The following is a 72,089-nucleotide window of genomic DNA, read 5'->3' as shown; positions in this document are numbered from 1 at the left end:
AGGACATTAGTTCACTATCACGAGGAGAGTATGGATCTGCAATTTGGGCTCATGATGAATAACTGGGCGCAAATGGCGAGCAGTCAAAGTGGGCTACTTAAATTTTGTAAACTAGAAACATTGACAGAAAATGATTTTTGGAAATGGAATTGACCTGGAAAAGTGTGCATATGGATTCGTCATTACTTAAAAAATGACATGCTTAAAGTATTTTTGGAGGACAACATAGTGGTACAATCCATTCAACTTCATCTATCACGGATTTCAAAATATGACATCACAAACAAGGGTTCTAACAAATCTGCAAATGCTAACACTAGTAAAAAGTTATAAATTGTGTTTGGAATCACATTTGAAAATTGATCAAACGGATTTGTCATAAGTTGAAACTTGAAACATAACAAGTATCTAACCTTTACAATGCAACGCAAAAGGAATTTTAGCATTCAGCTCAACTGGGTCAAAGTTATAACTCGTCAAACAGGGCCTCCCAGAATTAAGAACTAAATGCATCAGCATGACAACATTAAATGACCAACTTTGAGGGATTCAAAACCTAGTCAAACAGACTCGAGACGACTCAAAATCTGAAACATAGGCTCTCAGGTATGGACGCTAGACAATCCCAAAGCAGCGAGTCACAAAACATTTCTAGGTGGGAGATATTCACTTGCAAACAAGGCCTCTTATCGCTGTTTGACACTTAGGTGAATGCAGATTTGAAAATTGCTCAAAACGAGACTTCACAAAATAACTTGAAATGACAATTTAACTTCATGGAACAAGTGGACAGGCTAAATGGATGGTGTTAGAAACATTAAACTCCTCACGGGGCTCAAAAGTATAGCCAGGTACAATCTCATCAAAAAGCATTTATAGGGCTCAATTTTCTCAAAAGTGCTCAAAATTTGGACTACAATTTTGAGCGCCAACAAAGCCCATCAACCTGATACCTTTAGCTCAAACATATCTGATCCCATACTCAACTATACCACGCAAGTAATGCAATACATGCTTGGTCATTATCTAATGCATTCGCTTTGGTTCAACCATGAACTAAGTAAGTGAGTTCATTGCAAATGCAATAGCTGGCCTAGTGTTGACCAAATACATAAGTGAACCAATCAACTATCTATATAAGGTGGAATCTACATCCTTCTCCTTAGATGTATCTACCTTCCTCCAATTTGTGATCATTGGTGGAGATATGGTTTTACAATTCTCCATCCTGAATCTCTTCAAGATTTCAATGCAATATTTCCCTTGATCAAGGAAAATCTCTCCATCTGTCTGCCACACCTCCATGCCTAGAAAGTAGTGCATAAGTCCTAAGTCCTTCATCACAAACTCGTCTACAAGGTCCCTCTTGCAATCTTCTATGAGCCGCAGTGAACGTGTAAGTCATCAACATAAAGAACAAGAATGAGAATCTCACCACCAACCACCAAGTAGTAGGTTAGCATTCACTTCACTCTTCACAAAGCTCATTTCCTGCAAATATGTGTCAATTTGATCATACCACGCTCTGGGATCTTGCTTGAGTCTGTACAATGCTCTCTTCAATCTGTACACGTGGGTCTCTTTGTTGTGTGCTACAAAGCCTTCTGGTTGCTCTATGTATACCTCCTTAACTAACCGTTAAGGAATGTTTCCTTGACATCTATTTGATGGATCTTCCATCCCATATGTGTTGCAAATGAGATCACAACTCGTATAGAAGTATACTTGTCCATTGGATCAAATGTCTCCTCATAGTATATTCCCTCCTTCTAGGAGAACCACTTGGCCACAAACCTTGCCTTGTATTTCTTGATGCTACCATATGCACTTGCTTTATCTTATAGATCTAGCATGATCCAACTACTACTTTATATGTTGGTCTAGGAACTACCTCCCACACATCATTCTACATTATTGAGGAATACTCCTCAACCATAGCATCTCTCCATACCTGATGCTCTGCAGCCTCTTGATAGCTGGAAGGCTCACTATCTACCAACTGACTAACTAATGACACATAGACATTGAACTTGGTTGGTTGTCTCTGCTCTCTAGTACTCTTTCTAGGAGCTCCCACAAACTCCTGAGTATCCCTTAGTGTCTCTTGAACCTCACAGTTCTTGCTACCAACTGTAGAGGATGAAATATCAACCTCTAAGTCTTCTAGATGCATTTCTTGTTGCACCTATTGCTCCACACTTTGTGAAACTTCACCACTCGAGCCTACATTTGTACTGGTAACTGTACTTGTGCTTTGCTACCCTTGACTAGGCCTTGGAGCCACTGTTGGTCGTTCTAAATGCCTTGTCCTCCATGAACTTTACATCATGTCTAACAATAATTCTTCTGGTCCTAGGGATAAAAATCCTATATACCTTTGAAGTTTTACTGTACCCAACAAAGTACCGCCTCTCTATAGTCTAATATAACTTGGTACATGTATCTCCTAGAATATGAAAATATGCCAAACTCCCAAATATTTTGAAGTAACCAACATTTGGCTTCTTAAGCTTCATCTGGTGTCATTCTCCCTAGTACCTTGTGTGGAACCCTATTCTAAATGTAGACTATTGTACTACTCACTTCTACCCATAAGTAGTGGGGCACATATCTTGGTCATGTAGCATAGCTCTTTCCACCTCCAACATAGAACAGTTCTTCTTCTCAGCAACTCCATTTTGTTGTAGATTGTAAGGAACAATCCACTCTCTCTTGATTCCTTCTTTGATACAAAACTCTTGGAAGTTATTTCCTTTGTACTCACCTCCATTGTCTAACCAAAGAACCTTTATCTTCTTTCATGTTGAGTTCTCCACAAGATCCTTAAACTCCTAGAATTGATTGAAAGCCTCATCCTTAGTCTTCAAGAAGTATATCCAGATCTTCCTAGAGAAATCATCGATAAAAGTAGCATAGTACTCATATCCTCTGAAAGACTTTGTCGGCATCGATCCACATACATTTGAATGTACTAGATCAAGAATACTTTCAAATCTAGTGTCACTCCTTGGAAAAGATGCTTTCGCAAACTTCTCCAACACGCATCCTTTACATACATCATCATGCTCTATGCTCACCTCTAGAACAGTTGTCACCATCTCACAAAGCAATTTGAGTGCTCCATGATGAATATAGACCATCCTCCTATGTCGTAGCTCTCCAAGATCTCTAGTATTATAGTTGTTCATGAGTGACTTAGGAGTATCAAATTGCAACATATAAAAGCGACCACTCCTAACTCCAATAGCTATGGGTGATTTCCAATCCTTGTGCTTAATCAACACATGTGTCCCTCTAAAGAGTACATTATACCCCCTATCTTGAAGAACAAATATAGAAATCAAATTCATACCTAATCTTGGCACATGCAACACATCATGAACTAGAATTATCTTTCCATTCTCCCTTTGAAATTGAACAATCCCTTTCCCAACTAGGTTGAGTTTGGACAAGTTTCCCATAGAAATCTAGATATTGGTGTTCTCCTCCTTACAACTCAAGAAGTGCTCTCTAACTCCAGTCATATGAAATGACGCCCACTATCTATATACTAGAAAGTCTATGGGGTTGAGCTCACCATACAAGCTATAAGTGCAAACTCATCTTCTAGTCTACTTGAGAGTTCTTCTGCACTTGTTGAAGCTACCACTTATTTCTTTACCTTTTTCCTTTCTAGGCAATCATTGATATAGTGACCATACTCGTGACATCCAAAGCACTTGACCTTAAAAAGGCCCTTCTTCTTCTTGCTTGCTTTATGAATTTGATCCTTTGCTAGACCCCTTCTTTGCTTTCCCTTTCCCCGTTAGGGAAATGTTTTCCTGTTCAACCTCACTTTTATGACTCATGTTAGCCCCATTGATAAGACATAGTCTAAACTCCTCCTGAGTGAAATCAGTCCATAGTCGATCCCAACTTGGTAAGGTATCTTGTCTACTAACAACTTGAACAAAGACACTCCATTGTTTAGAAAACCCATTTAGGGCTATTCCCACTAACTCGTCATCACTAGGACTATCTCCAACAATTGCTAACTTGTCCTTGACAACTCTAAGACTGGTGAGGTAACTTGTGACATCCTCTCCCTGGTTCATCCAAGTATTTTTTAGCTTCTCTTTGAGAATCATCTTCCTGTTGATGGTAGCATTTTGGTATAGATTCAAAATGGCATCCCACATCTTCTTCATTGTATCTAGCTCCGCAATATGTGGAGCAATATGATCCTTGACACCATCAAGGATAATACTCCTTGCCTTGGCATCATCCTTCTTATATGTTGCAAGCTGTGTTACATCTGTTGGTACAACCACAACACTGGTAACATAATCCTTGATACCATTCTCTTCAAATAATAAAGAAATTATGGCCTTCCAGACACCAAAATTTGAGGCACCATCCAATATGTCCTGATCTCTCAAACTAGCTAAAGCCATCTCAAGGGATTAAAGCAATAATAATTCTGAAGAGATCAATCTAGGTTATATAAACCCTTGATTTCTTTCCTAGGAAAAAACTTTTCTATCCTCAACAATGCTATGATACCATGTGAAAATAAAGACTATTGCAGCCACAAATTATTAATCTCCTATCATAAATGATTATTAACCTGGCATAAATAAATTCATAGGTAATATCAAAAAATAAGACAATTGCAACTTCACTAATAAATACAGGAAGAAATTTAAAACACAAAGAACACAATATTTCTAGACAAATTTTTCGTGGAAAAACCCCTAAGACAAAACAAGTTTTATAGATGGAAAATATATAAGCTTCAGCAAATCAAGAGATAAAAAAATTCCTTGCCTCTCACTGGTAGAATTCAGACAACCTCCTAATTTCTCCTATTGATATTCTCCACTACTATCCCCAACACTATCACTACGCCCTTACTAATATTGCAAGACTATTTGCTATCACTACAAACTCATTTTCTAACACTGTAAATGCTTCTACAACTTGTGTTCCTCTGTTTTGTTCACCAAATGCCTCCCTTGACCTCCCTTTTATACTACATTATCAAGAGGTTTCTAATTACTTCTTGATCAAGACAACCTAACCAAGAAGTTTCTAGTTGCTACTTGATAACAACCTAACCAAGAAGTTTCTAGTTGCTTCTCGATTAAAACAACTTAACCAATAGGGTACTAGCTGCTTCTAGGAGTCAATTAATTAAAAAATATCATTGATTAAACACATAAGGATGAACAATTGTCCAAGCTACCTAAAACTAACAATTATAACCACTTTTTAGAAACGCTAGCTCCTGATCTACAGGCTTGGAATTGTGCAAGCGCCCTTCCATTGAGTTTTCAGACCTCATCCAGGCAGTGTAAGACCTCCAAGGGTGAGCCTGAAGATTTTTTTGTGAATTTTTCCACTGAAAACATGCAATAACTTCTTTGATACTTGAGTTGGAGCAATGAGATTTTTATAGTAGGCTTATAAGTCTAAAATGAACCTTCATTTAGAAAATGAGAACATTCCTAGCTCATTTGAGAAGCTTACTAAAAATAGCAAGTTCCCATAAATAGTAACCACCCTGTCTACTAGTCCTTATTAAAATAGAAAAGACTAAAACGAAATTTTTTTGGGTGATGCAAGATTGCTCTTACACCCAGGATGCTCCTGCATCACTTTGATTTTTCAATTTCTATTCTCATGTTGAAAATTGTTAATAAGAAATAACTTGAGATTTTAATGAGGCTTTGTTTATCATCTTAATGATTTTTTGATAAATAAAAGTGACATTAGTCTTTAAAAAAATAGAAAATACATCACTAATACTCTTTCATATTTTATAATAATGAATACTAGTGATCATTACAACAACCAACTTCCCACACATCCATATCAAACTTTCTTCGTGACTTTATTCCACCTCATCATTCTCAATACATTGTTCCCTTTTGTACACAAACATTTTTTATTTTGATTTCTTGAAATAGCTTTTATTTTTTCATGCTTGGTGGGATATTTATTCCATTCCAATGGTTCTAGATTTGAAAATTCAAACCTTCATTAGGTATTAAATTGCTAACTCCATTGCCCTCCCTGTAAATTCACTAGACTTTGGGTTGAAGAAAGATCCAAAGCACCTTTTGGTTGTCCTTTAATAGAATTCTTATTTCCCAAAGTCATTTTCCTTCATACTTTAGGATATTTATAATTAATCTGGAATCTCCTTTTACTATTTTTTTAAACCTCAATTCGTTAGTTAGGGTAATAATGTTTATTGTAGTCATCACTTCTACTTTGTTGTTTGTCAAACAACCTAGGTTTTTAGCACAACACTCAATCAAGAATCCTCGGAAATCTCTAATTTTGCCTCTTGCTCTTGCAATTCCCAAATTCCTTTAGAGGAACCTTTGAAGTTACATTTAACACAACTCAATCAAGGGGGCTTCTAGACTATGCTTCTCTTGAGATCCAACTTATTCCTACTTACTTCAGCTAGATACTAATTTATGCCCCAAAATTGTTTACTTCAGATTTCTTAAAGGTTAGGAAGATCTTTAGAGAAGCCAAAGGAAGTTGTATTTATGTTTCCCTTTATTTGGTATTTTATTGTCATAAAGACCTCTTGGCTTTTTCTAGATTATCTTCTTATTTCTTTCTTTCCTTTGACCCTAGGCCACAAAAGCAAAAATGTATTTCCTAAGATCCAAGATAATATTATGCTTAAAGGGATAAGTCCAGGAGTTGATGACTTGCAACATTGAATTAGGTAAAACCTAGTCCACAAGAATCATAGGTCTAATAAGAGACCAAAGCTCTTGAACAAACTAAAAGTATAAGAAAATGTGATTAATGCTCTCATGGTCTTCATAATAGAGATGACACCTACCAACAAATTTGAAACCCCCTTTATTCAAATTATCTATAAGTAAAATATTGTTATGAGATGTTCCAATAGCAACAACTTATTTATTTATGTACCTTCCTCCAATCTAGATTTTACCACTTCAAAAAGGTTTTTTTCTAAAAAGGAATATACTAATCTCACTGATAAATACCCTAAATGATTAGCCTCCCATATTCACTCATTTTTTCTTTCCTTACTAAAAAAACACTCTCTAATCTTTGGGTCATAAGTTGGAGGTCATTTTCCCAGTTAGCAGGTGGGTTGTTTCTAAATTGTCTATTATTTTGCAGTTACTCTGTCAAATCCTTTCAATTTGAACCTCCTTCTTCCAACTTTATATTATCATGAATTGTGTCCCTCGAAGATCTAATAGTTATCTTTGATATTCTATACTCTAATAATAGAGGTGAGAGGAGGGCTTTCGATCCAAGATCCTTCCTAAATTAGAATATTTTACCTTTTCCTACTCTTTTACTTAGCCCCTATTTTAGGATGTTTCTAGATTTCAAAATAGTATTCCAAATAACAAAAACTGTAAGGGTGATTCAAAGCATGGAAACGTCTAAAAATTAAAATTTACATTTTAGCCAATACCTCAAAGCATAGAGAAAGTTGTCTCGGTCTTCACTATTTAGATACTTTGCTGTCAAGATATCAACCCAATCTTTTGAACCCTCGAGGAACTTCCGTCTCATCTTTGATAAAAGAGATTTGTTAAACATCTTTAGTCTCCTCTCAACCTTCCTAATTTGTTAGAATGTACGCTTTTTACCAACAAATTAGTGAGATTCTAGATATCTCTTCATTTTATGATAAGATAAAAAAAATTTGAGTTTGTTCAATCTTATTAGTATTAGAGGCAGGAATCTTCAATAAAGAAAGGTAGTATGTGGGAATATATCAAAGAGAGACTTTAGAAGTTATATTTTAATAGCTTGACTAAGCGTGTTTCCTTTCCATCTCATGGATTCAATGTTAGATTAGGAATATTCTTGTTATTTGAATAAAAAATTGGCTAACCTTTACTTGAATGAGATGATGCCCTTCTTTTATTCCTCTAAGTGAAAAGGGTGTCTATTTATTCAATATCCATTAAGCCTACAATAGCAATAAAAGATGTTAGATCCACCATAGTCTCCCAAAAGTCTTCTAGGCCCCCAAGTTTCTCTAAGGGGAAAAGAGGTGAATTGAAATCTCCTAACATCTAGCTCTCCCTGCCTCTTTTGGAGATAAGATTCGTAATGTAATCTTACATATCATCTCTAGTTGCCTTAATATTTGGGGCATACACGTTTATTAAATTCCACTTTTCAATTGCAATAAGATCCTCAAAGAAAACCATCATGTTGTTTTTATTACTTGTTCCTTTAGTGCCTTTAAGTATAACAAGATTTTTAAAAGTTATGCCTACCGAATCACCTTCAACATCACTAACCACATAGCTTGCATTCAGCCACTTCTGTTTAACAATCTTGTCAAAAATTATGTCTTTCACTTAGTTTCTTGGATCAATAGAATATCCACATTTGTATCCAAAAGGCAACACTTGAGCAAATGTTGTTTAAAAGGGTTATGTAGACCCCTCACATTCCAAAGCAAAATATTCAATATAAGATAAGAAGAAAGTCAATATCACCTTGATACTAAAGAGAGCATAGGCTCTTGCTTGCCACCACTTTTTACTTTTAACCCCTAATAGGATATCAAGGGTTCTTTGTTTTCCCATTGCCACAACTCTTGTTGCATCCTTTGCTCTTGTGTCTCTTTGGGAAGGTTTGTAAGAATTTTCCTTCAGGCAAAATCACCCAAGACCAAGAAGCACAATAACTAGCACAAAATAGACCAACAGAGTATGATCAAAATAACAATATGATATTCAATTGATGTATTGATTGATATTGATTGTTTTACAAGTACACTAGGAGTGTCTATCTATATATAAAGGCCTCTAGAATGCTTCTAGAATGTCTAGGAGTTAGCAATATGACAAGCCTCACAACTAAGCACATGTCCACCAAGAGTGGATTATCCTCCATTATGCACAGAAGTTAGTGCGATGATGAGAGGAAAAGCCTACAAAGGTGTCACGTAAAATTATGTTGTAGACACCATGTGCTTAATTAAGAGTGTGAATAACTATGTTGTCAAAATAACAACTCAATTAATTATGCAAACTCCAGTGTTGTAGACACCATGTGCTAAAATAGAGTTGCTTACTTTTGTGTTGTTAATAAGACAACTCGTATGAGTATGAAAACTTCTAGGTGTCTAACCTAATAAATAATAAAATAATGCATTTATCCTAAGTAAACTTAAGTAAAGTGTAAATAATAATTCTTTACACTAACACCCCCCTCCCCCCACCTTCAGTGCAATTTAGAGGAATGCACTTCAGCTCACAAAAGCTATGATGAAATGCATAATGGGTCCCAGCTACTAGGCCATGTTAGGTACCCAAGTACAAATGCAATGTTGTACAAACAATACAATGCAAGATAATAAATCTCTCTAAAAACAAGGAAAGAGTGAAAACCTCATGGAAAAAACCCTCCCCCAAAAAGAGAGATAAGTACAATAAAGAAAGATGCATGTATGGATGGAGTAATCAAGACCTCCCCATTATGACATACATCATGCATATACAATAGACAATCCCTCGATGAAATCCCCCCCCCCCCCCCTTAGTGAAGGATCTCATAATGATGAGTGCTTGAAGACAAAAGAGAATCCAATGTCTACAAACAACATTTCTCCTTTTAGGGAGAAGAAACACCAAGTATAGTTGCAAGTATGCTTCTCACTATGGATAGGAAGATGGAAGAGGGATCCTTATGTAGTATGGTGTGGATGCTGCCTATGAAGTATGTTCATATGTCGACAAGTCCTTGATGAATGAAGATGCCATGAACCAATCTGGTGGATACCCAAAAGAAGGTGGCAAATAAGGTAACGTGTCCATGTATGAAGCCAAATCAACCTCCAAAGATGATGAAGCATCCTGTTAGGAAGATGTAGGAAGAGAAGCAATGTAGCCTCCCTTAAATGATGTAGACACACCCATAAAAGAAGCTCCTTGATGACTAAAGAAGCTACACCATGAAAGTTGAATGAAGTTCCTCCTTGTAGGAAGAAATGGTGTCATAGGTGTAGTAGAGAATGTTCCCCAACTAGTAGGAAGAATCCTCAAAAAATATGATGTCTGAGGAAACTAGAAGACAATCTCCAAAGATTGATATGACTCCCCATAAGTGAAAGAGTCCTTCTCCATCTGCTGTAAAGAAATGTCCACAATCAAGTCAATCTCGAAAGAAAGCTCAAGTGGTTGAGGGTCATAGTGATCCCTCACAACAAGTGAAAAAGAAGTCTCCTCAACAAAGAGAAGATTGATGTCATCAATGATGTCTCCCACATCTTCAATGTAAGACTCCACAAATAGCCCTCTAATGTCTGGAAGGAAGTCATCCCATGAAGCTGAAGTAGGAAGACATGGTAATGCCTGCTGCACTGAATCAGGAGCATCTGTGGCTAGAATTGGATTAGTAGAAGCAACAAGAGCATCAGGAGGTACGATCTCATCTGGAGGTGAAGGTACCATAACTGGAGTGACTGAAAATAGAATGTCTTCTGGAAATGGAGGAACTATAGGATCTCCATATGCTTTCCAAAGAGCCATCCAAATGTCATAAGGATCAGTGAACTTGTCAATGACAGCAAAGCAATAAGCATTGACATTGAAATAAATGACATCTAAAATTATTTTAATGAGTGGCAGATCAATGGAAGAGGGTAGTTCTTTGGAACATAAATAAGGAAATACTTCCTTATGCTCTCTTCTTAGATGATCAATTATCAAGGCACTCCATTTGTGATAGTTCCTCCTTGTCAACCTCGGTCTAACACCAAACTAACATGAGAAACAAAACTCCATGAGATCAATGTATGTATGCACCCCCTAAAATGCAAAATAATCAATAAACCACCACCCCCCCCCCCAATGTAAGATTTGGCACTTTATATTTAATGTGTTTACAATAGGCCACTTTGCCAATTTAGGCCTTAGTGGACTTCTGATTTGGTTGTTTACAACCTCCTCTTGGAGTTCAAATCTGGAAATTTACAATGTAGCTCAGATATACAACAATTTTGAAGCAATACAATGTAAAGAAATGACCTATTTCTGAAAGTGGTATTTCTGTCCACACAAGCCTATAATCTGATTGTAGATCTAGAAAGTAGACAAAAAAAATGCACTTTCAAAAAAACTAGAACCTGATTATGTGTCCAAATAAGTCTGAAATAAGCCTTTTGAGGTTACAAAAATCAGGATTTGTGATTTGTAGAAAAATTCAGAAATAGAGATATCAAACATCTTGCACCAATGTGTAGATCACGAAATTTTACCCCAAAACAAACAAAAAAATTGCTCAAAAAAAGGAGTTCATATGAGGGAGATATCGGTATTTGAAAATCACCTCTGCAATTATTTTTCCTGAATCGCCGTCGTCGCAGCTCTAAAAATCAATTAACTCTAAATTTCACCTCAGATGTCTGATTTTGATGAAACAAAAGTCAATTTGGAGATTTTTTGACCTTCTGAATATGATGCCAATATTTGATTTGCATTTGCAAGCTCCAATCTTGTCCTACAAAAAATCTCTCCTCTACAGGCTTGATGGCCTAAAAAATTCGAACAAAATACGCAGATCCGAAAAATAATGCAAAAAAATTGCAGAGACTGAAATAATAAAATATGCAGATCTGAAATGATTATAACAAATTTGCAAATTAGGCCTTTGGGTGCCAGTTTGCAAAAAAAATTGCCTCAATTTTGACTATTGCCCAATATAGGCAAATTTATAGTCAAAATTCACCGAATTGATCCTTTGGATGCAATGGTAAAATCTGCTTTGGCTCTAGATGCTCCCAATAAATGTGAAGACTCTGAATCTGAATCGAGGTCCTTAGAGAGGTGAAGCTAGAATAGTCTCCAATGGCTATGAAATGATGCTCCTATGGCTCTGATACCATGTAAAAAATTGCCTTAGGGCAAAATCACCCAAGACCAAGAAGCACAATAATTAGCACAAAATAGACCAATAGAGTATGATTTGAATAACAATATGATATTTAATTGATATTGATTGATTTACAAGTACACTAGGAGTGCCTATATATAAAGGCCTCTAGAATGCTTCTAGAATGTTTAGGAGTTAGCAATATGATAAGTCTCACAACTAAGCACATGTCCACCAAGAGTGGATTATTCTCCAATATGCACAGAAGTTAGTGCGATGATGAGAGGATAAGCTTACAAAGGTGTGTCACGTAAAATTATGTTGTAGACACCATGTGCTTAATTAAGAGTGCAAATAATTGTGTTGTCAACATAACAACTTAGTTAATTATGCAAACTCTAATGTTGTAGACACTATGTGCTAAAATAGAGTCGCTTACTCCTGTGTTGTCAACAAGACAACTCGTATGAGTACGCAAACTCCTAGGTGTCTAACCTAATAAATAATTAAATAATGCATTTATCCTAAGTAAACTTAAGTAAAATGTAAATAATAATTTTTTACACTAACAAGATCTTCCTTGATTATTTCTTGCTCCTACATTCATCGCCTTCTTTTTATGTTTGCTTATTATTTGAGTACATTCCTCCTTTAAGGCATTTTTGTTAGCCTTCACATTTGGTGATCCAAATCATAAAAGAGCCAAAATACTACTACAATCCTTTGCTCTCCACAATCCTTTTGATCAGAGAATTTAACTCTGTTCAAGGAAACCAACATCTTACTTGTATCACCATATGTTGATATGATAACCTCTATATAAAACTGCCCCAAAGATTACCTAAAATGTTCTATAGATTATTTTAGCAACATGATTTCAAAGGATTTAACCTTTGCATGTTAAAAGGGATTGTAATGAGGTGGCAGATTTCATAGCTAATTTGTATGGAAAACTATTATAAATAGGGGTAGCTCTAAGAGACCTCCCCTAAAAAAATATACAAAATCATGTTGAACCTTTCCTTTTCCTAAGGGAAAAAAATTAATGTCTATTTAACAATTTTTCCCTTTTATTCAAAAACAAAATTATTGACAATTTTTTTTACATCACAATTTTTTTGTAGTACATTTTGGTGAATCTCAAAGAGATAACAAGAAAATTCATTAATTACTTAGGCATATCCTTATATATCAAAAAATAAAGATCTTAAAGAAAAGTAGAGACTCAAAGGTGGAAATTATTCATGAGTTTAAGAGGTAGGCTCTATAACTATCATTAATTTAAAATATAATTTAATACCCCTCTTTATTTTTTGTGTGAAAAAGTTTAACTACAAATTGTAATGCTCATGGGGCTCAAAATTGTTTTTAGACCATTGATTTACATTAGATCTACTACTCAATATCAATTTCAACCCCCATGAACAATACAAATTATGTGTACATTTTACCTCATGGAATATTGGTAATATTTTCCTGAAGTAAACTAATAATTATGATATATTATTGGCCAATTAAATTAAATTTTTATATTAACTTATAAAATTTAGGCAAGTATGGTCTAATAATGTACTAAATGTTGTGGTGAATGTTTTTTTTTTTTTTTTTTTTAAATGAATAGTCCCTTCTTTATATTAAAAAAACATACAATAAAGTTACATATTCACAAAAAAAAAGGGCTAGGGGAAACAAGATCACCCTGTGAGTTCATACGGATATAGACTAGAAATCAACTATTCATCAAAAAAAACTTTTACAAAACATCAAAAAACAAAGAAATTCTTATGCCGCCAGCATAGCGCCAGCCGAGGAAGGAGAATCCTTATCATCAGAGCCCCACCCGAAGTTGGGGTGAGTAGATGGCTCAGGAGGAGCCCATCCATCATCAATAGCAGCAACATTAACTTCATCTTTCTCTCCCCCAAGCCTGGGAGGAGAAATGGCTAAATCCAGCCAGGGAAACACCCACTTGGGATCTGAGTGAGCAGAGGGCCAACCAGTAGCAGGAGTAGCAAGAGGAGTCATTGGGGACCACCCTGAACCAAACCTTCAGAGAGGCAAGGAAGAGCGATGTCGACCACCAAAACTTCCAGAAGAGCGGCGTCAACCAAAAGGACCACCACTAGGAGAGTGGTGCAGCTAAGAGTGAGGCATGTGCGAGCGGCGAGCAGAACTGCTACGTCCTCGACAGTGATCCCAAAGAGTGTAGTCACCGGAGGACAAATCCGACAGAACACGAGCTACTGTATAGGGGGCATTTCCCCAATGAGCCAAAAGCTCCTATAAGTGAGCCACCTCCAAAGCCACTTTATCTATTTGTACTTGAATTTGCAACATGACATTGTTATAAATACATATTTTAGCATACATAGCCACATTAATGTCAAGTGTGTTGTTAGCATAAATGACTGCATTGCAATCTTTCCAAATGGTAAATAAGATCTCCAATCTAAAAGCATGCCATATCTGAGCGTATTTGAATGGTGTCTGAGTATTATCACCCAAAAGAACCATATGCCAAGAAAAAGGTTCTGGGCAGAAGGGGCGAAATGTTTGAGTCAAATAAATTAATTAAAACATAAAGACTCTTAGAGATTCAAATAAAGACTAAAATATAATATTTTGTAAAAATGTAATAATTCAGGTGGCCTTAGTCAAATTTTAATTCCCATACAATAGCAAGATCAACTCAAAAGTACTTTACTTGATCTAGAAGATTGGAAAATTCTAGGGCTGCAACTTGACTTATTAAAAGCTGAGTACTTTGTTGTTGACGGACTATAATCATGGTTCCTTATTTTCTTCTTTCTTATTCAAGAGGTTAATTGCTATCCTTTATTGGTCTTGCCTCTATACCTATAGCCTGAAGCTTACTACTTTGTTGTTGACTATCATTCGGACTATAATCCTGGTTCCTTATTTTCTTCTTTCTTAGTCAAGGAGTCATTTGCTATCCTTTATTGGTCTTGCCTCTATACCTATAGCCTGCTCTCTGCTATCCACCCCTTGACATGGCACCATCATTACAACTGTCCTTTATCTGTTAAAGCACATATGACAGCATTTGACATCAATTTTTCTCTCCTTGGACCTCCAACTATAACACTTCACCCCTGACAACATTTGTTTTTCTTAGTTCTCATATATTTTATGCCATGCATATCATCACCATGATTTTATTGACCTGTAAAAATGAACAGCAGTTGCCTTGAAGAATTTTGTTTAATGTCAAAGTATTTGTTCATTCAAAAGCAGTGGCAACAAAGTACGTTGGGGAAAGCCCTGCACCTAATAATTTGAGGAAAAAGCACACACTGAATTCCTATCTCAAACCATAAGAGCAGTATATTCCAATATGTTTTTGGATAATGTGGCAATAATCCAGGCTCAGAGCGATGGCGAGCATTATATATACTATTAGTGAGGCTATTATATTAATAACAAATGGTCTCATGGATGCATGTTGATGGGTGCCTAGTAGCCCACCTAACAAACTTCTATACTACTCATTACCAGATAGTATGTAGTATTTCCAAAAGGCAAGCATTCATTTGACTTAAGACAGAAATTTCAATTGAGTTTTTTATGCTGAAAAGAAATCTATCACAGTTGCTGTAATAAAACAAAGGGGATTTTTGGTATTACCCATTTCAGATTATCTGACCTACAACATCCATATCAGGCTTAAGATTAAGCCTGATTCTCTTTTAAAAACACAATCCAGTTAGAGTCAATCAACTTGAAAATTACTCAATCAGGTCCAATTCATATAACTCAAATGAAATCAAATATTTAATGTGAGACATTGCAGATGCAGCTCAAGAAATTTGGTATCATGGAGGACGATGACCATGTTGCCCTCGCATTCTTATCCAGATTTCAGCATATCCGATATATTTTGATTTAAACAATATTTAGCGCTAGTGAAGCTTTACAAGCATATTTCAAAAGCTTGTCTTGGATGAATTTCAGGTGCAATTAGCTTCCAAGTAGTTGTTGCATATTACTCAGGCTCTTATCCTCTTCAAGAGGGCACACTTGGTTGGTGTGATACAATAAGAATCCCTCAGAGTTTCCAAAGGAGTAACTTACACCAACAGCAAATGGCATGCTCAAATGTCCTGAGGAGGCAACATGCTCTCCTCCTACTCACGCAGGGTCTCCAATTGTCAAGGAGTTGCATGGGAATAAGCCTGCTGCTTAACTAAAATAGCATGAGTGTATGTCGATATATACATACAAAGTCCATATTCAAACCAAATCCAGAGCTGGGGTGGGCATTTCTATGTGAAGCCACCTAAGAACTTGTGATATTGTTATTCAAAATACTGTAAAGAAATCGGTATTAGCTCCCCTTGTATACATGTTGGCTTACTGCACCGGCATTTTCATATAATCAGCTTCAGATCAGAAAAAACAAATACATGGATAAGTTTTGATATCTGCACATCCTTAAGATGTTTATGCAGAGTGATATATTGTGCATTAATCCATGAAGTGTGCTATATGGCGAAAGCAAAAGCTTGATGGAACTATTATGGACCAAATAGAGGGGCAATGCAGCTTTAAAATTACAGTTGCATGGTTGCATCCGGAACTGAAGATTCAACAGTATGAAATTTAGTATATAACAGATATTCCAAGTGTGCTTTAGTGTTTTATACACAGTAGAAAGATTTCTTGGACTTTATTAAGTTATAGGGTACAATTTTGATCGGAAATTGCCAGAACATATTACATATAAGTGATATAACTATCACCACCACATCAAAGACTTCCCACATAGTAGAAAATGGTTATGATAAGAAGTCAGGACCATAACTGAACAGTCTTTGTACTTAACTGCTTGTGTAGATACTAACATTCCCCTTTTCACTTTTGGGCAGGTTTTGGATATGCGATTTGTATAGAAACAGAATTTTGTAAATGATTTCAAATCAGCTTTTAAAAGAAACAGCTTAATCATCCCAAGGAAGTTTTTCAGTATAAATAGTTCTGCCACAGTAATCAAATAAGCCACCCAACTCTGGGCAGCCATTAGGATATGGAATTGATCTGTGGAAAGGATCACGACCTAGTCGTTTCGTTCGTAAAGATCCGGAACATCCATATGGGTCTTTCTGAAATTGCTCTCTTACCAATGCCTCGCCTTTCGCTGCTGCAACTGCAGACGATGGTGATGCAGGAGTTCCAATATAGAAAAATCTAAAATCAGGAAATCTTAGTGCCGACCGATGAAGGTATGCAAAACGCTTCTCCTTGAAATCATAACTCACAACCTGAATGAACACAATATCAGAACTCTCTAGCAAATATATATTAAAAAATAAAGAAAGAAAACTTCAGTTCATCTTCAACGAATAACATTAAATATTGTTGATATTTGAAACAAAATGGTTTGAATATAGAGAGAATCATTTCAATATTTTGACTCAACTAAATAATAACCTCTGCTTTTAAATTTTCAAATAATCCAAGGCTTTCCTATCGGTAGACAGTGAAATATTAATAGGCCTAATGACATCTCAGAAGAAACATATCAACTGCTAATCAGGATTTGACACCACATATGCATATTTATGCCCATGCACAATCCCTACATTCTGGGACAGAAATGTGATTCTGCATAGTTTACTTCTATTGCTTGATGACAAGTGTAAAGCCAATAATGTAAGACCTCTTACAAAAGAATCTTTCACTTATACATTTTGAAATAATTACATAAGGATTGGAAGCTTACGATGGATATCTGAGAGATGTATCTCAGCTTCAGGAAGGGTTGAGCCTGCCAGCAATCTCTGATTTAAACCTAGGTTTCTCTTGTATATGTTGCATGCCGATCATTTCTCAAATCGGGATTTTGGCAAATCTTTTTCCTTCATAAGTTTAGAAGCTTTTGTTTGACATACATATTTTTGGTTCTCATTAATTATGTGAACCATCAAAACATACTGAAACGCAGGGTCTGTGTTTCAAACTTTGTGGACATTTTTGTAACAAAGAGGTATAAGCTAAATGAAGCTTCATAAACAATGTTTAGGCCAAATGAAGTTTTAAAGGCCAATAATTACCATTGCCAGCCCTCTAGTGCATTCCAAATGATCCAATCCATGAAGAGTTATCCATGTCATTCACCTAATTTAATCCATTTTGCTCCTTTTAAGCATTCACTCTCATAGAAACAATAGCCATGAAAAAAACATGTTCATTGAGGAGACTAAGAACCCAACTCACCGTTATATTGTGAGGATACACTCCTGTCAGTTCCCGAAAACGACATATACTAAATAAAAGATTCTCAAAACTGTCTCGAGCATGCTCCTCTGTCAGAGCTCTGTGTCTGACAGTCATCTGTTTTCCTACGAAAATTAGAAAACATGTGTATCAATGAAAATACTACAGAGATTAGGAATAAAATACAAACAAAGAACCAGAAGGAATTGAAACACTTTGAATTGTGCACAGGTTGAAATCGTGATGAAAAAAGAGCTATTACACTGCTTAACACTTATGATTAATTAGACAAAAGATCAAAATTAAAATTAAAGGACCTAAATGTGATGTTGTGAGATACATATATAGAAAATATTTGGGAAAGCCAAAATGTTCAAACTAAAAACAAATTTAGAATGGAAAATGATGATTACGTTCAATTTAGACAATGTCAGTATGTTCGCTTGGTCTGTTGAAACCTCCTTCATGCCACCCATTTACAGACTAGGATATTGTGCCAGCAAACCAATCCTGAATTGAGTATACATTGCTGTTTGATTACCCTGCAGATTCGTGATCAAGGATTTTAAACAAAATAAGTTTTCTGTGCACTGAGCTTGTTGCTTAATATTAATACAAAGCTACTGCAATGCTCCAGTCCCCAAGTCGGAAATCACCAACAAATTGGGATCTAATGTGGGGAAAAGCAATGTTTTAAACATCAAAAGGAAATTAAACCAGGTACTCTCTCTCTCTCTCTCTCTCTCTCTCTCTCTCTCTCTCTCTGGAATGTCAAATTTGGATTTCAGATCCTCCCAAGGAAGGATTCTGTTGTCAGCCACAATATCCTGAATAAGGGAGATGCCTTTATCATTCCAAATTTTGGCAGAGCAGCATTGGCTTAGAGCTAAAGGCTTATCTCTGAGGTAGATGCCCCACCATATAGATCTATCACTTACAGCATATGTAGGATTCTTTCCAACAGCATGTCTGGAGCAGATAAGGGGCCTAACCTGACACCATGCCTTCCAAATAGAAGCAAAAACCTTCCAACCAAAGACTTTAATATCAAAATTACCAAACACCATGTCATGAAAAGGGACATCCTTCCAAAGTTTTCCTTTCTTGATTTGAGATCTGCAAACTTTGTTTCTAATTAGAACCTTCCAAGGTTCATTCCCAATTAGAGAATTGATAATCCACTTAGCCACAAGCGAGACACCTTGAATTTTTAAATCTTTTAGTCCAAGGCCACCTTTGTCTTTAGGGGAGCAACACCCCTTCCATTTCACACAGTGCCTCTTTCTATTACCCAGCTCATCAGACCACAACATCTCTCTTAGATTTTTCTCCATTTTATTAGTACGAGACTTGGCAAAAAGCCAGGTAGAGGCATAGTATAAAGCATGGGAGGAAAGCACCTTCTGAACTAACTGCACCTTACCAGCTAGGGAGAGTAAGTGTGTTTGCCATTTGAAATGTTTTCTCTCAATCTTCTTCTAAATGCACTCCCACAAATCTATCAAAGAAAGGGCTAAAGAAAAGGGTATACCAAGATACCTAACAACATGATTAGGACCAAACCAATTCCAGTTCTTGTCTTCCATCCATTTGGGAGGAGAATCAGTCCAACCTAACACTGAGGACTTCTGAGGTGCAATCTTAGCTCCTGAAGCCACACAAAAGATCTGAAGTATATTCAACACATTATCAGAGTTCCTCTCAGAAAGCTCCACAAAAAGTGCAGTATCATCAGCAAACTGTTCAAGACAGAGCTCCTCTTTAATGGGCATAGTTATTCCTTTAACAGGGGGACCAAATTCATCAGCTTTCAGGATGTAGGAGAGAGCGTCAGCAGCTATGACAAAAAGGGCAGGGGCAAGAGGGCAACCTCGCCCGATGGATCTCCCCAAAAGAATAGGGTCTGAAAGCTCACCATTCGCATCTATAACAGTGGAGGCATCTTTGAACAAAATTTTCACCCACTTACAAAAGTAGCTGGGAAAGCCAAAGGTTTCAAGCATCTTGATCACAAAGAGCCTTTCAGTTCTGTCATATGCTTTTTCAAAGTCCAGCAAGATCATGCCCACATCTTGCCCATCCATTTTAGCCCAATGCATGGCTTCCCAACTGGTAGTGAGGTTCTCAAGAATATATCTTCCTTTAATAAAGCCAGTTTGGGTGACAGAAATGATCTTATTTAAGATGTCAATCAGCCTTCTAGCAGGCAAGTTAGCAATGATTTTGTAAGAAAGATTAAGGAGAGTATTTGGTCTCCAGTTTTTCACTTGAGACTTGTCCCCATCTTTAGGGAGGAGCTTAATTACCCCATTGTTAATATTTTCTCCGAGAAAGCCACTTTCAAAGGCATACTGATAGACCTATAAAAGTTCCTCAGATATCCACTCCTTGTTCTTTTTATAAAACTCAGCCAGCATACCATCCATACCTGGGGTTTTACCATTAGTCATAGAATCAATGGTGCTACTAATTTCTTCAATGGAAATTCCATGGCTCAAATTTCTAGCTTGTCTATCACTGATCTTTTTGGGAATAACATTAATGCAAATTTGCAACATATCATGATTTGCATCACCATGTTCTGAAGAAAAGAGATCCTTATAGAAATTAACAAAAGCTTCCAGAATTTTTTAATTATCACTAGAAAATTCTCCATTCACTTGAATGCCTGTGATTTCTTCTCTTATTTGTTTGGCCCTTATAATATTAAAGAAGTATTTGGAACCTCTATCTCCATCATTACCCATTTAGCTTTGGCTCTGATTTTCTGTCCCTGAATCAAGTAGCTCTAATTTACACATTTAGCTTTGGCTCTCGTTTACCCTCTACCTTTTTTATATCTCTATTGTTTTTATACCTTGGATCGTTTTATTACAGCTTGTTTGTTGTATTTTTCGAAGTCACTCAACCTTCTATACTTATTTTCACTTCAATTTCCTTGCTTCATTTACATTTCCTCTTATGCCTCTTCACAACCCGCTTCACACATTTCTTTTTGGGCCTTGCCTTTTGCCTCTGATCCTCCACTTGGGCTTTCCCTTTCGTCTCCTACTTCAACTGTTGCCATTTCTATATACTCGTGATTTGATGATGATTGTTGTCACTTTGTTCACTTACATTGCCCTATCATTTTCCATATTATTTTTGTTAAATATTTTGATGTTTATCATCATTTACCACTCTTATATTTATTATCATACCTAGGACAATTATTTTACCATGAAACCTACATGTTACCATTGTCTATAGATTTACTTGCTTTAATCTTATATTGCCATGCTTGTTAGAGCTTAGCACCTACATGGATACATCTCATTTTTAGAGTCACTAATTAATCCTAAACTACTACATCATGCTTCAAGAGCATACCATTTACACCATTTGCACTATGCTTGCCATATCCTTATGTTTGTGGCATTACATTTTTCCACCTTCATATTAAGATTTAATTGCCTTATCTTTCTCTTTGAAGGCCTCATAACTTCTCTAGTGACACTAGTTCTTGCACAACTACATAATACTTCAAGAGATATTACACCATTCACACTTATCTTCCATATCCTTTGTCTTCATCCTTACAATTGGTGGCAATCACACTTTCCCTCTTACATTGTGAGATTCCTTTGCTATATAAATCAATCTTGGAGAAGTATTTCGCTCCATGGAGTTCATCAATTAACTCATCAATTCTTGGAATAGTGTAGCATTGTTTTATTGTCATTATATTCAAAGCCCTAAATCTATGCACATTCTTATAGAGCCATCCTCTTTCTTTACTAGCAACACTGAGAAGGTAAAAGGACTAGAACTAGGTTGGATATGACCCATCTCAAGTAGTTCTTTGATATTTCTCAATCTCCTCTTTGAACTTTCAAAGGTGCCTATAAGGTCGAGTGATCACGCGTTTTGCTCATAATTCAATGGTATGTTCAAACACTCTCTTTGTGGGTAATCCTAGGGGAATATCACAAAATACCTTCTTGTGCTTATTCAAAATGGGTTGGATATCGATGCAGATGGTCTTGCCTTGAGAAGAGCTTTTATCGAGAATCAGTCATTGTATAGCCCACTCCCCTTGACCTTGTCTAAAGATCCTCCCCATTCTCTCGGTTGAGATTACTCTTGGGGATTCATTGGGTAGCCCCTACAAATTGACTACTTGTCCATCATGATGGAAACAAATTTCTAATTTCAAGGGTCCATAATGAAGCGTCCCAAGGAGTGTATCTAACAGGTATGCATGATCACATCCGTATCTAGATTTACCACACTAAAATCCTTTTTGATGGGACATTTTCCGAAGGTGACCTATAATTGGAAAATTCGGTTGGTGCATCGAGTTATAGTACCATTAGCCATGAGTATTGTAAAACCTTGAAAGTTTTTGGTTTCCAATTTTATTTTTGTAACTAGATTATTGTCAATAAAGTTGTGCGGGAGCCCACTATCCATGAGGGTGATTACCTTTTGCCCCTTTAAACATTTTGATTTGAAAGGATTGATATTTGGAGGCTTGTGAAATAGTAGCTAGGGTTCCATGTTCTTCCTGTTCTTCGCCTCTTCTTTTACTAGGATTTTCTTAGTCCAGTTTCCACATTTCTTTGTTGGAAAATGCTTCCATATGGTGTGCTTGACTTTCCTTTCCACATTTGTGCCCCAATCTCCAATCTTTCTTGCATTTAAAACAAAAATTTAGGTCTTTGGTCATCTTTTCGGTCTTTCTTGACTAGAAACATGCTCTTGTTCCCTTTTTTACTCGCACTCGAAACATAATCCCTTTTTCAAGGATTAGTTCCTTTATTTGTAAGGTAGAAAAGGCCTTCGCCCTTTGTCCTCTTCATAAAGAGGTTTGGTGTAAATGTTAGGAGGTTGATTCTTTGTATGGTATTTGTCCTTTATAAGTGTGATGTATAGTTTTAGTGCCTTTTCAATTGCATCCTCAAGTAATGTAGGTTCAAGGGCACTTACAAAGCCATAAAAAGTTTCTTTTAATCCTTCAACAAATAGGTAGACAAGTCTAGTTTGAGATAATTCTAAAGCCACATCTGAATTTTTTTGGAATTTAGTAACTTACTCTTCTACAGTACTATGTTGCCTTATTTGTGTTAGCTCCTAAAAGTACTATTCAAAGTGGTTTTTTATCAATCCTTTGAATAAGTTTTAAGTAAATTCATCAAAGTCGTTATGTGCTACTAACCTTGGGTAACAAGGCCATAATGCTACCAATCATGGGTTTTTCCTTCCAAGTGGTGTATGGTGAATTTTATGGCACCTTCCTTCATTGTGGGACTAAGTGAAACATAGTGGTTCATCTTTTGGACCCATGGACATGTCGTGACCTTTCTTGATACATCAAAATTAGAAAGGGTTATTTTACTTATCCTTTGTTTCAAATCCTTCTTGGGTTGTCCTCTCTTCCTACTACAGAAAGTTATATTTTTAGCATCACAATAATCCCTAAAGAAGGCATTTCTCCCAAATTCAAGCTCTAATCTTGAGTTTGCTTCCACAATTTCATTGATATCATCATCCATGGTTGGATTATTTGCTTCTTCCTGTACTATGTGTTCTTCATGTTGAATATTTTAGCTTTATATGTAATTTAGCTTATTAAATAAATCATTCAATATGTCATATTAATGCAATATTTGTATATAGGGAAATTCGTTTGTTTTTAATATGGTTGCAGGTTTCATATTACATGGCAATTTACAAGCCATTCTAGGACCCGCACGTCTCTACCAAATGTCTTCCTATCGGATATATATATAAAATCAAAGATTATATTTACCTGCAATTACAGTTTGGACATCATACATCTTCCTTATTTCATCGTATTTAAAGACTTCCAAGTATTGAAGACGATGTCATATATAAAAACGACAACCGGCGGCAACTATTCATCATTTTTATTGCATCTTACGGCTTCCTCTTCGTCTTGGTTATTAAACGGCAGAATATTATTTGTGTTCAATTCTTGTATCGGTTTTAGTAAAGATTTCTGGACTTTTCATTTCTTATCAGTGGAGTCTAATATATATGATATACTCTTCCTGGCAGGACGATTGCGATTCATATATGAAAATATATATTATTCTTTAAACGTGATTGTAAGCAATATATAGTTTGAATATTGCTATGACGTGAGTGTGTCACAGGAGTTATTTTGCTATTTTGTAATCAGACAGCAGGTTTTAACTTTGTAATAAACTTTTCATTCAATAAAGGTTCTACTTTGAAGGCTGGGTTGTTTCCCTCAGTAAGAGGGTTTTTCCTAGGGTATATGCTGATTGTTTTTATATATGTTTTCTAGTCTATTTTCAACATGGTATCAAAGCCAAGTTCATAATTTCTCAAACTAGACTAGATTCTTTTCATTTTTAAATCATGGTGCCTGGATTGAAGGTAGAAGATCGTTTGGAAGGAGCCTCTAATTTCATCTCATGGAAATCCAGAATCTTGTTGGTTCTAGAAGAAAATGATCTTCTTACATTTGTGGAGTTTGAAGTTTCAGAACCCTCTGATTCTAAAGAAAAAGAAGCTTGGAAAAAGAACATGATTCTGGCCAAAAGAATTATTATTGACTCCGTGAAGGATCATTTAGTTCCTACTGTTTCCAAGCTGAAATCTGCCAAAGAAATGTTTGATTCACTACATAGTGTGTATGAGATAAACAATACTAGCAGAACTTTGGCTCTTCACATGCAGCTTCTTCATATCAAGATGTGCAAAGGTGACTCGATTGTCTCTTTCTTCTTAAAGATTTCTGAACTTAAAGATCAGTTAAGCTCTATTGGAGAATCTGTCAATGACAAAGAACTTGTTATGCTTGCAATGAATGGTCTCCCTCATTCTTGGGAATCTTTCATTCAAGGTATTAGTAGCATAAGTGATTTTTCCAACCTTTGAAAGGCTGAGAACTGATTGTATTCAAGAGGAGCGTCATCTAGAAGCTAGAGGGGGTTCTCGTAAATCTATTCAAGTAGAAGATCAAGTGCTTACTTCTCAAACTTCTAAGAAAAGAGGAAGAAAGAAATTTTTCAAAAGGTTTGAAGATAAAAATCTTTCCTCATCTTCTGAATTTAAAAGAAGGAAAGATTTCTCCAAGATTAAATGCTTTAGATGTGAAAAACTTGGTCATTTTGCTAAACATTGCACTGTGAAACTCAATTTTTATGATGTGACTACATCTGATTCAAAAGCTTCTTCTCTCTCAAAGGATTCTTATGATCACTCAGAAGGTCTTGTTCTTATATCAGCCTTGTCTAGTCATGTGCAAGCTGATCGTAATACTTGGTTAATAGATAGTGGTGCATCTCGTCACATTTCCGGGTTCAAGCATCATATCTCAAATTTGGTTGAATCAGATCCTCATCTTCAAGTGATCATCGATGATGATGCATCTTATTCTGTTAAAGGGGAAAGTAACACTTTATTAAAATTAAAATCTGGTATTCCTCTTCATCTAAGTAATGTTTTATTTGTTCCTGGTATCAAGAGGAATTTAATGTCCATATCAGCTTTGGAAGATAAAGGTCTTAATATTGGTTTTTCTAATGGAAGTGTAATGGCTTGGAAGAAGGATTCTGATTTTAATTCTGCTCAAATTATTGGTGAACGTCATGGAAGTCTTTATAAGCTTGCAGCCAATCAAGTTCATGTTTTTAATAATTCTACTTCCAATATCAACTTATTATGGCAGAGATTTTGTCACCTTAATTTCAAATCTCTTTCTTCTTTAGGGAAGTTTCTTGTAGGTCTTCCTTCTCTCAGTTCCTCATTTGATGGCATTTGCAAAGGTTGCTCTTTGGGAAAATTTTCGAAAAGTCCTTTTCATTCAAGTGAAAATAGATCTAAGCATGTTTTAGAGCTGATTCACTCAGATTTATGTGGACCAATGTCATCAGCTTCTTTAAGTGGTTTTTGGTACTATATTACTTTCATTGATGATTGTTCTCGTAAAACATGGATTTATTTTCTTAAAACCAAATAATTTGATGAAGTTTTATCCAAGTTCAAGGAATTTAAAGCCTCGATTGAGAATTTATCTGAAAAGAAAATCAAGACTCTCAGATCTGATAATGGTGGTGAATTTATTTCAAGTTCTTTTCAGTCTTTTTGTGTTGAAGCAGGAATCAAGAGGGAGTTCTGTTTTCCCTATAATCCTTAGCAAAATGGAGCTGCTGAAAGAAAAAACAGATCTATTGTTGAGGCTGCTAAAGCTATGTTTCATGACAAAAATTTGCAAATTGTTAATTGGGCAAAGGCCTGCAGGACAGTAGTTTATGTTCAAAATATGAGTCCTCATCGTATACTTAATAATATGACACCAGAAGAAGCTTTCTCCGATACTAAAGCTGATGTAAGTCATTTAAAAGTTTTTGGTTCATCAGTTTATATTCATATTCCCCAAGATAAGAGATCAAAATTAGATCCTTCAAGTAAAAAGGGAATTTTTGTTGGTTATAGCGAATCTGCCAAAGCTTATAAGATTTATATTCCAGGGCAAAAGTCTATTGAACTTAGTAGAGATGTTTCTTTTGAAAAAAATTTTGATTGCTCCAAATCTGCTGATTCTTCTCTTGATATTGATTTTGATGTTCCTATGGTTCCTGAAAATTCTTCTTCTAATCCGGAAATCTTCTCTGAGAGGGAGGATTCTCCTTCTTCTCCTAAAATTCAAGATATTTCTAAAGCTGAACCTATTGGTCCTTTGAATGAGAAGAAGAGACCGTTGAGGGCAAGGAATATTATGCAAGAAGCTGAAAAAATTTCAGCCCCTAAAGGAACTTTTAGGGAAAGTAAACGTCCTCAAACTTTTGATAATTATTCTTCTTTAATGTGTAATCTCATTGACTTTGAACCTTCATGTGTTGAATCAACTTTAAGTCAGCAAGTTTGGAAGGATGCTATGTTAGAAGAATATGACTCTATTCTAAAAAATAAAGTTTGGCAAGTTGTTCCTCGTCCTAAAGATAAATCAGTTATTTCTTCTAAATCGTTATTCAAAACAAAACATGCTGCAGATGGGAGTGTGGACAAATTCAAAGCCAGATTTGTTGCCAGAGGTTTCAGTCAAAAAGAAGGTATAGATTATGATGAAATTTTTGCTCCTGTGGCAAGGTACACTTCTATTAGAACCATCATTGCTATTGCTGCAAGTAAAAAATGGAAAATTCATCATATGGATGTAAAAACAGCTTTTCTCAATGGATTTATTAATGAAGAAGTTTATGTAGAGCAGCCTGATGGATTTATTTTACATAACAAAGAATCTCATGTATGCAAACTTCATAAGGCATTGTATGGTCTTAAGCAAGCACCTCGAGCCTGGTATGAGCGCATTGATGGTTATCTTTTGAGTTTGGGTTTTTCAAAGAATGAGGCTAATCCAAACATTTATCTCAAAAGGTATAAAGATCTCATGTTGATCCTTGTCCTTTATGTTGATGATCTATTTATCACAGGAGATGATGAAATGATAGTCAAATGCAAAAATGATTTATCTTCTGAATTTGAAATGAAAGATCTGGGTTTAATGCATTATTTTCTTGGTATAGAAATTTGGCAACTATCTAAGGAAATCATTATCAGTCAAGGTAAATATGCTCTTGATATTCTTAAGAGATTTGGTATGCTTGACTGTAAGCCAAATATGACTCCTATGGAATCTAATTTGAAGAGAATTCAAGTAAATGCAGCTGATTCAGAATTGATTGATTGTACTATTTACAGACAACTGATTAGTTCTCTCATGTATCTCATCAATACAAGGCCTGATATTTGTTTTGTTGTCAATACTTTGAGTCAATTTATGAGTGAAGCTTGGAAATTTCATTTTATTGCAACTAAGCATATTTTGAGATATGTCAAAGGGACTTTACAATATGGAGTGAGTTTTTCTTGTTCTAATGTCCTAAAACTTCATGGGTTCTTAGATTCTGATTGGGCTGGTTGTATTGTGGATAGAAAAAGTACTTTTGGTTTTTGTTTCAATCTTGGTTCAGGCATGATTTCTTGGTGCAGCAGGAAACAAAAATGTGTAGCTCAAAGTACTGCTGAAGCTGAATATGTGGCAGCCTGCTCAGCAGCTCATGAAGCTATTTGGCTTCGAAAACTCATAAGTGGATTATTTGAAAAATCTTTTGATCCTACTACAATATTCTGTGATAATCAGAGCTGCATAAAAATTTCTATAAATCTAGTTTTTCATGACAAGTCAAAGCATATAGAGATTAAGTATCATTACTTAAGAGACATGGTTATTCGGAAGGCTGTGGAGCTGAAGTACATCAGAACTGAAGATCGGACTGCTGATATTTTTACCAAGCCTCTATCTAAGGTGAAATTTTGTTTTTTCAGAGAAAAACTAGGAATGATAAATCTTAAGGCTTAAATGGAACTGAGTCTAGTTTATTTAGATTTATCTATTATTATTATTTTTGGTCTGTGATTTGATAAATATTGTAAGATCAACTATTACAGCTCTTTCACTATGCAATAGTGAATATCATGTAGAGAGAGTCCATGATATTATTAAGATAATATCTTATACTTTCTATAATAGTCAACTACTTGTCTGTAGTCCATCTTTCAGTCTAGATAGGAATGTTTCCTATCCTGTCTCTTTTGTCTTCAGTCCAGATAGGAATGTTTCCTATCCTATCTCTAGTTTTGTTTCTAATTCCATCTTCAGTCTACGTTGTTTCTTTTAGAAACAACATCCTTGTAATTCTTTATAAGGAACACATTTGTTCCTCTGTTAATCAATCAATCATCCGGAAATCCGTTAATCTGCCAATTGTTGAATCTTGTAACATGGTATCAGAGCCATGATAAGGAATTTTTCGAAAAATTTATAATTTCTTTTGAAATTATCTGCAAAATTTTTTGAAATTATTTCTAGGGATTTCTCTATAGCCTGTCCAAGATTTCTACTTTTTTGAGAAATTTATCTATGCCCATCTAAGTTTCAGCTAGGGTTTATGAATCTGAAAATCGTGTCCATGCAAAACGAAAGCCATTTTTAATCTGCTCACAACTGGTAAAATCATGCTTAGCAAATCACGTCTGATATTATTTTGTTTGTGGCCTGGAGTTTTTGTTTGGTCTGTAAGTCGTGTCCGCAATAGCTAAGTTTTTTTTTTTTTGGAGTTCTGCACACCACGACAATCGTCTCTGCTCGCAGACTCCTGGTCTGCAAAATCCGTGCCTGTATCCTTGGGAAAGCTCGCAATTTTTTTCTGCAAATCGCGTCCAAATCACACGCGTTTGAAGCAACTTGCATCCATATATTTTCAAGCTCATTTGACAGCAAAATCGCGATTGCAAGGTCAAGGATTAGTTCGTTTTGTCTGCATTCTTCATCATTTGCGCTCTCCCTGAAAAAAAATCCACCATTTTTATCAAGAAATCTGAAGTTTTTTCAAGCTTTTTTCAGCCAGGGCCTTTTTTTTCGAAACCCTAATTTTTGGGGTCGGAAATTTTTTTTGTTTGCAGATTCTTGGTGGGTTTTTCGAGACCTCATCTGGGTCTTCGTTAGAATTTTTTGGGTACCTCATTTTTCGTGCCTCAATTTTTGAGCCGACGAATTTACATTGCGACTACAAATTCCTTCTGGGTTTTCTGTCTACTCTTCTGGGCACTTGTTTTCTTTTGGGTCAGCCTCAATATTACCTCGAACTTCGTGCAAATGGCATCTTTGACTAATCTGATGTTGGAGGGCAATCTACAATTCAATGGCCACAATTATAATCACTGGAAGCAGCGTATGTTGACAATCTTCAAATATCGTCGTTTGGATGAGCTTGTTCTGGGCACAAAGACTCGTCCGATCTCCAACCAAGCAGAATAGGACAAGTTTGATGATCGCAATCGAGAGGCTATTATGCTTCTGAAGCTCTCTGTTATCGATGATCAGCTACCGCAGATTCCTTTCAACAAGTCAGCTGCAGAAATCTGGAAATATCTGAAGGAGCTGCATGAAACAACAGCACAAGTTGTCGAGCTTCCTGATCAAGGCGAAGTTGCATTTTTCGCCTTCTGAATCTGTTTCTGTTTTTTCTAGGTTTGTTGATTTTCTCCTCAAAAATCATTTTCAAGTTGTCTGTAATACGCAAGGTTGCGTGACATTCTGGGTTTTACCGTTTTTTCCACAAAAATGAAGTTTTGTAATTGCAACTTATTTTGAGTCATAGCACTCTTCTGGCAAAGCTTCTTGGTTTCAGTATTCTGTAGATCCAAGGAGGGTCTCAGTTATCACAGAATGTTCCCTCATCCGTACGTTGACCATTAAGGGAAGGTATTAAGATAATATCTTATACTTTCTATAATAGTCAACTACTTGTCTGTAGTTCGTCTTTCAGTCTAGATAGGAATGTTTCCTATCCTGTCTCTTTTGTCTTCAGTCCAGATAGGAATGTTTCCTATCCTGTCTCTAGTTTTGTTTCTAATTCCGTCTTCAGTCTACGTTGTTTCTTTTAGAAACAACGTCCTTGTAATTCTTTATAAGGAACATATTTGTTCCTCTGTTAATCAATCAATCATTCGGAAATCTGTTAATCTGCCAATTGTTGAATCTTGTAACAGATATTATCATGTTGAGTAAATCCGTGATAAGAGTTGTGTGTTATGTTGAGAGATTCCATAATCATTCACGTTGAGTGAGTCCGTGAATGAAGGCTTAGCTCTGAGTCTTACAAATTTGTCATGTTGATCAAATCCAATTATGAATAAATGTTTTTATTGAGAGATATTGAATGTTTTAATCAAATTGGATCTCTGTGCTATTTATTTAATTTACAAATTCCATATAAGCTAAGAGGGAGTGTTGAATATTTTAGCTTTATATGTAATTTAGCTTATTAAATAAATTATTCAATATGTCATATTAATGCAATATTTGTATATAGGTAAATTCGTTTGTTTTTAATATGGTTGCAGGTTTCATATTACATGGCAATTTACAAGCCATTCTAGGACCCGCACGTCTCTACCAAATGTCTTCCTATCGGATATATATATATATAATCAAAGATTATATTTACCTGCGGTTACAGTTTGGAAACCATAAGTCTTCCTTATTTCATCGTATTTAAAGACTTCCAAGTATTGAAGACGATGTCATATATAAAAACGACAGCCAGCGGCAACTGTTCATCATTTTTATTGCATCTTACGGCTTCCTCTTCGTCTTGGTTATTAAACGGCAGAATATTATTTGTGTTCAAATTCTTGTATCAGTTTTAGTAAAGATTTCTGGACTGTTCATTTCTTATCAGTGGAGTCTAATATATATGATATACTCTTCCTGGCAGGACGATTGCGATTCATATATGAAAATATATATTATTCTTTAAACGTGATTGTAAGCAATATATAGTTTGAATATTGCTATGACGTGAGTGTGTCACAGGAGTTATTTTGCTATTTTGTAATCGGACAGCAGATCTGAACTTTGTAATAAACTTTTCATTCAATAAAGGTTCTACTTTGAAGGCTGGGTTGTTTCCCTCAGTAAGAGGGTTTTTTCCAGGGTATATGCTGATTGTTTTTATATATGTTTTCTAGTCTATTTTCAACACTTCCCTATGTAGGAAGGGAGGTATTGTTGGCCTAGGGTTTGATACCCTTGGTGAGATGTTATCAAAGTCATCAGAGATTGTATTCCTCCCACTGGTTTGGTTGGGTCAAGAATTATTGTTGCACACATTTGCTTGGAGGAGAAGTTGTGCTGTTCTTTCATTTGCTCCACGAGAGCTTGAGTGGTTTCCTCCACGAGTGGTTTCTTTGTACAAAAGGGCATTAAGGGCTTTGGAAAGAGAAAGAAAGAAACTTGCTCTCTTAAAGGTTTCATTTCACCAATCCATGAAAGCAAGTGTACTAAAAAGATAAGAGAGCGAGGACGCAAAGAAACCTCAACACATGAAGTACATGGAAAACCTAAGATGGGTGAAATGCCACAGTGAGAAAAGCTACTAGGGTCTACTGCCCTAATCTAGCCTCATGAATGAAAATTTGTACAATGCCTTTAGGGCACCAACCTTAAGGAATCATCAACTTCTTTCTTAAGAGCACCAACTCCAACTTAAGTACCAAATTCTTAGACTGAGCACCAACTTCTCAGACTGAGAATCAACTCACCATCCTTGAGCCATCAACCTTTTGGATATTACAAAACTCTTTTCTTTTCAGACCTCTCTAACTTGCAGGTGTGATACAAAACATTTCTCTCAACTTTATGGAAACTAGAAATCAGACAAAATAGAGTCACTTTCTGACTTTAAAAAGACATTATCAAATTTACAAAATCAATATACATGATAAGGCACTAACTCTCTTTATATCTGCAACCTTACTACTTTTTTTTGCATCAGACTTGATATTTCTTATCAATTATTCTCACACACTAATGTCTCTCTGTCCTTCACCGACTCCTTTGCATTCTTTTAAATAGTCTCTCTTTTCCATCAGATGAGTAGACTTCAGACAGTTTAAAACAGTTTAAAGGTAGTTGCAACTGCCTTCAGTTACAACTGAAACAATAGTTGGTTGACATTTCCAACCGGTCCTCTAACAACAAGAAATAAAAATGCTTCATTGGTGAAGAATAAAAACTTAAGGAGGCAAACATACACAAAATTTGCAAATCATTTTGAAAACAGTTAGAAGCAGTTTTAACTGCATTAACCAATAATTTGAGCCAATCTATGTAACTGCATTAACTAACTCAGACCACCCTGAAGGAAATCGATGCATATACAATTCAATGTATTCAAGCCAACTTTATCAACCTTCAATACATGTAGATTGGTCTGGAATAATATGAAATCATGAAGACTACATATATACAATCCACAGATGTATGGAACGAAATCTGATCAGAATATGCAGAATGTATTTTCCTTTCAACAAATATCGATACTCTGTTTTACCATCACCTTCTGAGTCTGATAATAATCAGGCGTCGTGTTTATACATGATTAGAATCAGCCTCTTCAACAGTGAATTCAGAGTAATCACCTTAAGTTGTATATGAAAATAAATAATAAGTACTGTTAATAACAAAAAGTTTCCATAATATCTGCAACTGTCTGCAAGTACTTTTACACCTGTGGTATGCAGTAGTTATGCATATGCATGTATGTGGATAATGCATAGTAGTGAATATATATATTTACATCATAATTTATGCAACCGATGTATGCTGAATTCCAATATCTATGCATTTACCAAATATGAATTTCTGTATAAAATAATCAATCATGTGGAAGGATGGAAGAGAGTGCAAGGAGAGGAAATGGTGAAAGATTCCTCACTATGTATGCCTTTTAAAGATGGTTAAGAACCGCCAATAGTGGCATGTTGCAATGGTTAAGTTGTTGTGTTGTTGAGTTGTTGTTCTTTCCATCAAGGTTCAAATCTCATTGGGGATGAGGTCCCCAATTTTGTGGCCTCACCGGTTCATAGATCCGGGTCAAAGTGTTTACCCTTTTTTTTTTTAAATTGATAAGGACAACAAGGCCAACTCATAATGATGTTTAAGGACCACATGAGGCCAAGGAAGATAAGGTACTGTCCTTGGTTCTAAGGTTGAATGTCAGTGGTACCATATTGCAGCTCCTTGACGATCCCAACATTGATCAATTGCTGAAGTGAACCAAAATGGAATCCTTGATCATAAAAGGTGAGAGGTGATATGATGGAGGGGAACGGTGTACAGCGCTCACTATGAACACCACCTCATGATGATGGTTAAAGACCATTGATTAAGCACCACATGAGGCCAAAGAGGATAAGGTCCTGCTGTTGAGCCTTTGTTAAAGGATACTTGGGGCACCTCATCATGTCTTCCATCACAACCTTCATTATGGTTGAGCTCCTACCTAATCATTGGATTTTGTTGTGTGTGTGTGTGTGGGTGTGTATTTCCTAACCCTAGAATTGAATGTATTTCATGAGTTATTTCTATATAATACATTGTATCCAATCTGGTTACAGGGTTTCTCAAAACAGGCTTATCTCGCCTTATTCTTAAGTTATATATCTCTAACTATATTTTGCTCTTTGTTTCATTTGGATTTGTGAATTTAGGGAAAAGCATAAGGTGGTCCAATAAAGGGAGATTACAAAATGACCCTAGGGGTCAAAGTATCCATTCCATTGGAGACACATAAATATGATTTAGGATAGCAAGGTTAATGTCACCTGCCCTAACATAGACCAGAATTACAAAAGAACTATCATTTAAGTGTGCAATATTATCGAGGATTCTTCACTCCCATAACAATCTGTTCAAAATTAAAGTTGAACTTAATGAAGAGTTAGCATGCAGAGTTTAGCCGACTTGTGGTTCTAACAAGTTAGCCATCTATGTTCATCCAGTTAACATCACAAAAACAAACTATTTAGATCTAGTATGGCTATAAAAATTGATATGACAAATGTATTTAAATTTTTTATCAAGGACGATAGTTTCATCAATAACAGTGATGAAACCGGTAGGCTTCAGCATGGCCGACAGTTTGCCTTCATGCCGATATGATGATTTTCAGATCCCAAAGAGATGCTGTGTGGAAAAGGTATGCTGACATAGAGCAGACAATGGAAGCAAGTCAGACTTGTGCAACATGGAGTGAAAGTCCAGCATGGGATGCAAGGTACATGGAAGTCATTGGTGCCATGATCTAACTCTGCATGATCCAAAATGAATTATGAACAGCATACAGATATGCGCTAGATGTCATCAATCGGTTGAAAAGATAATGTTGAGTATGGCATCAATGAGGATGGTGCCACACCTGTTGGTGTGTGTCATCCTTGGCAATACCAAGGTGAGGGTGCAAACTGCAACCTAACAAAACTTGGAATGGGTCATTCAGTGTTTCATCAGAACCAATCATTCCTGTCATGTCTTCAGTCACGGTAGAAAATGAGTTCTGAGTTGTTTTGTGCCATTTACCCTGGTCAGCATACTCGGTTGCCTTACCCACTCAAAACAACTAATGTGAGGTACAGTGCATGCATGTTATGGTAGTCGTGATGCTTTGGCCCATTAGCACTAAAAGCAGATGTTCAAGGTCAAACTCTGAAGTATGTTGAGTGATTATTTTAATTTTCTGAAGGAAAGGTAAAAATAGGGCTAAGGATTCCATATTGAATATTGTAGGTAGACCCAAGTATGATGCCAAGTCAAGAACAAAAAAAATTTCCCCGAGTATATGTGGATATGCTGTAAAGACTGTAGTGCCTGCCCCTAGTCTACATTTTCTAGTTACATTCCCGATATCATTGCCAAACTCTTTTAGGCCAATTTATGTTTGATGATTAGTATTATTATTTTAGAGATTATCAGATGTTGTTTTACACTCAGTTTATTATATGATGAGATTACTTGGTACTCTATATTTCATGCATGTATGATGATTATTCAATGGTTTCAGTTATCGATGATGATTAGTTAGATGGTTTATTATTCCATGTGCTTCTTATGGATACTTACCCCATACTGCATGTGTATGGTGTGCGTGTTTGTTTTATTTATGTATGGTGTTTCTGATGTGGTTAAGGAAGGGAGTCGTAGTCACCTGCTAGACGGGATCTACACGATGCACCACTTCCTGCCATTGTCTGTTTAGCTTAGAATATTGTGTTTGTACATGCGTGGATTTTATGCAGGTTGCAGGTACCGGGTATCGACTTCCCTGAATTGTCAGGATGAGCGTACCCTATCGCATTGTCTCAATGGTAAGAGAGGGGAGATAAACTCTTAAGTCCAATTCCTAAACCCTTTAGCCAATTGTCCTAATTGATAATTAGGACAAGTATCTGAGTTAAGTACCCTCCGAATGCATCAAATGATGTAATTTCGGGATTATAACCTTTTTGTTTTGATTTAGTATGTGTTTTTCTATGTAGGGTTTTCGTATGTTGTTATATGAGTCCTTGATGTATTTTTCTATTAATTAAGTCTAATTAAAAAGATTAATTAATGATTTAATTTAATAGAGAATTAATATGATATCTTTAATATTTAATTAATTGAGAAATTAATTAAATAAAAGAATTAAATTTGGAAATTAAAGTTCAAAGATAAATTTAGAACAGGATAATATCTATTTAATTTAATAATAATATATTTGGAGTTCATTTTTAAATAAATGCTAAATATTATTGTTATTTAAATTAATTAAATATGTTATCAATTAAGTTCTAAAATAAATTAAAAGTTGAAAGATATAAAATTATTAAGAATTCTAGATCGCATGATCTAAGCATGAGTTTAAATATGAGAATTAAATTAAAAGATTAAATAATAGAAATTAATAATTTTATTTTAATTTCATGAAGTACACATGAGATTAAAGTAATAAATTAATTTAAAATAGAAGTCTAGTAGAATATTAAATAAAGTTATTTAATAAATCAACTTAATGTGCATAAAAGATGAATGCAAATTAAAAGAAAAGATAAGAAAGGTTAATTTGGAGTTAACTCAGTTGTGCAAAGAGTCTTCTCGGGTGAACGCACAATTAGTGCCCCGATTTGAGGAGAAAATTGCTTAACACAACTTTGGGGGTTCATTCTTGGGGGAACACGTATTTTGGACGGGAATTTTTGGGAGACTACTTTTGGGAAGCAAATTTCAGAAAGCTGAGACCAAGAAAGTTTTCCAGAGAAAGGTTATTGAGGGAAGCGAATTCTCTTACAGTTCCTGGAGATTGCATAATAGCATCAGGATCAAGTAGGGTCTTGTGTTTTTTATTATCGATTTATTACGCAATTATCCTTTCCTGTCTTCTTCGTGTCTGGGGTTTGTAAATCTGAATTCTCTGTGAGGAATGTTTAAACATTACGATATTGGAATTTATCAGATGCTTGTTTATAAACTTCTGTATACATGAGATTTAAATGGGAAGGGTTGAATCTAATACCGAAATTCTAAATTAGAAGTTCGAATGGTTGACGATATTTTCTATATCAATTTAAAGAAGGAAACGATTTTTCAATGCATTTATTTATATATATATATTAAAAGAAATTATTTTAATATATATATATATTTATAAATTTATTTATATATATTCTTAATTAATTGGTTTATTAATAAAATCTTATTATAAATGAAATGGTATTCTTCTTTAAAATAAATAAATAAATATCTATAAAACAAAAAATATATATTTAAGTGGGGGGGAGGGATTTACCCCGTACCCACCCCCACTTGCCGGCGGGCTGACAGTACCTGTGTCGCAAGTACTGCGACGGCAGGTACAGAGTACCTGCCGCCGCAGGCCCTGCGACCGCAGGGTCTTAAATTAAGCCGACAGGCTTTAAAACGTTTAAAAAGGGTTTTGTTAAATTCGTTTTTTTATATAGTTTTTTATTATTTATAAAAAAACAAATTTTATTATTATTTAAAATTTTCAATTAATAAATTTTTAATATATTTTAATCTTTATTAATATTTAATAGTTCAATAATAATACATTTAACATAGTTTGTGAATATTAATTTATTAATAATTTTGGTTAAATATTAATAAATTAACAATTAATGAATAGATTAGAATAAGTAATTAGAACAAGTAATTATTGATTAATTTAATTAAAATTAGTTTAATTAAAGTTAATTAATAATGAACATTATCTGATTAAATGGTAGATTTGAAGGATTGACTTAATGGAAGTTATTATAGAAATGGGTTTATCGTAAGGCGTAGTTATGAAAACTTAGTTACTTGAATTCGACATTAAACTGAAACATAAACCTTACCTTAACTCAATTATATACTTTCAAATCCAATCTCTAAGACTTTGATGTTTTCTATGTGTTCTCTGTATTTTGGGGTTGTTCTAGTATTAACCAGTTTAGCTTGTTACCAGAGGCTCGGGGTTGTGAATGTGATGTCATGATGTTTTGGTCTCAATCTTTCTTAACCCGACCATGGTAATGTGATGAAGTGCTCTATGGCATGATTGTATTTACTGTTTGTTATTGCTTTCCAGTTTCCTTGTGTAAAGCTGAGGTGTATGTATTTGAGATACCTAACTTAACCATTTTCAAGTCTCGATCAGTTATATTTGATAACCATTTTTGAGTCTCGATCAGTTATACTTGGATTGCTTTTCGGTCACTTGAGAGGACTGAGGTGTTTGTTATGTTCCTGATGATGTCATGTGTTGACTTGACCATTTTGGAGTCTTCGATCAGTATTGTAATTTACTATTGTGATACTTTCTGGTTGCTCATTGGAGAACCATTGGATTTTGTGATCTATCATTGATGCCTTCAGTTGCTGATAGAGAACTGTCGTGATCATATGATTATTATTTGATGCTTATCTGTTGCTCATGAAGAACTGATGTAATTTTTGTGGCTTATCTTTTATGATGTTTTTCAGTTGCTTGTATAGGACTGAGGTGGTTTTATTATGATTATTTGATTTATGATTTCATGAGCCTAGGGTAGGTTATCTATGTGTAGAGTCGGGAAGTGGCTTGCAATGGGGGTCAGAGCCCTAAGAGGCTGCCTTGAGAAACCCATTGTAAGTCGTTTTTAATAAGTGAAAACATTTACACTAAATGAGAGAAAATGAACCTAACAAAATAATTGTATGTTCTCTCCCATGCCTTGAGTGCTAGTACAGACTAGGATGGGGTAGAGAGAACGCTTGGTTACGACCTTGCATTCCATAGTATGCCTCGTCAGTACGAGAGGATACTAGTGGCCGCAGGGATCAGTAGGGACCCGGGATTCCTAAGAGATTGCTCGGGTAACTTCTACGTGACTTTTGCGATGACACTTTCCCGCTTGCATATTAGGTTTCCTACGTGTCTTGTGGTACCTCTGGGTTTAGATGTCGATCTTTTTAGGAACCCTTGAGTTAGCATACTTATAGGATTTCCAGGGCTTAGAGAGTATTTATGATTATAGGTTTTGTTATCCTATTTGGGACTTGAGACTATCTCCTCAGCGCGGTGGGAGTGGATCATTTAGGTTTCACGCGGTCGGGTGGTAGTGCTTTTTACTCTTACCATTGAGATCCGTTCCGTGGTCACCATGGCTGGAGTTTTCGTGATTGGCATTTACCTTCACTATGTTCTTGGATTATTATGATGGATGGTTAGATTTTATGATAGATGTTTTATCATTATGGATGTATGGATGTATCATGTATGGTGAATAGTTATATATATATCTTTACTGTACTTTGTATCATGGATTCGTGGAGGTTGATGCATTTCTATTTTTACATATGTATATTCTTTTAAGCCTTTCATACCCTGTGACTTGTGCAGTGGATGATTGAGCATTCTGAATTAATTTGCCAAGAGGCATCGGAACAAATGTATAATATGGACATGGGACTTCCGATTATTCTTTCATATGTATGTGATAGTTGTTAGACTTAGAATTAATTAAATTTAAACGTGACTCAACGTCTTGGGATCTTTAAGAAATGTAACTTGCAATGTATGTTTGTCGATGATTACATGTTATTGCTTCCGCTACTATGTGTTTGATGTGTATGTTATACTTTCTTACTTTAAAAAAAAAAAAAAAAATGCTTAGCAAACTTAGTGAAACTTTAGGTTAATTCTTTTGGATCCCTTGGCGGGGCGTTACAAAGACCATAATGCAAAGGCTTCACCTTCCAAGTTTACACACTTAAAGCACTCCTTTTAAAGATGTGATTCACGTATACTCAACAATTTTGAACCCATAAATTATGTGGTGAGCAACATGGCACTCTTTATATTTTAGCTTTAGTTGCTCATTCGGGATATGAATCCGATTCGGGTACGTGAATCCAATCCGTGGATTCGTGATTTTTTTTTCTAATTATGATTCGTAAGGATTTGTGTGTGTGTATATATATAAAAGTATTTTTATATATGCATTAAATATACTAAAAAATAAGAGAAATATACAGAATTCTAAATCTAAATCATTTCACAGTATGCATCTATGATTCTGGTCTGAACCTATGAGTCAAAGCCATTATGATTATTAAAAAAATAATCAAAAAAAATAAAATAAAAGAATGGACAAATCCGGATCTTGCCTCTAAGGCACGAATCCGGTAACTAGGATTTTAGCTGTTGGCTCAACAGCATCTACTGAACCTGCTAGTGAACATGTTCAATGTATTGTAGACTTATCTGCATGTTCACTTCCTTTCCATGTTGGAAAGAAACCATGTGACTTGCACATGATAAATGTCTATGGGTGTGGTTGACCAGAATGCAAATCATGTCCAGAAGTGCCTTTGTCCCTAGAAGTTGTGTAAAACTCTATTTTACGCATGGTGCAAGAAGGAAGATTGGTACCGCAGCAGTAGAGATGTGCACTGTTAACTACTTCTATCTAGCCATCTGTCTAGGATGGAATGGAAGGAAGATTTTTACCCTAGGGGTACAGGTGTGCACTGTTGCATATGCATAGCAAATGGACAAGGGTATTGTTGACTACTTCTATTTACCCATATGTCAAAAATGGAACATTGATAACTGGTCAAATTTTATATCCAACATATACCGCAAGACTTTCCAAAAATAGCTCAGACCTTGGGTTATGGTTGAATATGATCAATGCAAGAAGCCCAATGTGCATCCACAAATGATAGAAAAGAGGCACATCATATCAAGCATGTTGATGCCTTTCTTACACAACCAGGATCCATTTTCAAATATCTATGCACGGTGTCAATCTAATAGGTTGGTGTCAATAAACCAGATGAATATCCATGCTACTTTCCTGGTCTAGATGGAACTAGAAATGTTGCATACAACCCAGGCTTCTTGTTGGGTTTCTTGGTGATGCAGCATGGGATCCATGACTTCATATGGTGCTCTTGATCATTGTACATGGAAGGCCAAAAGAAATGGTGTTGGAATGAGGACAGATCTAAACACTTGCTTTATTTGTTTTCTAAAGATCCCCTTCCTTCACAATGGCACACACCAGTATGAAGGCCTGCAATATTTTACTTTAGATAAATATTTTTTTATTAATAAATTAATTATGGTATGTGCTTTTCAACTATATTGCATAATTTATACAAAAATAAAAACCTGTTATCTCTCTGGAGCATGCACCCCTGTTCACAACTGCAATTTTGAAATCTTGGAAACTTATGCTATTACTCACAGAAGTGCTTGCCATTCAACAAGACATGCAATTTTTATTTTTGAAAAACTTGTTTCACCTTCTTGGTGCAGGCACTGTTGTATGGGCAAACATTTTTTCTGTCATGAAATTTAATGTACCCCTTCAAAGAAGTGCATGCACACTTCATCTATTTTGAAAACTTGTGAGTCTTCATATGGGCATTTTGCTGATAGAGAGAGTAGCCTCATTGATCATGTGAATGCCTCTATACGCTACGAAACAATTTTCAAATTGACTTTATGTTCCTGTTTATAGAGGAATGCTCTTTTACATTAATATGCATCCTTTTTAGTAGCCGAAAGCTTGTACTCCTCCATTGATGTGTGCATCATCCCATTGGCTGGTATTTTATGTTTTGAAACATATTTTTTGCACTCCAATACATAAGCATAGGCTTTTACACTGATCCACAACTTGTAGTGCCTCTCCCGTTTGATTTTTGTAAGTCATCCTGATGGATGCAACCTTTTTGAGACCCATTAGTAGTCTACACCCTTGGTGTGATTGGATTTATGTTATGGTCCCAATAGACTGTTTATGTTTATCCCTGATTGATGAGATTATCATTCAGGATTATCGATGGATGTTGGATTTATTGTGGTGTGCTTATGCTACGGATATTTACATTGTTCTTGCAGTTAACTTTTATTATGGTGCAAATGAATGATTTAAATAGATCATTTTAATAAAATTTATTAAATGATTATTTACACGATTTCATGCATTGTTGCTTCGGTTGTATTATTACTGTGCATCTACAACTGATCGGGTTGTTTATTGTGCACGACTTATATCCCCGATAATGACACGTGAAGTTAGTAATTCAACTATTTATAATGAGCCAAGGTCGTCCCTGTATGGGTGATGTATCTGTGTTAATTAAAATAATAACCCTCCAGTTAATTGGTAAAATCTAGATTCATTATGCATTTGTGATTAGACCTATGAGCATGTCTGTGCATTTAGGAATCCGCAATGGTCACGAAAGTTATTAAACTATTGTGATTTAATAGTTTAATGGGAATTTTATAACTGATTTAATTTATTTTAATTTTCCGTAGTTGAATTCCAAGCAATTGGAATTGCAAATTTATTTGGGTCAAGGAAGCTAATTAGATTACTTAATTTAAATAATCTAATTTATATGACACTTTGTAAAAGTGCATGTATTGGCTAAAAGTGAGTTATTCTCACTTCTCACATTTTAATTCAAGATTTTTGGAGCAAATCCTCCAAAACCCCCTTGTGAGCTTTTCTTTTGTTCGTTGCGGGAGATGGGTTGGGTGGATTGATGCGAGAGTGGTCTCGTTGGATCCATAGTGGGAAGATCTTCATTTGTTGAATGTTTCATCGGATTCAACGGCCCCTTTATATTACTGTGGTTTTTTCCATTTTTCCCACAAGGTAGGGCTCTCTCATTTTATTGTTTTGGCTCCGTTTTAGTTCCCGTTTTCAATAGTAAATTGATAGGAGGTTGAGAACTAGTTTCCCCTCCGTTTTGTTGAACTAGTTCTACCCGGTTCGGCAAGTACGAACATTTTAGTTTTTTCACTTTTCAAGGGTTTTAATTTGAAGTTTCGTGCCGTTGTGCTGGCCATTTTTTAATACAAGCTTGGAACTCGATTTTAATTTAATTTTTTGGAGTCTAGCAACCATTTGAATAATGGGTTTTAATTTTGTCGATTTTGGGAGATTGTCAATTGTCGATAATGAGTTTGGCAGCCTATTGGAGTTGATAGTACCGCACTGGGTATGTGGCCTCCCAAGTGAGTTGATTTACCATACCAATTTAGCTCAGGCTTTCTGATGCCAAGCAACTTACACTCTACTAGAGTCCCTACATAGTTATCCTATATTGGGTCTGACCAGTGACCTTATGTACTACATTGTCTTCATAATCATATAGATGCTGGTATCATACTTGATTGGCATGTGTGTTAGTCATGAGTGAGTGTCTTATGTGATTGTGGTTGGGCCATTATCTCCATGAGCACAGCGAGTGTGGACCTACAGGTGCCATGTGATTGGGAGGCATAGCTACCTATACCACTGCTCGGGACCGATGTACAAAGACAGTCTACTTCCAATTTGAGGTTGATGTTGGATGTTCACTTGGTACTTCAGTGTATCCGGAGTATGTTTCCTTGTGATTTATTCTTTACCTTGGATGCATTTGATATCTTGTTTGGATGATGTTTAGTATGTTACTTGATGCATTCCTTTATCATGATGTTGTATCTTATTACTTAATTGAGGTTTCTTACCACTCCTTTGGATTAGCGATGCTATTGGTAGATTATCATGTTAGGTGTTTCTTGTTTCATGCGATGTGGATGTTTTATTGGTAAGAAAGATCTCATGAGGCAACTCTAACGATCTTGTTGGTGAAATAAGAGTTCATGCTTAGGGGTATGGTTAGGACCATTGAGGTATCATGATGCCATTATGGTAGGGAGGAAACAAGCACGATTGTTTTAGTTCGGTTAATTCTTTTGCTTGCGCATTACCTTCATTGTGATGTTGCTTATGTTCATGTTTTGCTTATGATGTTGTGGTTCAGATGGATAGATTTTATTGTTCTAATTTATAGTATGTTGAGGTTATTTGATCTTCTTTTATGCATTCGAGTGATTACTCCTAGACTTTGGTGGTTTTGGCACTCCCCAATGTGGTAACCCTGTTTTTCCTTCTGAGTCGTCTGATTGGCCTTGTATCTTGGGTGACTATTTGCAAGTATTGTTTAATGTTGTCCTAGCATCATACTGCCTCTTTGTAGATTATCCTACGATACTGGACAAGTATTGTACTGGTACATTGAAGATTACCGTACGATACTGGACAAGTATTGTATTGATACTTTGTAAATTATTATACAATACCTAATGAGTATCATACCAATATTAGGAAGTCTATCATATTGCAGTAGTGTGAAGTATCGTACTAGGTCTGTTGGAAGACCTATTCAGCCGACCAACGGGTACTTCCCAACTTGTCCGATGTGTTCTAGAAGGTGATTTGGATACCCTTTTAAGAGTTCTTGCTCTCGTACCTTGATCATTCAGTTCGAGATGTATAAAATATATCATTTAAATATAAATCTTATACTTAAGATATTTTTGTATATATGACAGTTCATTTGAGATAGGTTTCAACCCTCCAGAAGTTAAGATAAAGATTCCAGCTTTCTAAAGTTTACAAGATTTCAGACTTAGCCTAATTTCAAGGTTTCAAGATTTCAAACTTAGCCAAATTTCAGGGTTCAGGATTTCTCTTTCACCATGGTGTCCAATAGATGAGTGGTTGTAACCTTGAGCCCTTGTCTTGTGCAGGACCATCTGAGGGTCTCTGCTTACTATTCTTGATTATGTTATGGTTAGTTGGAAATGAACTTGTATGTTTAACCATGCTAGGAACTTTTACTTTGGGCTTAAATAGAACATCTTGTTTGGAATCGTTAGTTCAATATTCCCCTCTTGGGATCCATAGATGTTATCTGGATCTCCTTTGAGTATTCTCATGATTCGTGTGATCTTCGATTCTAACTTAGGATTTAGTGCTTGGGGATCTTTAGAAGTATTTGTAAGACTTCCGCCAGTGTAGGTTGACATGTAAGTTTAGCCATGTTCCCTATTTTATTATCTTGAATAAATGTTTCAATCTTGCACTTGGTTCTTTAGGTTGTTGTTAAGTAACTTATCTTAAGAAAAAAGTTATTCAGTGCATGTTTTATCCTTGTGTTCCAAGGGTCTCCGAGTGGGGCATTACACAAATTTTCAAATTTTAATTTCACACTCCTCTTTGGAATATCACGTGTCTCTACACTATCCCAAACTACCATATTGTCTTGAATCTGATTTGGATTTTTTATAATTGACATGATTTGCTTCATTTCATTGCAAAATAACAACAGGCAAAGGAAACAATATAAATTTGCAAAAAATAAGTGATTAGAAAAACAAATTTATTGAAAATTATTCTGATATAAAACATGCATCGATGCTACATCAAATTTACTGCTGTTACAATGCTAGAACATGCATTCATTTTCTTCCAAAGCTGTTTAAAATGATGCAAATATGATGAACCCTAGGTAAGCCCACCTCTCAAGTAGTGTTGGGTTTTGGTCCAATCTACAAATATCCAAGGGTTTCCATACTCAGATATGGCTGCTACTGTCAAACCAGCAACAATGGAGAAACTATCAAGTATCAAACCAATGTATCACAATAGAATGAGATTCAAAACCCCAATTGAACCTTTTATATAAATCACCGTCCAAAAATTATCAATTTCCTTCTTCTAATTCTTTTATTTAGCAACTTATACAAATAATAATGTTTGCCTCACGTTTTATAATTTACCCTTATGGTCTAGGAAAGACTTGAGTCATAACTTAAGTTGGCCACATTTTAATAATTGCCAACAATTAATGAAATTCATATTAGCAATAACAGTAGTTTTTTCCTCTTTATATTTAATTAAACATTTAACACCCTTTACTGACTTTATGCTTTAGCCTACCAGAAGAATAGATAATAGGTTAGCATTAGTCTTTATTTATTTATTGACGCGATAAGCAAAAACGGGGACATCACAGTCCTCCCTTCCTGGAGATTGTTTTCCCTCAAGCAATCCACACCTACATGTTAAAACCAAATGCCCGGATCCCATATCAACTTTAAGAACACTACTCCACCAGATTGGTGTGCTACTCTGATAGTAACAACATTATAACTGGAGTTGGGAAACAACTCATCACACATGTTTTGAATCCTCTTTACATCTTCTATGCTATGATAAACAAAATTTCGCCTCTTACTAGTTGCATCATCAACCCACCTGTCTTGACTATCTGCCCAAACTTGATCACCAACATTAGGTGACCCCATAACGTTGTCTTTTCTATAATTATGGGCTTCGTTATCTTGAGGATGAAGATGACTGCTGTTATAACAATCAGTGCTGTTGTCATGCATTTGTGTCATGTCTTCAACTTTTATAGACACTTATTCACTAAAAACTTTCTACTCAAGACTTGCATTACTTATTTCATGTATAAGGGCTGCAAACTCATGAGAATGAGAAAGTAAACTATTGCTGCCCCAAATCAGGATTTTGACCACTTTACTTTTTTTTGAATCATTAATCGCCACCAAATTTGACTCGACTCAATTTCTTTCCAAATAACTAAAAGGTGGTAGTATCTCAAATAAATCATCTTCCCATGCCAAGGGCTTGTGCACCAAGATTCTCAAGCGCCCTTGAATGTCATGTTCTGATTTTTCCTCATGTGTCATCATAAGAATCAACTTATACACTAGAAGAGCCATTGTGGTCAACCAAAGAATCCGTACCATTATTATCCATATCAATCTTATGCTTAACATCAAGAGAAGCCATGTTTATCTGTCTTCTAGAATTCTCTTGTGAATCTTCTTGCAGAGATGACGAAGCCTCATGTGAATTGATCCCCAATGCTTTTCTTGTTTCCTCATGCACTACGTTTGTATGTTTAACAAATTCTTCATATAGATTTTTGCGCACCTCTATTGAATTTTTTTCAATCTTATGTTGTTGTTTTGAGTTTGTCAATGGTTGTTCTCTTTTCAGTATAAAAGATGGATGAAGTGGCCTATCGGACCTTGTGTTTGCTGTCCTAAAAACATTAGAGGCTGCTCTAGCAGGATTCTCTCACTCAACTTCACTTTTTTTTATCATCTTGGTTTCTTGGCTTGGTTGTACCCTTAAATTACCAATCACAGTTAGAAGTCACCATTGTAATTTCATGAAAATTTGCATCATTTGTTGTTGTTGTTGATCCAAATGTGCCAATAAATCCTATATATTAGGCTGATCAATTCCACCACTATTCCTTTGCTCTGTCATATTCAAAGGATTGTATTCTTTTGCTTCTTCCAATTGTGTGTGTTCTTGTTGTTCTGCTCTACTTATAGTATAATAGTTGTGTGGACCAATCTCTTGAGAGCTCATATAATAAAATCAAATACATGCACTGTTACGGCTGATAACTACCATATGACCCACATGCAACAAAAAAATCTGACATGTAACTGAAAAAAGCTGACATGCAATTGAAAAATCTGACCTACAACTGAAAAAGTTGTCATGCAACTAAAAAAATCTGACACGCAATAACCATCTTCACAAACTGATCAAAAGTGGCATGCAGACATCTAAATATCCGCCAAACTGACATGCCAAACAAATCCACTAACAAGTACTGTTCAAAAATAACATGTAAAGGTAACCCTCTTCATAAATTGCTCCTAAACTGCATGCAACCATCTGGGTATTCACCAAATTATCATGAATAACATCCAAGTTTCCAACACACATGCAATTGCAAATGTTTGACATGCAACTGAAACCCTCACAGGCTAGCAGGGTCACTGTGCTCTGATACCACTGAAATATCCCAAACTAGAATATTGTCTCAAATCTGATTTGGATTTTCAATTTTTGACATAATTACTTCATTTCATTGACAAATAACAACATGCAAACATGCAAAGGATATGCTATAGATTTCCAAGGAAATAAGTGATTACAAAGACAAAATTATTGAAAATGAATCTAACAAAACATGCATGGATGCTACGTCAAATGTACCACTGTTACAGTGCTAGAACAGCATAAATTTTCTTCCAAAACCAATTTAAAACGGTGCAAATTTGTTCATGATGAACTCTGAGTGAGCCCACCTCCCAAGTTATGTTGGGTTTCCATCAAACCTACAAATATAAGGGTTTCCATTCCCAAATATGGTTGTTACTGTCAAATCAGCAACAATTGAGAAATTATCAACTATCAAATCAACATATCGTAATAGAATGAGACTCAAAACACCAATTTAACCTTTTATAAAAATCCCCAGCCAAAAAGCAATCAATTTCCTTCTTCTAATTCTTTAATTTAGCAACATAGTCAACTATTAATGTTTGTCTCACATTTAATAATTCACCCTCGTGGCCAAGGAAAGACTTAAGTCATAACTTAAGTTGGCCCCTATCAATAATTGTCAATGAATAATGAAATTCATATTAGCAATAACTGTATCTTTTCCGTCCTTTTATTTAATTAAACACTCAATCACCTTTATTAAGTTAATGCTTTGCTGGGGAGAATAGCTAATAGGCTAGAATTAGTCTTTATTTATTTATTGGCTTGCTAGGCTAAAAAGGGGCATTGCATTTCATGCCTTTAAAACTATTTGGCCTTTTTTTTCCCTCATTTAAGCTAGGATCTTTGCTTCGTCAAATCTGTTGGAATCCTTATTTTGTTGTGTTGCAAAGATAGAGACTAGAGATGATAGAGATGTGGCACTAGTGATCATAACAAGTATAACTTACAAACCAAAAACAACAAGTTTTATAATTAGAATTTGACAATGTACAAAAATTTGCATACAGAATTGTTGTAATGTGCCCCAGTGGAAGAAAGCATTGAATAGCTCTTTCTGGCCTAAGTGTCATTTTTTTTCTTATGGCTAGTTATTCCATTCCTGTTGTTTGTTTGAGCAGTGCAGAATGCATTTTTCATTTGTTTTTTCAATGCCGGGACTCAAGGGAGATCTGGCATAGGTGGTGGGAGGCAAGGCGGCATACCTATATTCATGGTACCTCTCCAATTGAATTTTGGGAATGTATGGTTAGACCTCTTGCGAAGACATATTTCCTTCAAGTGGCTTGGACTATTGGACCTATTTTATTATCTGGGACCTTTAGTTGGAAAGAATCCGTAGGGTTTTCTGTGACTCCAAAATGAGGAGTTTCCAATTGTGGCAGAAGATAGTTGTAGGCTTCAGGAGACTCTCTCTGCTAAGTGTGATATGGCTGAAAACATTGACCCTGGGCATTATGCTATAGTGAAGAATTTGAATTTGGGGGGCAGTCGTTTTGATAAAGGGCCTCACCACCCTACCAACTCATAACCAAAAATGTAACAATACGGAGATAAAGATAGACAAAATGCTTCCCAAGCAATTTTATTATACTTGAAAATCTAATAGTAATTACAATAACATTTCTGCAAGATCTCTCAAGATCCAATCCCAACCCAAGCTAGTCCAGACCACACTCAAGTAGAAACCTCCAAGATCTCAACTTGTGCTCGCAAGCCACTAAGCAACCTCTTTGTTTCTAAACCGCAGCCACTAGCTCTTCTCACAAACTCGTAACTCCACCACAACCTTGCTGTAAACTGCCTCACATTCGGCACTCTGTCCATAGACTCAGGAAAACTCGCTCCTCGCTTCCTCCTTCTCTCCAAGCTTCTACTAAGAAGAGATCACACCTTGAAGCTTGACCTTCCAAAGCTTTCACACCTTCCAACTTTACCTTCCCAAGCTTGATTAGAAATGCTCATATGCCTTGCTTAAATAGGCACTTACCACCCAATGCATGACTTGTCCACAACCTTCTACAATATCCACAACTTTCTAGAATTCCACCTAAATACAACTAAGCACCACCATGTGGCCCAATTAGAAAATTACATTTCTTTTGTGGATCACAACAAATATTAAATACATGATTTAAACAACTTTCCACAAACTTCTAAGATGCCACCTACACACTTCGATTAATGGAATGATAACTAATTTTCTTTTTTTTTTTTTTTATGCCACCTTTGCACCTTGAAAATAGAAATTCCTCTTTTCTCCCTTTTTTTCCATTTTCTATTTTTTAATTATTTCTCCTCTAATTTCGTCACTTTCTCTCTCCTCCGGAATTTTTTTTTAATAATAAATTTTCTCGTGCAAGATGCTCCTGCATCAGACTCCCCAGGTAGCTAGAAAAGTGTGTCCCACACTTTGATGCCAAAAAGAAAGATATACAACCATCTTCATCTTCACCAAAGGCTTCCACCTCAACAAGGACAAGAAAACCACCATGCAAATCCTCCACATCTGCATTACTCTATCAAACACTAGAATCTCAACCATCCAATCAACATGCTCACTCCTAGGAACAAACTGAACATAATGCTTCATTAGCAAACTCCCATTCACATCAACAACTAGTGAATCCATACCAGCAATAACAAGCTCCGCATCAGCAGCCACATGTAGATCTCCATCAACACATGCCAAACTCTCAACACCAACAATCTCATTGCTCACAACAAGATGCTCTGCAAGATACAAGTCACCACCAACAACAACTGGATCATCCACGACCGAGTGCTCCACAATCTCCATGTCAGACTCAACCAACTGATCATGAAAACCAATTTCCATCCCAACATCAACAAGGTTAGGAATATCCTCGGCAACAACCTCTATTTGCTCTACAGGTTCTACATCAAGCTCCACAAACTAATCAGCAAAACCAACCTCTTCCACCTTGACCTTGTGATGCCATCTTCTCTCTCAATCATCCTTAACTTGATCAGCCAAGCTAGCTTCAAGCCGAGCAAACATCTTAGAAAAATTCCTCTCCACTATATCATGGAGTTTTGCAATCATTTTAGGGTTCGATCCTCTCGGAGCCATCTTCCAAGATCTTCGTAAACCCTCTGCAACAAATCCTTCCCACGCTCCTTGTGACAACCTTGAATTGTTTGCAAGTCAGATCACAACCTGCCACCTCACATGAACAATTAAGAACCACTTCACAAGTCTAGGACAACGGATCTGCAATCCACAAGCTCTCTACAATCATGCCTCAACAAGTTCAGTCTTCCATCTCCGCATCCATCAATCAATCTGCATGTCCTTCCAAGGTCTTGGTGCAAACTGCCACAACTTCGGTGATCTGTTTACATGCTCAAGAACTCCCACTTGATAAACTTCGCCCAACCAAGGTCCTGGTACAAACTGCCTCACACTTCGGCAATCTGCTTGTACACTCAGGAACTCCTACTCCGATACCACTTGATGAAGGTACGCTCTGATACCACTTGATAAAGGGCCTCACCACCCTACCAACTCATAACCAAAAATGTAACAATACGGAGATAAAGATAGACAAAATGCTTCCCAAGCAATTTTATTATACTTGAAAATCTACTAGTAATTACAATAACATTTCTGCAAGATCTCTCAAGATCCAATCCCAACCCAAGCTAGTCCAGACCACACTCAAGTAGAAACCTCCAAGATCTCAAATTGTGCTCGCAAGCCACCAAGCAACCTCTTTGTTTATAAACCGCAGCCACTAGCTCTTCTCACAAACTCACAACTCCACCACAACCTTGCTGTAAACTGCCTCACATTCAGCGCTCTGTCCACAGACTCAGGAAAACTCGCTCCTCGCTTCCTCCTTCTCTCCAAGCTTCTACTAAGAAGAGATCACACCTTGAAGCTTGACCTTCCAAAGCTTTCACACCTTCCAACTTTACCTTCCCAAGCTTGATTAGAAATGCTCATATGCCTTGCTTAAATAGGCACTTACCACCCAATGCATGACTTGTCCACAACCTTCTAGAATTCCACCTACACAATATCCACAACCTTCTACAATATCCACAACTTTCTAGGATTCCACCTAAATACAACTAAGCACCACCATGTGGCCCAATTAGAAAATTACATTTCTTTTGTGGATCACAACAAATATTAAATACATGATTAAAACAACTTTTCACAAACTTCTAAGATGCCACCTACACACCTCGATTAATGGAATGATAACTAATTTTCTTTTTTTCTTTTTTTATGCCACCTTTGCACCTTGAAAATAGAAATCCTCTTTTCTCCCTTTTTTTCCATTTTCTATTTTTTAATTATTTCTCCTCTAATGTTGTCACTTTCTCTCTCCTCCAGAATTTTTTTTTTCTTTTTTTAATAATAAATTTTCCCATGCAAGATGCTCCTGCATCACATTTCGGCAGCACTGCTGGTAAAACTTTCTGTCATGTTAAGCAGAGGATTCGTAGAGAGGGGAGGTGGATAACTCCTCCTATTGATGTGTTGATACAAAGGGGTCCTCTCATGGAAATTCAGGACGTGCTGACATTAGAGGTATTGGTAGAGGTCATGATGGAGCTGCTTTTTTTTCTTCTCTGTTTATAAAGGAAAGGAACTCTAATGACTTGATGGAGTCTCTAGCTATTAAGATTACAATTTAGAGACTGTATTATCTAGGATGTAGGAGGATTATGTGTGAGTTGGATTCTCAGATTGTGGTGGATATGTCAAATAAGAAAAAATTGGATGATGTTAGTTGGCAATTAGTCTTTTTGGCTAGAGAGCTTTAAAGTCTGTGTAGTTCTTTGGATTTTGGTTCCTTTTGTCAAATCTACTCGAGCTTAACATATAATAATAATTAATTTCAAAAAATAATTATAAATAAATACAAAGTGGCTGACTGCTTGGTGAAGTGGGCTTCCAAGAATGTTGATGGCTGGGATATTGCAGGGACGGATGGTTTATCTTCCGAGTGTAATCATTGCTGCATGGACAGATAGTCTTCCAATAGAACTCCAAAAGCAGCTGCTTCAAATATTCCACTACTTGTTTCATTAACATGAATACTCTTCTTCTCTGGTGTAACCAGATTCCACAAGTTATTTTTCGTATTGCAGAAATTGGAGAAAACAGTCACTGCTCTTGAATCTTAAAGTAAGGTAATTAATATATAAAAATGTGAGCAAAGAGTATGATATGAATGAGAAAATCAGCGATTTGACCTAGAGATACACAAATTGGAAAAAAAACACCGAGAGAATGGAGTGTTGTTCCTTCTCAAGCATCCATACATGGATTGCTACGATGGTTTCTTGCCCAAGTCAAGCCTTACATGGACCTATTCTTGCCCGCAACAGTAGCTCCTACACCACACAATTCTCTAATGCTCTAGAACACTCCCTAGACCTCTGCTACGCTGTCTTAAACAATATTAGAATTGTGAATATGAATTTAAGTGTATCAAGATCATTTGAATGAATTTTTTTGAATGTCCTAATTTTTGGCCCCAACGTAAGGCAGTTTCTTCCTGACACATCATTTCCTAAATAATCTAAATCTGTTTTAGATTTTCAGATTTTAATTTTCTCAATTAGAATTAAGTTTCTGAAAATCAAGAATTAATATAAAATGCCCCATTTTACAAGCATGAGTATCAGTATACATTGTTATATAACCCCTCTATCCTTAATCCCTCTCCCTCTCATCATGTTTTTCGTTCATGTTCCACTTTCCCCAATCCTTCTCCCTTCCCCTTGCTTCTTTTTAATTTTTAAGACTGTATCTGCATCTATTCATCCATCGTCCTATCCTGATACTGTATCATTGATTGTGATCTGCATCGTCTTAGCAAAAAAATACACAGGGAATCCAGCAGCATTCAGCATTCTTAATATTATACTGTTTAGACTTTCGAAAACCGAGCGTGATCTGCAACGTCTACTACCTAAACATACACTGAATCCAGAAGCGTTCTTAATATTATACTACTAGAAAAGAAAGCAACTTAAGAGAATTTATGACGTACAGATAGATCATAGGATGGTTAATCCTAAGTTTGAGTCCTAGAAAACAAGGAATTGGAGCATACCAAACCACTGGTGTCTGTCTGCAACATTCCAGTAACTCTGTGCCTCACTGCGAGGACCAGCGTCCTTTCTGGTCTCTCCTCCACTGAACAAGAGCAATGCGGCATCGTCCATGGCCGCCATGTTGATACCTTCCCTGATGTGATCCACAAATGTAGCAGCCTGACCCGGATGCCTCTGATATGACTCCAAGTACCACGCCGCCTCCTCCTCCTCCGTCCCCTTCTCGCACTTACTCCCACCTTTATATACAGAATGCCCCGCCACCATCACCAGATTCTTGAGGTCTTTAAATGGGTACACCGTCCCCTGCTGCCGCCGATTGATTGACGAAGCCCCCCATCGGACATTGCTGTTGTGAGAAGAAACAAGGAGGAGAATGAATGTGCCCAAACAGATTGAAAAGCTGAGAAAAAGAATTGGGTTAGGTCTGCAGAGGCTTGACATTTTAGTGGCCCCTCGCCTGCTATTCAGACTGCTGCTTCTCCTTCTTTTGACTCCACTTTCTAAATCGACGAATTCTCCATTTAAGATGCCCAATTTCTTCATTAGGGCAGAAGCTGCTCTCATTTCATCATGATGTGCCACTGCAATCCTCTTCTCCCATCACCTGGAGGATGCATTGGCGGAATCTCCGAGGCCCGCCTCACTCTTCTGAATCGAATTTCCGGAGAAGACTTCAGACAAAGTCAGTATTGGTCGTATATCCTGATATTTACGTTGGATCTTATATTTAAGTGTTTGTTCAGAAAAAAGGCAATCATATGCAGGTACGTTAGGACAACCAATCTAAGCTAATGAATTAGTTGTGGGCTAATTTTGGCTGAATATTGCAACAAGAGTTCATTGAGAGCTGGGCCTTGTGCTTGGTGATTCGTTTATAAAAATAAATAAATAAAAGGGTGAAGTAATTTTTTTTTAAATGAAAAGTCAATAAAAATAATAATAATAATAATAAATGAAAAATGTTTTTTTTTGTTTTTTTGTTATTTTTATATCTGTAAATTGAAAAATAAAACAAGAGCTTTAAAATATTATCATAAGACCACAATTTTTTTGAATAAAATAAAATTGTTCAATTGAAATCTATTTTGAATTCATTTCAATTATATTTTTTTTGTTTTAAAAATACTTCATTTTAATATTTTAATTTTATGTAAATACATAATTACAAATTATTATAAATATGAAAAAGTCAAATTAAATTGAGCATGAAAATGAAGAAGTTTAATTAAATTGAATGTATTATTATAAATATGAAAAAGTCAAATTAAATTGAGCATGAAAATGAAGAAGTTTAATTAAATTGAATGTACTTGTAAAACATAGTAAGAAAATATAAAACATATCGCATTAATTTAATAAGTCAATTACAAAACAATTTTCAACAAAACATAACTTTTTTCAAGTTTTATTAATTTATGATTCTGTAAAAATAAAAAATAATTGTTGTAAACATTAATTTTTTAAATATGAAAAAGTCAAATTAAATTGAGTATGAAAATGAAAAAGTTTAATTTAAATTGAATGTACTTGTAAAACACATAGTAAGAAAATATAAAACACGTCGTATAAATTTAATAAGTCAATTATAAAACTTTTTTTTTTAAAACATAAAAATATTTCAAGTTTTATTAATTTATAATTCTATAAAAATAAAACATAATTGTTGTACACATTAGTTTTTATAAAAAATATATTCTTGTCTCTTAACATCTATTTTTTTTTTCACAAACTTGTCTCTAATTCCTTGGCCCCGTTTGGTTGCTGGAAGATGAGGGCCAAAATCAGGTTATCTGGGTTAAAACCAGGTTTTGTAGAAAAACATGGGCGTTTGGTTGGTTAAAATTATAACCTGGGTTTCAATTTCATCTTCTAAATGGTCAAAAATTGGAAGATGTTTCTTCCAATAAAAAGGTGGAATTCGAAATTAAAATCAAGTTTTGAATTTTATGATAGTTTTTTTAATAATATTGTGGGGTCTACAGTATATTCATCTTCCATGTCAACCAAACGGACCATTGTTTTTCCAAACCACAAAACCAAGTTTTCGAAACCCTGGTTATAAGATAACCTGATTATGTGACAAATTCATCTTCCCCAACCAAACGAGGCCTACATGTCCAATTCCTCCCATGCTTTGTTGGGAAATAAAATGCATTCTCAGAGATGTTAAATGGCTTTCATTTATAGAAAATTATTTAACAGTTTTAGAGTGTGCAATGAGGGCATCTGAGGTTCTGTGGCTTCAGTCAAGCATCTCGTGGTCATGACCGCATTTAGGCAGTAGTGAAGGATTTTCCTTGGTTGGAGAATTTTGATAAAAGATCCGATTAGTCGAGCATTTGAGACCAAGGTGCAAATCACAGATCTAGATTTTAATTTTCATGTATTTGCGAAAATGCATAAGACAAAACCCTTAGAGATAGGTTTTTTTTCATTTGTAAAACTGTCAACGAACAAGGCAAAGCCTAGAAGAAACAGAAGCCGGGAGAACATGCAAGAAGCTGAAAGGATTTTTGTCTTTACTTTTCTATCATTGAAAGCCTAAATATAAACCCCAACCTCTCATGGCTTTTCTTATATGAGCTCATAATTTCAACCATGTCTAATTTTGTTCTTCATTAGAAATGGATCCTTAAATTTTCGAGATTGGCCATGGCTGTAGTCTGGTTAACACTTCAAATTCCACAGCTTTGGCTGAAAATTGTAATAATCTTATATCGTTGCTTACCGACAAGCTTCTCTACAACTTCATCAGGGAACGACACAAATAGGCTTGCCCAATAATGGCGGATTGTACTCAGTGCTACACAGCTACAATACAACATATTGTGAAATATCGATGTTGATGGAAAAGGCCCAGGAAGTGAAAGAGGCAGTGAAGACAAAAATGGTAGAAGCTACGAAGAAAACAAAGCAATCTCTTGAAGTGGCAGAACAGTGGGCAAGAGAAGAGGCCCACAGATGGCTGAGAAGGCAGCCTAGAAGAGCCAGATATCCCTTGAACTGTCTTCTCCATTAATGGAGGTGTCTAACGTTTAATGTGCCAAGGAAGAAATTTTGGTTGGAAGTTTGGCGGAGGAAGCTTCTGTATTTTATTTTATTTTTCTAATTTGTGTATTTATAAATTAATTTTACCCCTAGGATAATTCAAATTAGCCAATGAGAATTAAGGAATTTATGTCTAAAAATTAATTTTTAAATAAATCTATTTTTGAACTTTAACTATTGAATGATTTTAGTTTTAAAAATAAATAAGACCCACCACTGGGAACATGAATGATTTTAGTTTTAAAAATAAATAAGACCCACCTTCCGATAAGGCAGGGACTAATAATTATATGAGGAGATAAATAGAAATAAAATATATATTTTATGTTGCGACTTAAAAGTGAAAAAAATATATTAATGTAAGAATATTTGATGAGACGAGATTTGAAATGAAATGTTTATATTATTGAAATTGGGATATTTTGTTTGGTTCGTGTAAGGTTAAAAAAATTATTTATGAAAGTGTCATGTATTTATGAACTTAATTGATATTATACAACTTTAATTTTTATTTAATGAATTTATTTCCTCTTTTCTTTATCTTTCTTGATATTTGAGATTGTTAGCATCTAAAAATATATTTGGATGGTTGTCAATAGCTTTGCAAGAGGTCAAAATATTTTAGATCAATCTGAAAAAACTTGTATAAATAACTAAGATAATACTCTTCAAACATGCATATCCTCTTATAATGGTTTTGTAGATCTAGATTTCTTCTAATATATCAATTGAAGCGTTGTAGTGAAATAGCTTAGAGGATGAGTGATTATGAAATGAAAGCAATTAAATAACTTTGAGTACTATTAGACTGTCAAAATTTTACAAACATGTAGTTAAAAAGAAAATAAGGGAGGTCAACCAAACCATTTTTTAGTTCAAATTTAAGAGGTGCAAGGTTCAAGTTGGGCACAAAAACGACCCAAGGTCGGAAAACATTCTAATCAAAGTGTATAACAATTATTTATGAGTAAAACATACTATGATAAGGTGGCATTAACCTTACAATCTTATGAACTAATGTTGGATCTCCAACATCTTGGAAATTGAACCTTAAACATCCATGTAGTTAGTTTAGAGATGGTGTTACTTTATTATTCATTTCAATTTGGAATTTGAAATGATTGGGTTACTTTCAAAAATTATTGTTTGGTGAGAAAACATTTGCTCTTCATCTCTTGGTTATGCAAGCCTACGTCCCTATTGGAGGAGGCCTCTCACATGAGCAAGCAAATGCCATCCTCCTTAGCCTTTAATAATTTGTTAATACCCATTTAATGGGAAAAATGGATGCGTATAAACCGATTTCCCTTGGTAAAGGCAAGAAGTCTTTCAGGGAGATTGTGGAGGAGAGTTTGAAGATACCAAAAGAAGCAAATTTTTTAAGGCTTCCTCTTCTTGCAGTGGACTCTGAGGTAAGGGGCTTAATACCCCATTAGTTATTAGGCCTAATCCTCTAATGAACTTTGTTTTGGATGTATCATCTACATCTATTGCCTCTATCTACTAGGGACAAAGTTTGTATGTGAATTTTTCTACTTCCTTTATTTGTAATTTTGTTTCTTGAAGGAGTATTATATCAGTTTGATTTGATAAGAATTTTTTCTTTACCAAGTGTTGATTTTTAGAGGAGTTCATGCCCCTTACATTCCAAGATAATATATTCAGCATTTTAAAGGAAAGGAGTTTTCCTAGTAGTGAGATAACATAATTTTATCTCCATTTTCCCTTATACTTGCTCATTCAAAGTTCAGAGCTCTAAAAAAGGCTTACTATCTCGTTTGCATGGGGCATCCTTCTAACCACAATCAAACAATGATCTAGAGGACATGACCTAATTAATATCTAAGCCTATATTAGGGTGGGTTGTATTTTGAACATTAATCTCTTCGTTTTCTTCTTCATTTAGATTATCTAACTCCCTATTTTTTCAATTAGGGCTCATTTCTCCAATTCCCTTATTTCTTCATGCAACATCTCATCGTATGGGTCCCCATATCTCTTGTAGCGTGGCCTTCGATGTTAATCTAATTTTTTGTGAAGAGTCAATTGCTTATCCATGATGCTAACTCTAGTCGGACTATTTTCTCCACTAAAGCAAGATTTTTATTGATCTCAACATATAGATTTCATGCCTCATGGCTCAATTGAAATTAACTATTTCTTAATCTCCATGCCCTTCTATCTAGACTCCTTTCCAACAATTGGGGTGATGACTTCACCATTTTTATGAATGATAGGAAGAGATTTATACCAACCATCTCTATTTTCGAGTACATATTATTATTCAGAGAAATATGAGGTTCATTATTAGTAATGAGATATTATGGCAAGTTAGAATTTCAATCTCTTAGATTATGAGGAACGTTTCCTAAATCTCCACCAATCTTTGTTTTAGAGAACGAGCATATAATATTTTCACACAAGTTATTCTTCATCCCAATAGCCATAATTGGGTCATCTTTCCTTGATCTCCTAGCTTCCTTGAATGTGATATGCACTATTTTCCTTTACACATCAAGAAACTTGTGATACATCTTTTCCTCATGACACATCTTTCCCCTATGGATTCCATTATAATCATTTGACAGCATGATCCTTTTTCAATTCAAAAATCCAAAATTTCCAAATTTATCAATATACTCACCATCACTGATCTCCCTAAATAGAATTATTCTTCATATCTAATGACTATCTCAATGAAGTTCCCAATTTTTTTCTATGACCTCTCTGCTCCAATACTTAGTTGGGTAATTTTCTAGAGATATCCAATGTGGCAAAAATGTCAAATAGTGCATTAATGGATAAAAGTTTGACTCCCAATCCAACATGTAAAAGAAAAACCCTCAAAACATAGAGGCTTCCCATGCAAAATTAAGAAGAGAAAACCTTCAACAAGGGTTTTGTTACATACCCAATTTACAAGGGTGACTTTGAACCAATCCAAAATCTATTAAATTGGTGAATCCTTTTGTGTTCACTTGATAAATAATGCACAATCACTTATATAATCCTAGTTTGATTGAAGATAATATGAGGATGTAAATATTGATTTGCTCTCTTTCTTTGACAATGAGTAGCGATGATTATTTTCAATGTTGTTAATTGTTGGTTGGGAGATGGGTCTCTTCCATTATTTTTGAGGAGGTTCACCACTTTTAGTGGATCCTAATATAGAGGGATTTAGTCCAATAACTCTTCAATAAGGTAACACTCAAGCTCTTTCAAAACATACCTCAAAACCCACAAGGTTTATCTATCTAATTTCTTACAACACTTCACCCAAAATACTCAAATCAAGTTTCAAATTCTAAAAGGCTTGATAAACACCTTCATTCATCCAATACTTGAAGTAAGTTTCTATTTCACAAGGATGCAAATAGGCAGGTTGTGAAATAGAAAAACTATCATAATTTTTCCAAGATGGAAATAAGCAAGTTGCAAAATAGTGAAACCCCTTCTAAGGACTTCTCTCACCTTATCTAACTAGTATCAATGACAACACTTCCCCACCTTGACTGAATAACACAAGGCCTTGCAATCGAGTATAATCTAGGCTCTTTCTAGTATCCTTGTCTGACTATTTTTTTGAACTTTACTCCATAATCTTCCAAAACAACACTCAAACAAATGACTAATTCAAATACCCTTTTGCAACTTACACAACATATGTCAAACTTAGATGTGACTCCTTTGGACCAAACCCTTTATCCAATGCCCTACTACACACTTATAAGCAAGTACCAATAAAAAGTTATATCAAACCTCCAAATCCCAACCGTAAGTTAGGATCTAAAACAAAGGATTTTCAAATATATTTTTACTAGCCACACTCAATTACCCTCTTAACAAAGAGAACCTCCTTTTAGGCCCAACTTCTAACTAGGGCTTCCTCAAAACCATCTTCCCAATACTTTTGGAATCTAACAAAAGTTGATTCACCATCTCCTTAACCTATCTTGACAACTTTAGTCATAAAAAAATGTTCTCATTAAGGTGAATCTCTAGATCCATTACTCTAGCCTCTATAGGCATGCATTTTCAAGACTTATAACTTACCCTAGGGTGTCAACTATCGATCTCCAACTCTTTCGTGCATCAAAACTTGTCAATAAGGAATATGATACATCTTACTGTAGAACCAGAATCAGTATGCAAAGAACATTAACAAATGAAGTAAACATTCACAAACCAAAAACTAAATTCACATATATGCTTAGACTAAGAAAGAAAATAAGAAGTGCAAAACCTCACAAGAGAAAACACTCCATGCTTTCTTGATTCTGTAGATGTGTCCTTTTGCTGTGGATGTATGCTCAAGATGCTCAAAAGCTGCTTCAATGGAGATGGGTAATGGCAAATTGGTAGCTTTGTGAGCTCTCAATTTGGCATTATAAGGGTATGGTTGATGGCTTTGGTTCTCAAAATAGCATGGTAACTTTAGCTCAAAGATTGTTGATTCAATTTATAGGCTAAGGGGTAGAGAGATGGAGGGCTTAGATGCAAGGATGGATGAAGGCTTAAGGAGGGCTAAGATGCACTCAAAGGGGAGCACATGGATTGTGCTTGTTTAGCACCAATGGGAAGGTGACACTTGTCACAAGGAGGATGAGTGTGAGAGGGTAGGGTAAAGGGTTGGTTAAAGTCATGATGAGTGGGGTTGAGTATGTAAGAGGGATGTAAGAGGAATGAGTGTGGAAGAGGGAAGAGTGTGGAAGATGGGTGTAAGAGTCATGAGTGGGCTTGTAAGAGTCTTTATGTTTTGTAAGAGCACTCATGACTTAGTGGTTGGGTTTTTTTGAGGGGAGACTTTGGTTTGGTTTAGGAAAGTCTTAAACTTGTTTAAGGAATGTGACAACATTAGGGGGTGGATTAGGCTTGGGTTTAGGATTAGATTAGGGATGTTAGAGATGTGCAAGTGGATGGCATTAATGAGGGTGGGTGAGTTAGTGGCTAAGCTTGGTTAGTATGGGTGGATGGGGTGGATTAGGCTAAATGGAGGATTAGAAATAGGTTAGGGGTTTTTTAATTTGAGGATTTCATTTATCAAATAGATTTATTTAATAAATGGGGATTTTTGGAATTAGATAGAAGAATAGGATTTAATTGATAAATAATAGATTATTTGATTTATCAATTAGGACTATAGATGATTAATTAAATTAATCAACTAGGGGATGACAAAGGATTAATTAAATAGAAATTTAATTAATAATGCCTTTTTAGATAACTAAATAGGATTACTAAAATAGTGTAATCAAATTTAGGTGTCTACATTTTGCCCCTCTTTGACATAGTGTTGAGACAACACTATTTCAAAGAAGTTCGAATGAAGACGACACGAAGAAGATGTTTTAGCAACAAGGTTGCCCCAGTCTCGGATAAGAAGAGGAGAGACTAGACTTAGATGATGCCCCCTCAAGAAGGCGGCGGGGAGAGAAATGAGGCTCGATGACTTCTTGAAAAGTACAAGAAATTGAGACGAGCTGAGACGCAGGTTGGAAAAGAGAAGGGGCTGAATTAGCTCAAACTCTCACTACGGGAGAATGATTAAGGGAAATCAGAGGCACAATAGTAAAGCAAGCTTAAGACTTTCCAGGATTGGGGGGGGGGAGATGGAGGAGCGGAGCGCTATAAAAGGAATCCATTGAAGCTTTTTGAGCGGGGGGATACTTCAAAGAGAAGTACCACCATGTAGTTGAGCACTAGATTTGCTATAGGACTGTTGGTTAATTGCCAAGGTTACCAAGAACATCAAGGCCTTTTCACCAACCGTCCAGAGGACTGACGAACTGACTCAAAACAAACACACAAGGATTGCCCCAGTATCACACATGAATCCCAGAGGAAGCAGCGTGGAAACGACACTAGGTAACCCACAAGCAGAAAAAGAAAACAAGCAAAAGACTTGATCAAGACCTTACGCTCTAATTGCCCCATTCGCAGCATACCATGATATGGAAGATCATGGCAACCTTGAGGAGGGAACAAGGAGATTGCTTGGAAAAGATATTTCAAGACCCAAAAGGGAAGATCCCAAATCAAAAGAAAGTGAAAATCCAAAAGAGAACTGTTTGCCAACGAGATGGGTAGGACGAGGTACTAACGGACCAAGATCAGACATGAGGAAAGCTATATCCTGCAAAAATCTATCAGAGAGCACCTAAGCTGATGGATCTGGATGAGTGATGCGTCTGGCAAGCTGAACTAAGAAGGATAACACTTTGGTGATAGGAGATCTAGCTAAAGGATGCATTGGAATATCTAACCAAGGTGTGCAATGTGTGCAAGATGTTGACCAAGGATGAACTAACATGAAAGCCGGATAGATACAATGATACTAAGCTAAAGAGGATGTATAAGCTGACAGACCAAGATATGTTACAAATGTACAAGTTTGTTCATGTTTTGGTTTTTTTGTGAGATGGAAATGTTTGTGAAGGATGGGGTGTCTATAATAGTTGATAGGTGGATAGGTAGATGGTTTGTGAAAAGTTTAAGGAAAATGGGATTCTGTGTGTGCATGTGATAGGATACAAGCTAGGATACAAGATCATTTACAAGATGGAATATGGTACAAGCTTTGGACAAGATTCGAATATATACAAGGTATGGTACAAGATTTACAAGGTATAATACCAGCTTTGGTACAAGATTTACAAGCTGTACAAGAGGTATTGACAAGCTCCATCAGATTTTGGATATTTGATTGGAACACCAAGGGAACAAGCAGGTGTTTTATGGGATGGTGGGTGGATGGATGAGGGATAGGATAGTGATAGATAATGGATTAGTCTTTAGCACACAAGGCTCCTGAATTACCAGGTTTTCACCAAGGTACCTATCCAAGGCGCTTGAATTGCCAAGTTTTCACCATTGGACGCTTATTTCTCTTTACTATTTTTTTTTTCTTGTATTTTTCAAAAGCTGGGTATACCAAGGATCTTCAAGCATAGAACTTCTTGAGATGAATGATGTTAGTGGGATCATTCAAGAGTTCTCCTTCTGGTGTAGATAATTGATAGGCTCCGGAGCCAAAGGAGGCGGTAACCACATAGGGACCAAGCCATGTAGGTTCAAACTTGCCTTTCTTTTCTCGATCTGCTTGGACTTTCATATTTTCTTTGAGGACCATGTCACCTGGCTGAAAGTGTCGTGGGAGCACCTTCTTGTTGAAATTCCTTTTGAGACGAGTTTGATAGACTGTGAGATGGTCATAGGCTTGTTGTCTCTTCTCGTCTAAGAGATCTAGCTGGGTGAGTCGAGCTACTCTGTATTCTTCATCTGAGATTTTCCCTCGCAAAGATATGCGTAGTGAGGGAAGTTCAACTTCTATAGGTAATACCGCTTCGGCACCATAGACTAGGGAGTATGGAGTTGTGCCTGTGGATGTACGGAAGGAAGTTCGATAGGCCCATAGAGCCGGATTTATTTGAAGGTGCCAATCACGGCCGAAATCATTGACAACTTTCTTTAGGATTTTGAGGAGGGTTTTATTAGTTGCCTCTGCCTGGCCGTTACCTTGTGGGAAATATGGGCTAGAAAAGCGGTGATGGATGCGGAGGGAAGTGCATAATTCTTCCATGTTGAGATTTTCAAAGTTACCTCCGTGGTCAGTGAAGATGGTGGATGGGATGCCGAAGCGGCAAACAATGTGGTACAAGATGAACTTGGAGACTTGAACTCGGAGACTTGAACTCCTGTAGCTGAGACTAGGGGGACTGCTTCCACCCACTTAGTGAAATAGTCTGTAGCTGTTATTATCCATTTATGTCCATCAGATGAGAGAGGTGTGATAGTTCCAACTAGATCAAGGCCCCAACAAGCAAAAGGCCAAGGTGGTGCAATAGGCTGTAGATCCTGTGCTGGAGCGTGCACAAGATTTGCATGCTGCTGACATGGGAGACACTTTCTGACAAAGTCACAAGAGTCTTCTTCAATGGTAGGCCAATAGTAGCCTGCTCTAAGGATTTGTCGTGCTAGGACAATACCACTCGTGTGGGCACCGCAAAGTCCGGAATGTACTTCTTTTAATGCCATCGCGGCCTCATTTTCATCTAAACATCGAGAGAGAGTATCGTGATAACCTCGACGATATAGGGTATTGGCTATGATAACATAGCGGGATGATTTTCGGATGAGGTTCTGGCGTTGGGTACGTGTGAGGTGAGGGGATATGATACCATCGTTAAGGTAAGCGTGAATTTCATGGTACCAAGGGGATTGGGGACCAACCAAGATACAAACACGGTTTGAATCCTCATTCGCATAGGCAGGTGTGAGGAGCTGCTCAACTAAAAACTCATACTGCGTAGCTTCTTGGGGAATTTCCAAGAGCGAGCCGATAGTGGCCATGGCATCTGCTGCCTTGTTCTGCATTCGAGGCACTTGTGTAAATTGAAGCTTTGTAAAATGCTGGGTCAGCTGATCAACTAGCTCTTTGTAGGGTAATAGCTTTTCATCTTTGGTTTGATATTCATTTAAGACTTGTTTGATGATGAGTTGGGAATCACCAAAGACTTGTAACTCAGTGATATTCCATTCTGCAGCTATCTTTAATCCTGCTACAAGAGCTTCATATTCTGCTATATTGTTGGTGCTAGGGAATTGTAGCTTGAAGGCTTTTGGAATATAATCTCCTTGAGGTGTAACTAATAATATTCCTGCCCCTGATCCATGAGAGGTGTATGAGCCATCAAAATAAAGCTTCCATGGGGGCTGTTCTTCAATTAGGCAGATATGCTCATCTGGAAATTCTGTGAGCAAAGGATATGCATCTACTAGAGGTGCATCAGCTAGGTGATCTGCTATAGCTTTCCCTTTGATTGCCTTTCTGTCCACATACTGGATGTCAAACTCACTTAGTAGCATAACCCGTTTGGCCAAACGGCCTGTAAGTGCTGTTCTGGAGAGCATATACTTGAGAGGGTCAATCTTGGAGACTAGTTGGATGGTATGACTTAGCATGTAGTGGCGAAGCTTTTGAGTTGAGAAAACAACTGCCAAACAAGCTTTTTTCATAGGAGTGTAATTGAGTTCATAACTAACTAGGGTTCTACTGATATAGTAGATGGCTCTCTCTCTGCTATAATCATCATGTTGTGCTAGAAGTGCCCCTAGAGTAGTAGGTGTTGCTGATATATACAAGATCAAGGGACGACCAGGAACTGGTGGAACCAAGATAGGGGGATTGGTGAGATACTGCTTGAGCTGATCGAAGCTGCGCTGACATAAAAGATCCCACTTAAAGTTCTCATTCTTCTTTAGCAAGTGTGAAAATGGTGTACACTTATCTGCAAGTTGGGAGATGAAGCGCCGGACAGATTGAAGTTTTCCCTGAAGAGAGCGAAGCTGTTGCAGTGTCTGGGGAGGAGGCATGTCTAAGATAGCCTTGACCTTTTTAGGGTCGATCTCTATACCCCGTTTAGAAACTATGAAGCCTAGAAGCTTGCCAGATGTGACCCCAAAGACACACTTCTTGGGATTTAGCATGAGATAATATTGGGCCAACCTATCAAAGACTTTTTCCAGGTCAGCAAGATGATCCATGAAGGTGTGAGATTTGACCAGGATATCGTCCACATAATCTTCCAAAATGCTATGGATAAGATCATGGAAAATGGCTGTCATAGCTCTTTGATAGGTAGCCCCAACATTCTTTAGGCCAAAAGGCATCATGGTGTAGCAAAAGGTTCCCCAGGGGGTAGTGAATGCTTTCTTATGCTGATCCTCTTCTGCAATCTTGATCTGATTATACCCAGAAAATCCATCCATAAGGGACAGGATTTCATGTCCAGCTGTAAGATCTACAATCATATCTATGTTGGGCAAGGGAAAATCATCCTTTGGACAAGACTTGTTAAGATCTCTAAAATCAGTACAGATTCTGATGTCACCAGAAGGCTTAGTGACAGGGACCATGTTGGAGATCCATTCTGAGTAGTCGATAGGTCGGATAACCTTAGCAGCTAACATTCTTTCTAGTTCAGCTTTGACTAGTAATGCCACCTTGGGGTGCATTTTCCTAAGCTTTTGTTTGACGGGCTTGATCTTTGGATCGACTGCAAGATGATGAACTACAAGCTTTGGATCGAGTCCTGGCATGTCCTGATATGACCATGCAAATCGGCCAATGTTCTCTCGTAAAACCTCAAAGAGGAGGTCAGCTTGGTCTTGTGATAGGGATGCAGCAATGTGAACAATTCTAGGGATCTCTGAAGAACCAATGTTGACTTCTCTAGTATCCTCTATTAGAATAGAAGACACCTCTGGTCGATTATCTTGAGGAGGCAATACTAAATCCTCATGTTCTTCTTGTGGCTCTGGATTTTCTTGCTGAGGGGTTCTCTTCACTGCCTTAGCTAGTCCCAGATTTACCTTAGTTCCAGTTTTGGGTGTATTGAAACTAGGTTGGGGATTTTCTCCAAAATACCCCTTGGGATCTAGCTTGTAGATGTAGGCAAAATCTGGCTTTGTCTTCTTATGAGGAGTTTCGGCTCCCATGAATCTTAGAAGCGCTTCCTCTGATGCAAACTCATCAATATGTATGACACTTGGTTGGTCCCAATCTATGAGTTGTGGATGAGCAAGTGGTAGGTCAATGAGATGGATGGATAGTTCTTGGAGAACAGAGTCTCCTAGGAAGATGTGGTCTGGGATATCGTCGTAGGCTCTCTTTTCAACTTCCTCAGGAATGTCTTCGATTTCGACAAGGTCGCGGTGGATGTTCGAAAAAGCATGACCGTTCTTGTTGGTGCCCCCAGTTGTGGGTATGCCAAAGCCAAGACCTAACTTTACTTCCCAATCATGTGCTTCGATGGGACATTGCATGCCCCTTTCTTCTGGTCCTAGTCCACCTCCTTGATAGTTCCATTTTTCAGTGACGAGCTTATGTTGTTGGGGATACTTTTGGCTAAAGTGATCAAGGCGTGCTTGATTTCTTGGAGGTGCATCCTTATGTAGCCAATTGTTGATATCTAGAGTGAGCTCCTCATGAAGAGGGGTTTTTGAGGACACAAAGGTGGTTGGGCCAAACTGTTTGTATTGAGGAGGTGGAATCTCCTTAGCTTTGTGATATGTTGGCCGTCCATGGGTATGTGGATCAAGTGGGATTGCTCCGACAGCAAATGCATCTGATAGACTATATTCTCCACATCCTTTGTTGTTGATCTTTACAGTAGATAGGGTAGAGGCAAGGATGGTTTCTGCGTCATTACAAGTGTGGGATGAGCTGGCGATGGCTGTGCCGATGTCTATTCCAGGGCAATGGTTTGTATATGAAGCTTCAACTGCATTGCAGTAAGCAAAGGGTTTTGGATCGGCATGGATGGTTACCTCAGTGCCTGGATGCGGAAATTTGATGCACTGATGGTAGGTGGATGGAACGGCCTTCATAGCATGAATCCATGGGCGACCGAGGAGGATGTTAAATGGTAGGTTTAGATCAACAACATGGCAAACTGTCTCTTGAATGACTGGCCCAACCTTGATTGGTAGCAAAATAGTCCCTTCTGTGGTCCTTTCCAAGTTGTCATAAGCTTTGATGGTGATAACCTCACTGATCATATCTGCCTCAGTATACCCAGCTTGTTTTATGAATTTTAGGGTGCAAATGTTCAAGGCTGATCCATTATCTATCATTACTCTTTTCACGGAAAAATTGGATACCATGATGGCTATGCGAAGTGGAAGGGTGTGATCTAGCTCAACCGCGGGTATGTCGGTGGGTTTGAAAGATAGGGCACATGAGGATGAAAGGTGTCCAACAAGATTACGAAAATCAGTAGCATTGATATCAGAAGGGACACGGGATTCTATGAGAGCACTATCAAGGATGTCTTTGTACACAGGACTAGTGCGGAGAAGGTCTAAAATGGATATTTGGGCTGGCATGTTCCCAAGGTGTTCCAAAATATTGTACCGGCTTTTTGATGGAGCTGATGGTGTTGATGAAACTGGTGGGCCTGCGATGTTAAATCACGCTCTTTGAGTGGTGACCGCACACTCATTGTCTGGTCCTCGGATATTGATAACATTGACTGAAGGCTCTTTCTTAGATATACAACCTATAAGGCTACCATAGTCTATATAGGATGAAGTGTGGTCATTGTTCTTCCCATGTTGTTGGTTTGGCTGGCGGTTGTTGGTGTTGTTTTGGATAGGTGCTTTTCCAAGATTTTGGTTGTTGTGTGGAGGAAAAGCATTTTGATAAATTTGTAAGCCTGCATTGGGAGAGTTTTGGGCACCAACAGTGATTTCCTTCTTATCAATGAGGTCTTGCACATAGTCTTTCAGTTTCATGCATCTGAGGGTGGTGTGACCATTTACCCTATGGAACTTGCAATACTCATTGTCCTTGTACCATGCAGCTTTGGATTGGCTTGGATCGATTTGCTGGGTAGGAGGAAATTTGATAAGGTTTTCCTTAGCCAATTTCTCAAAAATAACATCCAATGGCTCACCAAGGGGTGTATAGTTTCTAGGTGCAGGTTGGAATCTGGGCTTTTGCCCTGCAGCTACATTGATGGCATTAGCTTGATTGTTAGACCCTTGAAAGTTGGGTCTTGTATTGTGGTTTTGATAGCTTTGGTTATTTCGTTGTTGGTAATTGGTAGCTTGTTGGTTGTTTGTTTGATATGGTGGGTTAGACTGGTTTCGAGAAGGACCAATGATATTCACATGTCTGGTGTCAGTAACCCCATCTGTTGCAACATGCTTATTTTTGTTCCAATACCTAGACTTGTCATTGGAATGTGATTGATTTTGGTTGGCCTCTTTGTAAATCTTTACCACACCATCTTTGATGAGTCCTTGCTCAAGGATCATTCCTTTCTCTTTGATATCCTTATAGGTCTGCAAATAGTTCATGGTCATGTGGTGAGCCAAGCTGGGATGTGCATTATCAATAAACATTTTCACCACATGGCGTTCTGGCAAGGTGCAGGATATGCGGGTGGTAAGGGTTTGCCATCTTTGCAGGTATTCGGCAAGGCTTTCTCCACCTTTTTGCTTGGTGTGGACAAGATCAACTATTGATAGCTCTATTTCAACAAGATGGGCATATTGGGCTACAAATGCCTCAGATAATTCAGCAAAGTTCTTAATTGTGCCATAGGGGATTTTATAAAACCATTCAAGAGCTGGTCCAGCCAAGCTTTTGGGAAAAAGGCGCAAGAGGAAGACATCATTGTATGCCACGTCCTGGCAATGCATGTAAAATTCTTTGATATGTGTGACAGGGTCTCCTTTTCCTCTGAATTTGTCAAATTTAGGTACCTCAAAGTGTTTGGGAAATGGTGTTGTGGTAATGGATCTGTCAAATGGGTAAGGACACACATTCTCAAACTTGAATGTCTTTGGATCATTCCCTTCTTGGATGGCTTTCAGGGCTGTCTTCATTTGCTCCCACTCTGAATTGATAGGTGATGGTTGGGGTGCCCCCAATGTAGGAGTGCCTTGAGGTAGGTATGTGCTGGATGGGGCCATTGAATATGGATGGTTATGAGGGATTTGCTGATAGGGATTGTACATTGTTTGGGCAGCTGCATGGTGGATGACGGGTTGTTGAGGGGGAGGTGGCGCATATTGCTGCATGTGCTGCGAGGCTTGCTGTTGATATGGGATTTGAGGTTGGGATTGAGGAACATAAGCTGGCTGTGGGATAAATGGATTGCTTTGTGGAGGTAAGGTATAAGATGGTTGTGAGGCTTGGGGAAAGGATCGGAGGGCTTGTGGGGTTTGACCAATATATGTGGGTTGTGCCCCCATTTGGGATGGCATCTGCAAATAATTGGTGGTTGGCTGGGGTGGTGGATTACCTCCTAGAAGTGGCATTGAAAAGTAGTTGGTAATTGGAGGTAATGGATTAGTTGGTGGTGGAGGTGGTGGGAATTGAAAACTTGGGAATGGAACTGATGGGGTTTGATAGCTTTGTGGCTGGATTTGGAAGCTTGGTAGAGTGGTGGTGGGAGCTAGGGTCACTTGGGAGCTTGGTAGAAGATTGGCAGTAGCTTGTGGGTTTTGATAGCTTTGTGGAGTGAAGGTAGTAGCTTGTGGATTTGTGGCTGGTGGTATTGAGCTCCCAAGACCTAATGGAAATGATGGGATTGTGCTTTGGCTTGTGGTGAACAAGTTGGGGGCGATGAAAGGTTGATTACTTGGCCCCATGGGTGGCATCCCTGTTGCATATTGCTGAGGTTGGCCAAAGATGCTAGCACTGATTTGGGAGATGGGTGGATTGGGAAGGCTAGGTTGGGGAGCAGCAACAATAGTGAAGGGGGTGAATGGTGAGGTGTTTTGGGTAAAGGGAGTTTGGAGCGGAGAGGTATGAACCAAGGATGGAGTGGTGGTGGCTGGGTTGGCTTGCGGCATGGAGATTTCAACTTGGGTGGATGATGGTATGTTTGGGTCTGTTGGGTCATATGGATTGGCTGGAGGCTCTTCTTTTGGAATAAATTGAGGATAATTTGGATCATAAGAGCCTATGGGTGGTGGCAGCTGCCCAAACAATGGGTGAGATGGATCTGATAATGGAGGGGGTCTTCCAAAGTCAAAGGTTCCTACATTGTCCCTTCAAAAATTAGCCATGATTGTCTCTTTGTTTTTGTCTATAATGGCGTTTACCAATACTGCATTTCCTGGTTGGTTCATGAAAGCTTCAATGTCAGTAGGTGATGGCATAGCTGGCTCTGGGCTGAAGGATGACTGAGTGCTCAAGGGGGGTGAGGCTGTTCGATCTAAATGATAGGGCTCCATTGTTTCTTTCTTCTTGGCTAAGCGAGTGACGGGTGGCATGAAAAATGCTCCTAGGGATGAGATGCAATAATGCTGATGGATGCAAAAGGGGGAAGGCTTTTCTATACAAATGATTTCCTAGGTTGAGGCAAAGCTATATGACAAAACCTAAAGAGGATTGGGTTGGGGATTCTAACTTCAAAGATATGTTGTCAAAGTACAAAAGGTCTGCTTTCCTATGTGCAAGCTTGGTGGTGATTGTGTCAACTTAAGGATAGACTGATGATCCTTTAGGAAGAACACGAGATTGACCACTTGTGAATCCCAACCTTTAGCTCAAGGTGATGAGGGATAACAAGTGACAAAACTAGATTACCCTAGACAAAGCTATGTCAAAGGGATAACCTTGGTGAGATTGGTGGATTTGGAAGATTTTAGGAATGGCAAACTTTTAGCAAGGTGACAACAACTTTGAAAGCTTAGATATGCAGAATTTCGATTAC

General features: G+C 36.7%; 1 protein-coding gene across 1 annotated transcript; it reads right to left on the bottom strand.

Annotated features, from left to right (window-relative positions):
- Positions 1-16,478: 16,478 nt before the first annotated feature.
- Positions 16,479-54,509, bottom strand: LOC149555659 (uncharacterized protein C57A10.07). Its single transcript, XM_089829788.1, has 3 exons — positions 53,805-54,509; positions 18,115-18,239; positions 16,479-17,159 (listed from the first exon to the last, which is right to left on the bottom strand). The coding sequence occupies exons 1-3, from the start codon at positions 54,370-54,372 to the stop codon at positions 16,839-16,841; spliced, it is 1,014 nt and encodes a 337-aa protein (XP_089685914.1). The 5' UTR covers positions 54,373-54,509; the 3' UTR covers positions 16,479-16,838.
- Between the last annotated feature and the right edge of the window lie 17,580 nt (positions 54,510-72,089).

This window comes from Cupressus sempervirens, chromosome 5 (assembly GCF_028749045.1).
Source record: "Cupressus sempervirens isolate cs-2001-9-10 chromosome 5, ASM2874904v1, whole genome shotgun sequence".
In the NCBI taxonomy this organism is placed as follows: domain Eukaryota; kingdom Viridiplantae; phylum Streptophyta; class Pinopsida; order Cupressales; family Cupressaceae; genus Cupressus; species Cupressus sempervirens.
The sequence above is the reverse complement of the archived record's forward strand: the minus strand, read 5'-3'. Positions and strand labels throughout refer to the sequence as shown.

Bases quoted from the DNA above. Each gene is read 5' to 3' on its own strand.
- LOC149555659 (XM_089829788.1), bottom strand. From the start codon at position 54,372: ATGAGAGCAGCTTCTGCCCTAATGAAGAAATTGGGCATCTTAAATGGA. The intron at 18,240-53,804 runs GTATGCTCCAAT...TAATTTTCGTAG, and splicing joins AGACAGACACCAGTGGTTTG to GAAAACAGATGACTGTCAGA. The intron at 17,160-18,114 runs GTGAGTTGGGTT...GTGTTCATTCAG, and splicing joins TGTATCCTCACAATATAACG to GTTGTGAGTTATGATTTCAA.